The 72,089-nt window shown below is 39.5% G+C and overlaps 1 protein-coding gene across 1 annotated transcript; it reads right to left on the bottom strand.

Moving 5' to 3' along the window:
• Window positions 1-45,821: 45,821 nt before the first annotated feature.
• On the bottom strand, window positions 45,822-63,704 carry LOC133463711 (rab11 family-interacting protein 2). The gene is made up of 6 exons (XM_061745403.1): window positions 63,550-63,704; window positions 61,552-62,154; window positions 58,075-58,481; window positions 55,382-55,736; window positions 52,140-52,215; window positions 45,822-50,165 (listed from the first exon to the last, which is right to left on the bottom strand). The coding sequence occupies exons 2-6, from the start codon at window positions 61,902-61,904 to the stop codon at window positions 49,941-49,943; spliced, it is 1,416 nt and encodes a 471-aa protein (XP_061601387.1). The 5' UTR covers window positions 61,905-62,154; window positions 63,550-63,704; the 3' UTR covers window positions 45,822-49,940.
• Between the last annotated feature and the right edge of the window lie 8,385 nt (window positions 63,705-72,089).

Raw genomic sequence — 72,089 nt, 5'->3', positions numbered from 1 at the left:
TCTCTTGAGAAGAATTCAGGGCTTTTTGAAGGTTATTTTACCACCAACCACCAAATATGCATTTGTTTGCTGGTGCATAAAACTTGTATTGATGCACACCAAAACAGTGATTTCAGGAAATAAACATTGTCACCAAATGCATGTGTAGTTTCCTGAGACGTAAAATGGTATTATCAATCTCCGGCGACTTGGTCTGTGAAACATTTTGAGTCACCTCTGTTATATCTTATAAAAAGCAGGTCCTGCTTAACAAGAGGTTGTGCCTACAAAGCACGTACTCTAAAAGCGATTAGTGCTCTGCAAACACAAACTATGACATACAAGGCGTCATAAAAAAGATGAGTCTTACTATAGATGTTTTCCCACATTTAAATGATGAAAAGTCAGACAAAGTCTTTTGGGAGGCTATAAGAAGGAATTCCCCCTAATTATATTCCCTGTGGGTAGACGGTAATTTATTCAAGTCAGCGCGTCTTATTTTCTCTTCAAGGTGTATGCCATGGAATTAGCAAACAAATTTAATTGTTAATCCATCTGCTTTGAAACAACTAAGATCTTGTTCAATAAGCTCTGAGTCAGCCTGATCCAATTATGCTAGAACGGAGACATTTGTAATCATTTGCCATCACACCACCCCTGCAACCTACACAGATACATGCGCAAAACCGGCTTATGCTATTTGCTCAAAAAGCATGAAACTTGTGTTTGGTGAGCAATAGGGTAACACAAACTGTTTAAAATGAAGTAGTGACCCAAGAGTATTTAAGGTCAGGGGTCTTAGGGTAAGAATTGTGAATGACATGTCCACCCTGGGGCCTTTCCTAATAACTTTTTGGGGAGAGTATGAGGCCCGCTCATTTCCCAGCTCCCTTCACTGACAGGTCTTTGGGGAGTGATATGCAACTATGGAAGTGTAATGAACTTGTTTTCCTTCTCTAAAGCCCCTTGCTGTCTCTTAAATCACTTGTGCAGCACATGAGCCACCATCCTCTCTCCCACAGCTGCACTTGCTCTGGAGATTTGAAATACACAGAGTGGTGCAGATTGTAAGCAGATTCTGACCTTTTGTCCAGTCCTCCGCTGAATTATTGGCCATGTAGAGTTTGTCATTTAATTCTGAGCTTTGTAGAGTTTAAATTATTCAAGTTGAAATGTCTTAATATTATTGACGATGGACTTAGTCCATCCATTTATCAGTACCGCTCAATAAATTCCAGACGTGTGTTGTCACATACTATTACGTTTAGAGCTGTAACAGATTTCCCATCAAAATGTCCCACAATGCATCAGTAGGGTTTGTTTATAATAAACATTGTTTGGAACCAATTTTCTCAGATGGCTGCCATTTTATCCACGTGTTTCTACTTCCATGTCAAACTTTTTTATCGGGTTGTCGAACATAACACATAACTTTCAAACAAAGCTTGCTGGGATGCGATCGTACACGAAGACTCAAACTAAACCATTTTTTAAACGGCTGTTTCTCTGATTTTGGGAGTCGATATCCAACATTTCACAAAAGCTACTACTCACTGGGAAAGTCACCACAGTGTATTCGATCTGTCAGTGGTGGTGTTTGGGACTAGCGTAAATGATGCTGATTACCACTTCACCTCTTCTAAAGAGCTCTGTCTGAGAAGGATGTGTCACGTCCTGGAGAGAGTGCACCGGCGGGTTGGAACCGTGTCTGCTCCTGGTTAGCTGAGCAGATCCTAATCTCCGGGGACGACCGGGCTCCAGCATCTGGGGTATTCACAGAGGATTGATGGGCAGCATTCCTTGATTTTTACCCCTGCCCTTCCCCGAGCCCCCTTTTCTTGGTGTAATGACATTATCAATTAGGCCCCATTAATTTAGCAAAAAACAAATAAGCACCACAGTACACCTCCCTTTAAGCATGTGGTTCTGATTTCCTGCAAGTTTGTCAGTGGCCGCTGTTTTCTTAATCCTTTGGCCAAGGTGGTGTGGCCCAGAGAGGTCATGCCTTAATCCTCCCTTCCCGTTTCCTCCTCATCCTCTGAAGGGTTTCTTTCAACTTCCCCAAAAGCATTGTTGCATTCTCTGCAGTGTAGTGTTCATATATATATATATATATATATATATATATGTATCCAAGCATGATCCGGTTCAAAAAGCTGTACAAGAGTAGGATTTTCACTGAATACAAGGATGAAGAAAGGCGAAAACTCCATATGGAGGTAAATAAATGTGCATGAAGGAGAATATACCGTATTTTCTGGACTATAAGCCGCTACTTTTTTCATAGGTTTTGAACCGTGCAGCTTATATAAAGGTTTTATTCTGTGGATTTTTCTTCCAACACTAGGGGCGCTCTAACCGGAATTAGAATCAAAACTAAGACAAAATAAATGCAAAGAAGAATATGCTACTTCTTCTTTAGCAGATAGAAGTAGGTAGAAGCAGATTTCAAACAGATTAATAAATAGCGGTTATTTTCTGTTGGTTCCGTCCCGTTTTAATCAGCAAAGTTGCTGCCGTGTTAAAAGACACTGGAAAGGATCTATTTAGGTACAAACATGTACATCATTTACGGTTCAAAATCCTTCTGTACATGTAGTAAATATCTAATCTAACAACAGAAATATCTGCGGTTTGCATATCTTTTCTTTTAAATAGAGCGGATGCTCTGGAGCGGATGGCTGACTGGCGACCTGTCCCTGGTGAAATTAGCTGGGATAGGCTCACGCAGACCCCGGTGACCCTGCAAAGGATAAAGCAAGTATACAAAAAGGCTGGATGGATGGATGGATGTGTACATTTGCTTCTGTGTACAGAATATTCATGCAGTATTCCTGCAGATGTCGGGACTCTGACATGCTGGACGTTAGGAATGGGCGATATTTTACCATTCATGACATACCGTCAAAAGAATTCCCCACGATAAGAATTTGTATCTCACGGTAAAAACGATAAATTCCCGTTGATGACGTTTTTGTGTAAAGATGATTTATAGTTCTGTGTTAAATCCATGCACAACGTACGTGAAGGAAGGAAGGAAGGAAGGAAGGAAGGAAGGAAGGAAGGAAGGAAGGAAGGAAGGAAGGAAGGAAGGAAGGAAGGAAGGAAGGAAGGAAGAAAATGAGCCTGAAGAAAGAAAGAAAGAAAGAAAGAAAGAAAGAAAGAAAGAAAGAAAGAAAGAAAGAAAGAAAGAAAGAAAGAAAGAAAGAAAGAAAGAAAGAAAGAAAGAAAGAAAGAAAGAAAGAAAGAAAGAAAGAAAGAAGGATAAATTCCCGTTGATACGTGTTTGTGTAACAAACATGGCGGATCTGAGTCATTCCAGTTTTGCAGTACAGGTGTAACTCATTAAATTGTTTTTTATTAATACAATTTCATTGGTGTAGTTTAGTAGTATTTAGTATCTTTTAGAGCAGTGTTTTGGGGGCTCCAAAGACTGAATGTGGTGATAGATTTATAGTTACAAAGGTGGAGTTGAATTGGTATTTTTTTATCGTCATTTTTATCGTTATCGGGATAAATGCCAGAAATTATCGGGATACATTTTTTTGTCCATACCGCCCATCCCTAGTGGACGTCTGAGGTGGAGTGGACAGAGAGAGGATGGCAGTCTGTGCCGCTGACCTCCCACTCAGACACACAAACCCTCGGGTCTCACTAGCCGAGCTGTTTGTCAGGTAACCAGTAATGATTTGTCATTTAACTCCACGGGTTTACAACCGGCTTTCAAGAACAGAAAAGTAACACCACTCAACCGTGAGTGGAAGTTGGAGTGAAAGCAAAAGCAAACAGGGAGTGAAAAAGGAAACGCTGAACAAAAGTAAGCACACGGTAACTGTGCCAGAGCGGTCTGGAGCTCAGCTCGGGGATATACTTCATGTTGTTGGAGCGTTTGCTCCTGGTGTCTAGTGTCGCCCCACCTGGAGCATCAGAGACCGCTTCCTGTCCTCCAGAGACACCACTTCCTCTGACAAATTAGAAATCTCCGCCGCCCTGGAACGAGACCGGTCCAACACATTCAAATATCCACTGTTCACACGGTGAAACTTTCAAGTTAAACATCTGGTTACTCTGTTTACATGTTACACTGACAAACGGGGAGAGTTATAGCGCAAGAAAAAACCACAATGAACCTATCAATATGGATGATTAGTAACAACCCGCAGATGCTTATTTCAAGGTGACAACTTAAACAATAGGGTCCGGGGAGATTACTTTGGATCTAGTTATTTTGGCTCTAACAAAAAAAGTTTTCAGCTGCAGAATTATTGTTTATTTTGAATAAAAACAAATTAAACCTGAACTGAATTGTTCACTGTAGTTTAAACCAGAGTATAACTGTTAAACGCTGTATCCCTAGTCACAGCAAGCTGGGGGGAATACACAATCACACAAATGTACAAACAAATAATTATGAACATATAAACCTCCACCAAACAATATACAAATGCATAACATGAATTTTATGTTATTGACTTACATGGAATTAAAGTTGAGTGGAGATGAACCGAAATGAGCCCGAGGAAAAGTTGAACACCTCCCCTGTGAGCCCCGGTGTCCCAAAGGAGCAGTTCATACGTTAATACTCCACCCCTGCAGGAAATTGGGTCTTTGCCCCCCTATATCTCTGTAAAACATATTCCACTGCAACAAAAGAGACCCGATTTTTTATACTAATAATAAGGTTAAGAAGACTGACGCTCGCAGATTAGACCACAACGCCTGCGTGGCTGCGCAGAGATGAAAAGTGTTGAACCTCCTTCTGTTTCTGACTATGAAATAAGCAAGAAAAGGAAAAGACGTTACTGATCACAGAGTTATAGCTGCTAAAATCCCAATGATCTTTAATCGTGAGTGTTTGACCCTGGTTTCAAGACTTCAAGATACAAATAAAAACAAATCAATGTTTTAACAAAAAAAATAAGAGCTTGAGTATCAGTCAAACTGATTTGGTCGCTCTGGTGTGATTACTTAAGTGGATTTTGGTGTTTAAAGCCGTTTCCATGCTGCTGCTTTGAATTAATAATGTAAATAAAAAAACAATGAGCTATTTTTTTTCCCCTTATGAACGTTTACCCTGCTATGGGAGTACTGCAGTCTTTAATCAAGTGCATATTTTATTTTAAAAGAACCATTCCCCCTCAAAACTGCTCTCATGCTCCAAAAGCTGCAAATATGCTTCGCTTCTTCACCCAGAAGAGCCAGAGAGGAGACTGATACCGGCTCTCTGTCGTGGCAGAGTTTGGTTAAGATAATTATTGATTCACCTCCCTAAGGTGATAATTGGCTAAAATGAACCGCACAAATAAGTTATCTGTTAAATATCAGAATCTACTAGCCATAAACAGGTCCTAAAATTAAAAGGAAAAACCGAGTACATGACATTTGAGACACGCAGAATAATCTCAAAACTATGGAAACCAACAGGCGCCGCAAATCAATACACATGATTACTGGATCATCCGTGAGGCTTTGGCAGCTTGCTGTCGTGCAGCAATCAAGTGTGTGTTTGCATAATGCCAAGAAAGAAAGACATAAGTTATGGTCTAAGACAGGGTTTCTGCAACCCGGCTCTTTAGTGCCGCCCTAGTGGCTCCTGGAGCTTTTTCAAAAATGTTTGACCTTTTTTTTTTCCATTTTTTCTTCATTTTTTTCTTTTCTTTCTTTTTTTTCCTTTTTTTTTCTTTTTTTCTCTTTCTTTTCTCTTTTTTTCTTCCTCTTTCCTTTTTTAATCTCGACATTTTGACTTTTTTCTCGAAATTTTGACTTTTTTCTCAAGATTGTACTTCAACATTAATCTCAACATTTCGACTTTTTTCTCAAAATTTCGACTTTTTTCTCGACATTTCGACTTTATTCACGAAATTGACTTTTTTCTCGACATTTCGACTTGTTTCTCAAAATTGTACTTCAACATTAAACTCGACATTTCGACTTTTTTCTCAAAATTTTGACTTTTTTCTCAACATTTTGACTTTTTTCTCGACATTTCGACTTTTTTCTCGAAGTGCATAATGAAAAAAAAAATCTACCCCCAGTTATAACTAATAAAAAAACATGCAGCCTGTGTTACCTTCATTCTAAGGCTTATATGAGACTTTTCATTTTTTGCGGCTCCAGACATATTACTCATAGACCCCTGGTCTAAGAGAAGCAATAATTGCTGGTCATTGATCTGGGAAGGGTTTGAAGGCTACTTCTAAACAATGTACATTCTGTTTCTCTACCGTTAGAAAGATTATTCACAAGAGGAAAACCTTTAAGAGACTGACAATTTTCCCTGGAGAGGAAATTCCAGCAAGTTCAGGCCCAGGCCCGACCCCGCGACGTTAAAGTGCTGCCTGACGGGTTCTACGGGCCTTTGTCAGCTTGTTAAGCGGTAAACTTGATGACAGTACTGTAAGAAGAAGACTGAGCAAATGTTACCATCATGTAAAGGCTGCCAGGAGAAAACACATTTTCTCTAAAAGTATTATGGCGGCAAAACTTTGGTTTGCGATGTGTCCAACTGGATGTTGAGGCAGAAAAACCACAAGATCTCTGGAACTGTGTCTGTCAGATCGACAAGATATGGAGCTGTTTATTTATAATACACTCCCCCACATTTATTCAAAACCAGAGATAGCATATCAACACAACTGTTTTATATTTCAACAACCGCGGCGGGGTGATGATTTGGACATGTTTTGCAACCAATTATTTTGGTGCTGAAGGCACGGCTGTCTGACCGACAGTTAAATGTGGTCAAAACTGAGTTAGGCAGGACGACGGTCCCGAGCCCGCCTGCAAATCTGCAGCAGAACGACCCAAAAAGAAAAGAATCAAGGTGTCGGGCTCCAGGCCCCAAACTGAGACGTGTAAATCCAGAGGTGGGTAGTAACAAGTTACATTTACTCCGTTACACTTACTTGAGTAAGTTTTGGGAAATGTTGTACTTTTAGGAGTAGTTTTGAATCACTATAATTTTTACTTTTACTTGAGTAGATTTGTGAAGAAGAAACTGTTACTCTTACTCTGCTACATTAGGCTACGTTGAGCTGTTACTTTTCTTTTATCCACATACGCGTCAATCTCATGACATCACTGGGTGATTCTTTGGGAAAAATGTTTGTTTTTGCATGTTTTGTCACATTTACACAGACTCAAACACACACAGAGTTTATATGAGTTCATGGGTTTGTTCTAGTTCTGCCTGGTTAAAAAAGAAAAGTACAAAGGCTTGAAATTTTGTGCTACTTGTGCTTTTTTTAAAATTTTTTATTCTGTTATTATTTTATTTATTTTATTATTTATTAAAGAACTTGAATTTACAGCTCAACGACACCATGTTTTTTCTGAAGCTGGAAAAGATTAAATATTCACTGAAGGGTAGTTGCAACAAATTTTATAATAAGTGGCTTCCCTTTCTTACATTCTTCCACTCTCTCCAGTCCCTGCCTCCTGATTGACGGATCCCCCCCTCCCCCTCTTCTCTCATTCCTCTCTTTCTTCCTCCTTCTTATTTATCTTTTTATTTACTTTTCTTTTGTTTTTTTTTGTTTTTTTTGTTTTTTTGTTTTTTTTTTGCTTTGGGGTTTTTTTTTGTTTGTTTTTTTTCTCTCCCCTTTTTATTCATCTATTTTTTAATTCATACTTTTTAGCTTAAATACTTAAATATTACTTATATATAAGAATATAATAATTTTCGTGTATTTGTCATTGTTTTGTGTGGATTTTTTGTTCTGTTCTTAATCCAAAAAAAAAAAAAAAAGGAGGTAGACTGTATATCTTTTTTTGTTTATTCCTGTTCAACTGTGCCTTACCCCCTAATAAAAATATCAAAATAAAAAGAACTTGAATTTACTTTAAGATTATTTTAATTTAAGCTTTTTTTTTAATTAATTTGAATTAATTTTATTGATTTAATTTGCCTGAAGATGATTATTTTGTACTTTTGTCTGTTTGAATGGTTGTGTTAAAAAAATAAATCAGAGGTTACTCAACAGTTACTCAGTACTTGAGTAGTTTTTTCACCAAGTACTTTTTTTACTTTTACTCAAGTAATTATTTGGATGACTACTTTTTACTTCTACTTGAGTCATATTATTCTGAAGTAACAGTACTTTTACTTGAGTACAATCTTTGGCTACTATACCCAGCTCTGTGTAAATCTCAATGAACTGAAACAATTTATAAAGAAAAGTGAGCCAATATCCTTTCACAACAAGTAAATGCTCCAGCCCGGCCTCGGGGAAACGAGAGGGCTTTTGTTTTCACACAAGTCCGTATTTTGGCTTAGTTTTGTTCAATAAAACTGGTCACGTTGTTGTTCATCTGGGCTTTTATTTACGTATTTGTCAGATAGAAACGCTAATAACTGAGGAGACGTACTTCCCTCTCCACATTACCGTCCTCTGGGGATTATGTACACATTAGTCACTCTTTGTAATCAGCCGGAAAGGTAAACTATTTAAAACCTTCAATCCGTTTGAACATTTGTCATCCAGGTAATGTCCAGAAAACAGCTGTGAACGTGTGGAGATGACGGTTCTAATGAACAGTTTCAGCAGAATGCTAAGACGACTATAATGACTTTTACTGCAGGCCCCGTCAAATAGTAATCCACCTGTTTATGAGCCAGTGAGTCTGTATTAGCTCTCAGCCGCTGTTATTTTCTTTCTTGCAGTAAATCTTCCATCTGAACGGTCTCACACCACCTCTACTAAGACCACACGGGCGGTTCTCTGCACCACTTCAGTACTCATAACTCATTTTATTGTTTCCAAACCCCACTTTTCAAAAGCGGCGGCATGTACGAGTGAAATTTTACTCATCCTTCGAAAAATCATCCGGGGATGCGGAAGGTTAAAGAGTTTATCGGCTTGTAGATTAAATTAAACAGCAGTGATTTTGGTTATGACAAAATCTCAAGTTAAACTGCTGTGTTTTCTTGATAGCAGAGCGTGTGCTGGTTATGTGATTGCTTTCCCTGTCTATCCTATTTACTTTAAACTGAAGGGAACAAATCTCCAGCTTCTCCTCCTGGTCGCCACACAGTAATTCCTGAAGAGAAATCAAGGACCTTGAAGCGTGTTAATGCTCACATATTGAAGTCTTACAGCACGGTTAAGATACAGTACCTGTGAGGAAGCACAGATAAGAAGCCGGGGACAGTGATGCAAAGTTTCTGGGCAGCATGTTTGTGTAATATTGCATCTAAACACTTCAAAGTTGGCGTAACTCATCTCTGGACTTTGCACCTGACTTGTGCTAAGCCAATCAGTAATGTACATATTTATCCCAGAATCAGCTCTGGATTAGGGGCTTTCTGGACCGCACTTTTAACTGTTAAAGATTAAAAAACAGATCTTCATGTTTGTTTTACAGAGGTGTCAAGTAACAAAGTACAAATACTTCGTTACCTTACTTAAGTAGAAATTTTGGTTATCTATACTTCACTGGAGTAATTATTTTTCAGACGACTTTTTACTTTTACTCCTTACATTTTCACGCAATTATCTGTACTTTTTACTCCTTACATTTTAAAAACAGCCTCGTTACTCTATTTCATTTCAGCCTTTAAATAAAAACTATCCAGTTAAATCTCTCCATCCGGATAGAGTGAATTTGGTTGTGGTTGTTTCAGATGTTCTTGTCCAGTTTTGTTCTTACATCCGTTCCCTTAGATTCCTGCAACTAAACTTGGATGTACATTCCAATAAAGGTTAGGATAAATGATAACATGCCTCTGAAGTTTGACTTTTTGCACCATTACAATACTTATAGGCAACTAGTCATCATAACTCCTGCTCTCTGAAACACATGTTAATGCTCAATAGTACACATATATGCTTCTTTAATATATTTGCATTATACTAAGATGCATTCATTTTCAATGTCTTTTGTCCTTAATGGCTTTTTTCCCCCTTACATTAATTTTACTTTTATACTTTAAGTAGTTTTGAAACCAGTACTTTTATACTTTTACTTGAGTAAAAAACTTGAGTTGATACTTCAACTTCTACAGGAGTATTTTTAAACTCTAGTATCTATACTTCTACCTGAGTAATGAATGTGAATACTGAAGACACCTCTGTTGTTATATACATCTGTTTTCTTTAGGTTAATTCCTGGCTTTTAAAGGTGACCTATTATGGCATTTAATGTATATTTTAAACAGGCCTTGAATGTCTTAAAAACAATCTAAAGCTTGTTTTTTCTACATCAATCATAAATCCAGCCTGTGGGCCCTGTCACTAGTTTTACCGCTTCTAACCTCTTTTTCTGCGCCTCATTTTTAGGGAAGGGGGGGGTATGATAATGAGGCTCTGTGCTGATTGGCTCCCTGAATGACGTGTAGCAGGGGAGGAGAATAAACCTCGCTCCGCCAGAGCAGCCCGAGCCTGTAAATTATCACAACACTGAATTTTCACAAATGGAAACTTTATTGTTAAAAAAATAAAATATGAGTTGTATATAAATAACATTTATGCACTATTTAAGCCGGATCTACCCGGCGGATGCTGAACGCTGGCCCCGGAGCCACGCCGGTGCAGCGCGCATCACCGCGGCTTTAACGGGGGAATCTGAGCGGTTCCGACCGGCCGGGACCGCAGGAACCGGCCTGGACTGATAGCAGGGACTCCCGGGGACCGACCAGCGGAATTTCAGCCGGATCTACGCGGCGGATGCTGCGCGACGGGCGCCGCAACTCCACGGCGGGCGCACAGATCGGCTCCGGAGCGCATCCTGTGCGCATCGTCGGTTACCGGTGATCAAACCAACAGATTTGCCTGAAAATCTCGGAGGGTGAAACTGGTCCAGCCTGGGACGGACCCCCGAGGACCCAGCTCCCAAACCACCCGGGAAACTGGATGATTCAACCCGGATCCGCTCCCCCGCGGCGCCGCGTCCCACTGGCTGAAGGAAGACCGCTCCAGCCGGGGAGAGAGCTGGTTGTGGGCGTGGTTTCAGCAGCGGAGGCTGAACCTATGGAAATCTGCTCCTGTCGTTACGTAACGACGGGAGCAGATTCTAATCGGCTCAAAAAAAGCCACGTGACACTGGGGGACTCTGTCCGGCGCGTGTCAGAGACCCTGCAGAAATTCATGGTATTTTGTCTCCCCTGTGCTGGCAGGGTGAGGGGAGACCACTTTATATATGTTAAAACAAGAAAAAACGTGTTTTTCATAATAGGTCCCCTTTAAGCAAAATCATTCACAAATTGCTTTTGTCTCAAAATAAACTTACAAGAAATGTATGAAAAAAGTAATTCTCACCCCTAAAAAAATGCATTCATGCAACTTTTAAATACATCTATTTAAAAACAGACATGTAATAGAAAAATTAATGAGGGCTCTCCAAATAATCAGAAGCAGAGCCAAGCTTTACTTAGCATTTATTAGACATAAGAAGATGTAATCAGTTCAAATGAACTCTTAAGTAGTTTGACTGCTACAGTCATTTTCCAGAGCATATTGCAATTGAAAAGTAAATGTTTAAAGTGAAATTAACCTTGCAAAATAGTTTTAGAGTCTGCACCTAAGACTGGATTGACAACTTGTGTACTTAGCAAAGTATATGACATTGTGTGGAAATGTGTCAGAAGTGTGCGTGATCAGTTTAATGTTGAAAGTAGACGACATGAGTCTTCTGATTTGTGCAGCTTATGGGACGGCTATGTTGTTTTAGGCTCCACGAGCTCCAAATGTCCCTGCACTTTGAGTCAGTTCAAAGCAAGTTCAGAGATTTGCTTGGAAATAAACTTAGGTCTTTGGAAATAAATGTTGGATACAAGTGACAATACAGAACTAAACTGTGGGTTTACAAAGTGTTTCATTTTGTGTCCGTTTTACAAGTCAGAAACTGTGGCTGAACAAGCTTTTATGTGAGACAGCCTCTGATTTTAAAAACAGCTTAAGAAGTATCTTACAAACCACGTCACCTTGTTTTTTGTTGAATTATTTTGGTTGAATTAGTCCACTGTAGTAAAGTCACAAGGATAAGAACACCCTGCAGTGGACTGTATGTGCAAGCAGCTTTCCAGGACATTTAAACTCAACTCAACTCAAACTCAAAAGTACTTTATTTTTCCGTTAGGTACTTCGTTGCGGGAGGACAAAAGTGCAAGTGCAAAAATCACAGTCCACGCATCCTTACTAGGAATGGGTGATATTTTACCGTTCACGATAAACCGTCAAAAGAATTCCCCACGGTAAGAATTTGTCATCTCCCGGTAAAAACGATACATTCCCGTTGATGACGTTTTTGTGTGAAGTCGGATTTATGATTCTGCGTTAAATCCATGCACAACGTACGTGAAGGAAAGAAGGAAGGAAGGAAGGAAGGAAGGAAGGAAGGAAGGAAGGAAGGAAGGAAGGAAGGAAGGAAGGAAGGAAGGAAGGAAGGAAGGAAGGAAGGAAGGAAGGAAGGAAGGAAGGAAGGAAGGAAGGAAGGAAGGAAGGAAGGAAGGAAGGAAGGAAGGAAGGAAGGAAATGAGCCAGAAAGAAAGAAAGAAAGAAAGAAAGAAAGAAAGAAAGAAAGAAAGAAAGAAAGAAAGAAAGAAAGAAAGAAAAGGATAAATTCCCATTGATACGTGTTTATGTAACAAACATGGCGGATCTGAGAGCGAGGAGCTTGAGTCATTACAGTTTTCCAGGTGTACTAATTATATAATTAATTGGTTTTTATCAATTCAATTGAATTGGTGTAGTTTAGTAGCATTTACTATTCTTTTAGAGCAGTGATTTGGGGGCTCCAAAGACTGAATTTGGTGATAGATTTATAGTTACAAAGATGGAGTTGAATTGGTATTTATTTAATCGTCATTTTTATCGTTATCGGGATAAAATTCCAGAAATTATCGTGATACATTTTTTAGTCCATACCGCCCATCCCTAATCCTTACATGCAGTACAATAATAAAAACAAATTCCTACTAAGTACTCGTAGCAAGGGTTAAAAACAATCACATAGGCTACAGGATAAAAAAGTTACATAGGATAAAAGAAAGAAACAGGTCTATAGAAAAAGGAAAAACTGACATTTAATGCCATTTAAAGGCAGCGTGACCCCGGGGTCAACTTGGGCCCTTACGGGTCCTTATGGGTTTGTTTGTTGTTTCAGATCTGAGATGTTTGGTTCCACTAAAACATACTTGCCCTGGTTTCAACACTTCATTTGAGCCAGTGTGACACCTCCAACAACCTCCCCCAGAAGGACGCTCAGAACAGAGATTACTCCTGAATTTTTCATGATTTTCTGATGAATTTATTTAATCAACCGTTGTTTCCCGGGTGGATACTGACATGTTTTTCCTGAGCTGTAGCAAAATTCAGAAGATTATTTATTCCTGCTGTACGCACACTTTGATTAAAAAGTGGCAAAGTCTCATCAAACATTCCCACATGGGAATCAGAAGTCAACAAACATGAACTCGTCACCTCGAGCTCCGTCTTGGGGGTGAAGGTTCTGCATGTTGCTGCTCGTCCGCCTCTCCACGTGCACACTCACAAGCAGTTTTCTCTGCGGTGCTGTAAACATGTTCTTCTGTGGATCAATGAAGCCAAGTCACTTTATAGATATTTATTATACAAGGTTCTCTAAGAGAATCCTTGGAAAAGTTTCAGTATATGAGGATAAACGTAGTCCTGATGGGCCAAATCATGTTAAAGTCATTAGCCACCGTGAGTGCCAACAGGTTTTCTGCTGTCCTAAGGAGGCGCGTTTACTGGAAGCTACTGTCACACATATAAATAATCTCAACAGTTTAAGTACGCTTGTGATAGTAAAAGCACTCCAAACATTATTATCATCATCTGACCCGTAATACGAGCAGCATCGTTCATTTTTCGCACCGCTGACATAATAAAGCAGCAACATCCTCTCCTCTCACTCCTGCATAAGCACAGCTGCATGCATGTATTAGCTGGGGGATAAGAAAGACTGGAATTTTTCCTCTGATTTATACGAGAGACCTGGTTTTGACCCGGTCCTACCGCTGAAAACTTGCCATCACCTCATTCTGTTATCAGCGAGTGCTTGAAAGTGACCAACGATTCACGCCACGTCCGGGTCATTGTGGGCAGGTCGGCCATTTAAGGAGTGTTTAGTCAGGTGGGTGAGCAAATATATCATTACATACACTTGTCTCTTCATTTATTTAGTCCAAGAAGAATGGGCCAGAGAAGACGTGAATATAGGAAAGTTTTTCAAGATGGAGCGGCGGGAACATCTGAAGTTGATGAGGATGCAGAGAAAGTGAAGAGCGCAGCTGCTCCTTCCTCTTTTATCTCTGGAAGAGTTCTGGTAAAACCCTTTCAATAAAGCACTTGTAAAGTGTCTGCTGGTGAGCTGTTGTTAGATAAGCAGAAAGGAAATCTAGAAATAAATAAAATGGATTACGGCCTCTGAGAGCTGCATCTCTTGCCTCACAGCCGAGCGGGTAGCTCTCCCGTCTGCATGAAAATGCTTTTGTCAAGCCCGGCGACCCAGATGGTTAAAAGCGGGAAATTACGTCATTTGCAAATGCGCTTTTATTCACTTGATGGAGTATAATTGTACAAATGAAATCAGATTATCTCCCAAGACGTCCCAAACTACTATGCAACCTTACACGGGTGGGACGAGAGGGGGGTATTGGAAGAACGAGATAATTTAACCCCCCACCCCTCAAAAAAAATAGATAAATAAAAAAAATAACATGGCGTAGAAGCATGTAGTCAACCTTGGGCTCAGGTTATTTTAAGGCAAACCAATCTTTGATCAGCCAAGCTGAAATGGCTAAGATAAGTGGGAGCTACATCTCGCGGCAGGACTGCGCACCAGTCTGATATTGCTATTTCCTCCCCAGTTTCTCAAGAGCGGTAAATAGCTGCTGCCCCCCAACTCCCCCCCGCCCCGGCTCACCACACCTCCTCCCCTCCCCCTTATCTACTCCCCACTTTCTTCTGGAGATCTCTGTCACTTTAATCCACAGAGTCTGCCGCTGGTTAACAAGGAAATCCTGTGTCAATTATCACCAACCACTTCCTGCTGGGAGAGCAGCAGGGAATCAAAGGGGCCTGAGAGTCTTTCACACCAGAGAGGAGCAGTGGGCCTAATTAAATGGCCCTTGTGTCCCGCTGGCTGCCGGTGGCCGGGTGACAGATAGCCCAGCCCGACGATAACCTCCTTCAGCTGATGATTGTTTTGATAGGGAGAGCTAGTTGGCACTTTGGGTGCCCTGAGGTTGGCAGATCGCTATCCAGGAGTCCAAATGGACTCTCGTCCAGGAAACAAAGGTTTATGGAGAAAAAAGTGATGGACACGAGCATGTAGCCATAACGCAAACGCCGTTTTACCTCATGTAACATACTCGCCCTGAAATGAGATCTGCAGTTTTTACAGCTTGATGGTACGTGCAGTTTAACGGCAAGTTCGACATAAAGCTCTCACCGAAAAATGTGCCTCCTAAACTGCAAGTCAAACAAAACAGACATTAAAATTCTGCTTTCATAGCTCTGGCAATGTGAGCCCACGATCCATCATTTTCACAGTAGTGGGTGAAGCGTGCTTATTAAGATTTGATATGCTGCATTTTATCACAATTCTCAAAACCCAGTATTTGGGGACAAAAAGGAAAGTCACTTGAAGCGGAAATATGTTACGCTCTAAGTGACAAACTCCTGGACCAATTTTAGGTGGAGGTCTGGGGAAGCACAGCAGAAGGTTCAAACTGCAAATATCAACTTTAAGCATCATATGGGGTCAGTAAATCACCAGCCTGCCTGCCTTGTAGTTGTCATTTCACTCTTCACTCTGCATTACAGGTATCTTGCGTCGCCTGCATAATGTCAGATTAAGCCATCGCCCACCGTCACTGGTGAAAGTAACCAGATTTGTTTTCTTCATTACAAAATTCACTTGAATTATCATCTCAAATAGTGCCAATAGTTAAGGCTGGGCGATATATCGAGATTTTAATATATATCGATATATTTTCAAACGCGATATGGTACGAGACAATATAGTTTATATCGATTTAAAAAAAAAAAAAAAAAAAATTATTTTGATATAGCTTATTTTGTGACAAATTGACTTGAATGTTTTATTTGAGATTTGCACAACTGTCAACCTCAGTGGAAAAGTCTGCCTGTTACTGTCTACACTGTATTAATTGTACAGTGTATTTTAATTTAATTGTTATGCAGGAAAGGGATATTTGTTTTATTCAAGAAGCATTTTATTCTATATATGCAGGCAGTTTATTTGTATTTCATTTGTTTTATACATTTTGATATTGTGCAGACCTCTGTTAATAAAGGAACCTGTGTGACATTTGGCACGAGGCTTTGTATTAAAACTGACTGTTTTTTTTAAGGGTTTGCCTCAGAAAAAATGAAGCTAACAGAGATGCTATGCTATAATGCTTTGGGGGAAACCCCAATTATGGCACAGAAAAAATATCGAGATATATATCGAGTATCGCCATTCAGCTAGAAAATATCGAGATATGACTTTTGGTCCATATCGCCCAGCCCTAGTGCCTGTAAGAGGTATACCCCCCAGGGATTGGTCGTGGGTCGTGTAAGATCAATACAAAAGGTGGTTTAAAGGAGGTAATATGAATATGTTAAAAAAAACAAAAGCTTGGAGCGCTGCACATCCAACAAAGTCAAACTCTGCAGTGAAACAGGTGACGCAGAGCCAGAATGTCATACTGAAACTAAAATTATGAAGAGAGAGCCTACCGCTGGGTGAAGTTCATCACAGAGTCCTCTCCCAGCCTCCACTCCTGTGTGAGAACCCCCGCCCCCCCCACCATGTCCACCTTTAAATTTTCATATGGAGGAAAGAGGCTGCAGAAAAACCAATTTACTAACCGAGCGACATCATCTGTTTGGCCGTTTATCTCTGACACACCACCCCTCAGTCCAGTGTTGACAGTACATGATATTCCATTAATCTGCCTAATGAAAATTTAACCAGTGTTATAAACAAATAATTGGCCATTATCCTCTCAAAGATCCCGAATAAATTACTTGGGCGTTTTTCATGCTTCTGAAAGAAGAAGAAACTGGCCCCTCCTGATTGATGTTGGAATAAATGCGAGGCCGGCTCCGACACTGCGAGTGGGTCTCGGCTAAGCCTGTGATTGACTTAATGAGAGTCTTTGGGGTGAGTAAATGTTCCAAATTGCTCAGTCATTAGCTTTTGCTCGGCTGTCTGAAGATACCCCCGGATCTGCAGCGCGGGTCTCTCCTCTTGTACCATTCCGCCTGCAATTACATTTTCATTTAGAGCAAACCTCTGAAGTCCGATAGGCAGGCCCCTTTTCATTATGCTGGCCTCCTTTTTCTTTTTTATCTAAATGGTGTGAAATGTCTCTTCATTTAGACCAATTAAAGTTGAAAAAGACGGCGCTGTAATGAATTATCATACAAATTATTTACTTAATGCCACAATCTCTCTCCCTCTCTCCCTCTCCTCCTTTCTCATCCTCCTCTCTCTGGCACCGGGGATGCACAGAGTCAGGCTAGATAGGAATATGTGGTGCAAAAGAAGACGTGGCGGGAGTCCACAATGGCTCTGCTTTGAATGTGAAGCTTCTCTCACAACGATACACATTTTGCCGAGGTTATGTCTCTCTTTAGCATTTATCTGTGTCTTGCATGAACCGAGCTCCGCATGCAGATGGTCTGCACTCACGCAAGAGGACGGGGGACTCAACATGTGAACAAAAGGGAATAGTATGTCGTCAGTAAAGCTCATTTCAGATATTTCATTTCAAGTGATGTATAAGCTCTTCTTAATTAAGAACAAGCTTATGGTTTCAAATTAACTCATTTAATTGAGGGGACTGGTTCTTGTCTGCAAGACGGTGTGGAGAATGTCTCCTTCCGGAGGCTGTTGGCTGACACATAAACACTGGAAGTGTTCACAACTATCACAGCAGCCCCATCCATACCTCTGGGACTGTCTCTCCCTCTCTCTCCTCAATGAGGCACCGACTGCCAAGTCTTCCTCCATTAGCTTTTCACAAGCAGAACAGCTATTCAGCTCATATTCTCCTGCCATCATTCATGTTAGCAGCCAAAGCATCATAATACGGTTGTTTCTCACCAGACAACATAATAGGGCGAGGCATGAAACGATACATTTTCACTCAGTTGTTTTATTTCCCTCCTTTTAACGCCTGGATATTCACAGGCTGATCGTTCTGAGCAAAGCTGGTGGAGCTGAAGTGACTTGTCGCCATGGAGACGGGAGCTACTACTTCATGCCAGAGCAGTTTCTACTGAAGCCCCGGAATAAGGGGGCAACAAAAAATAAAGGGGGGTAGTTCGTCCACTGCCCAGCACTTCCCGTCCCTTACTGCACATTAGGACCCACCCCGACCCCAAGGTGGAAGCAAAAATTTGTCACAGGGGGCAAAAATAAATAAATGGTTTTAGCAGAAAGATGGAAAAAAAAATTTAAGTCAAATAAAATGAAAACTTCAAGCCGCTGAGATACGTGCACAAAGTAATCCAACATCTAGGGGGGAAAATCAACTTAAGAGAGGTTAGTTTCTGTCAAACTAACTCACCAGGCAATAATCTTAAGTACTCCTCGATTTTCACTAATTGGTATGAAATCACCCAGAGCGCTCGGGGTGCAGCTACTGCTTTGGTTTGCTGCATCTGCTCCACATCAGGGCCGATTCCCTCTGACAGCCTGGATATACAAATATGAAATTACCGCACGGATCGCCCACCTTTGAGCTTAAGTCACAGGTACAAAAGCGGGAATGGATTTTCACCAGAACATGATTTCTGTTGCGTTTGGCTTTCTTATCAGCAGTTAAGAATACAAGTGCTATTTGCTGTCATTATCAAGAAACACATAAAAGCTGCAGATATCCTCTAATTCAAAGAAAAGCCGTTTTAAAATATTATCACATAAAATGATTTGAACACGGCGACAGGAATTGCTGCTTGGCATCTCAGACAAGCAGTTAAAAGTGGAGGAGTGACAGAATGTCACAATATTCCAAGATATGTTTATAATATTTGAAATATCTTTGCCTTAAAGCAGAAAACAAGTGATTAGGAAAGCAATAAATAACTGCTGTGAGAGGATACTGAAGAGATTGATGTCAAAACCAACGCACTTAAATGAGTCCATAAATGGCTTAAGCTGGCTATTCATCTTTCAAACACAGTAAAAATACCAAAACACTCATTATATGGCGCATGCAGTTTAATGCATGCTTATTTCTGCTCATTAACCTAATACTTCCATTAGTAGAGGCAACTCATTTCCAAGCAACACATGCAAGGTAGCCATTGGTAATTGTTGCGTGTCTGTTTTCACGTTCTTTAAGTGCAGTTCGCAGCTTCAGTTAAAATGTACATAAAAATCCCGACAGGTTAATCCCCAAGTGCTTATAGTAAGTGGGTGTATCTTCAGTTCCGCTGCTCCCCGCCGAACAAATGTGATGACTTGGAGTTAAATAGCCAACTGTCACAGGACGTTTGAGTCTCATAGCAGTGTCATATGTTGCGTTAAGCAGTTCGGTGACATGAGGGGAATTTCTACACCAACCTGCAGGCTAGCATTACCTCCCTGTTACTTTAACACAAAAGCAGCTGTTTCTAAAGTATTAATGGGCAAGCTTCACCTAAAAAAAAAAAAATTAATTTTAAAACTATGAATACAGTCCTGAATGGGAGAGGGTAAAACTATTAATTAAAAGTGGAACAGGTTCTTATTTTAGTGGAAAGTCGAGAAATTATGAGCCTTTGTCAAGGAAGGCCCAGGAGCAAAGCTTTCATTAGCCTACATGCATGGCAAAAGCAATTCATCAACTGTAATTTTGGCTCAATGGGCAAAAAAAAAAAAGGAAAAAAAAAAAAAGGATCAACCTCAGCATGCTATTTATGGAGATTTACGGAAGTCTGGGAAATGCTAATGTGATTAACATTTATCTACAACATGTTTCGAAATGGCCCTCATGTCCACATTTTGCCTTAAAGATTAAGTTATTGCACTTGCTTGAGAAAAAAAAGAAGAAAGAAAATTAGAGATTGATATAGAATCTGCTTTGCAGTGCAAGAGCGCACAATGATGATTTCTTTTTTTTTTTTTTTTTTTTAGAGAATTCTCTGTCACATTAGCAGAGGATTTCTCTTCCCCCTCGATTCCCTCCCCTCTCTCTAAATATCTCTCTTTATGTGTGTCTGTCCCCAGATGAAGGCGCGGCGAGTAGAGCGGCGCTTTTGTCCTACCGGAGTGTCTCTCTCGAAAATGTGAACTGTTCCATGGATTAGCTGAGCAGAGATTTATTTAATGCATCCTCATAGAGTATTGTTGAAATCTATTTTGGGATATGGAGCTTGCCAAGCTCTAAGCCTGGTAATATATGCCTGCTACAGTTTAAGAGAGAGGGTTCACAGACCCACTTTATGCCGGGATCATATGGATCATACAGTCATTGAATATGAAAATATTTGAGGGCTGGTTGCACATTTATTGTTTTGTCTCCGGGACCACAAAGGATTGTTTCCTTGCCCTTCCTCCTGTGTCTTGTTTGCGTGGCCTGTTTAAATATTTGATGTCCTCGAGAATGGTTCTGATACTCAACAGATAAGATACTGCACATGCATATGCCATGAGAGGCCCCTATTTAAGATACCGGCTTAAGGTTTCTGAGAGGCCAACAAAGCCAAGGATGGAAAACACTGCGGTACATTTGCATTTAAGCTGTGGATTTAGGAACAGCAAGAGCAGAATGAATACTAATAACATATCGAATTGAAAATGCAAAGTATTTACATTAGAATTTATTCAACCCTGACACCGAACAAAAATTGTACTAAGACACGTTTTTATTTAGCAATGATAGCTTGTGTAAATGTCACAAAGCACTTACTGAGTCTTATAAAAGACTAGAACTAGAACTTCCATACTTTGAGCAGAAATGTAAACCACACTTGTTTTTTCTGATCAGTTTGAGTCCTCCAGACTCTGACTACAGTTCCCAGCATGCCTCAGGGGAGGGATAAGGTTTGGACCGGTTCTCCTCGCAGTGAATGTGACACAAAAGAGGAAAGCCGGGGGGTGTGCAGGAGTAAGGGAGAGGGAGCCGGACAAAAGAGAAGACATGGGCTTTGCACGGAGGACATGATAAAGCCAGGAGCATTATCGTCAGTGTGAAAGACGGGGGCCATACTTCAAACGGGATTTTCTCTCCATGACAGGATACTCAGCTGACGCAGAGCAAATAGCTCTCTGTAGCCGTATATGGCTCCGGGGCTTCCAGGGCCTCTTTGTGAATTCAACAAACCACAATACAACGATAGCATCTCATACAGAGAAACATTAATGTTTGATCCCAAGGTACAGATAAGTGCATCCAGTATCTGTTGGAGCAGGAGGAAGTGAAAATTCACAAGACAAGAATGTTAAAAATACTTAGAAGCTTTTTACGTGTTGATATTTAGAGAGAGATTTGAAATGGAAACACAAATATAGCCCTGCCCCTAGGAATAGGCGATATTTTACCGTTCACGATAAACCGTCAAAAAAATTCCACACGGTAAGAATTTGTCATCTCACGGTAAAAACGATAAATTCCCATTGATGATGTTTTTGTGTAAAGCTGATTTATGGTTCTGCGTTAAATCCACGCACAACGTACGTGAAGGAAGGAAGGAAGGAAGGAAGGAAGGAAGGAAGGAAGGAAGGAAGGAAGGAAGGAAGGAAGGAAGGAAGGAAGGAAGGAAGGAAGGAAGGAAGGAAGGAAGGAAGGAAGGAAGGAAGGAAGGAAGGAAGGAAGGAAGGAAGGATATGAGCCTGAAAGAAAGAAAGAAAGAAAGAAAAAATGAAAGAAAGAAATGAGCCAGAAAGAAAGAAAGAGATTCCCGTTGATGAGGTTTTTGTGTAACAAACATGGCAGATCTGAGTCATTCCAGTTTTGCAGTACAGGTGTACTCATTTAATTGTTTTTTATTAATTCAATTTAATCGGTGTAGTTTAGTAGCATTTAGTATTCTTTTAGAGCAGTGTTTTGGGGGCTCCAAAGACTGAATGTGGTGATAGATTTATAGTTACAAAGGTGGAGTTGAATTGGTATTTTTTTTAATCGTCATTTTTATCGTTATCGGGATAAATGCCAGAAATGATCGTGATACATTTTTTAGTCCATACCGCCCATCCCTACCTGCCCCACATGAAAACATTTAATTCATGTATTTGTGGAGTTTCTCACAATAAAGGAAATGTTTTACTTTTTCTTCTGTTAGCTCTGCGTACGACTGACAAGATGCCAGTATGTAATAATATTTGATATTAATATTTAAGCTGAGCCATTTTGTGGTTTTATCCCAAACTTTTAACCCAACATTGGATTGCATTGGGTCTCGGACCATCTCCCACCCTCCTCTACCGTCTCATCTAGTGTTTTTGAGCAGAGTAAAGAGTATCACAGTTAGTTTCACGTATGCAAAACAAAGTCATGTGCTGGCTCTAGAAGCGTTTAGTCACTTGAATGCAACTGATGCCTTTATTTAACCACGATAGTGGAGGCACTGAGCTTTGCAAATATGACTCTTGCAAGGAAGCCACAGGGTTCAATCAATTAGTCTGTGATTATTATTACTTCTGTTGTTATTACTAGTCCCAGCAGTCGGGCTGTTATGGTAACCCAAGACGCAGTCCACACTACTAATCCTTGCCCCTTCTCTAACCTTAACCTTTACTCTCTTAATCAACATCATATTCTGAGCAAGTGGGCAAAATATTTACATGTTATCGCTCGCAGCATTCAGTGAGAATTTGCTTTCACTCTGGGAATTCTCATCTGAAGATGTTTGCATGCTTGTATACATTGCTGTGTAAACGTGTGTGTGTGCAGCAAGCGCACGAGTGAATGTGTGCGTATTATTCTGTCCAGGCTTCACTGTTGGCTTTTAATCTTTTGTCTTAGTTGAAAGTCACAATGACATTAAGGTCCCAATAAATTAGGGGAAGAAAGGCTGCCATTGTAGATGGGCTTTTGTGGGTGGCGTATTTCTGACTTTATATAGCTCTGCCATGCACATTATGGTGCTACTAACAAATATGAGCAGGCCTGGCCTTAGAAGTCTGCTGTAAAATAGAAGTTAATAAAGACAAAAAGACAAAAAAGACAGTAGCGCTGCAACCACAACTAGACAAGTTTATATCCCAGACTGGTGGAAAAGCTCCTCTTTTATTTTGTTCAATATTCATCCCATCTGTCCTCAGTTCTGCAGAAAAAAATTACTATTGAGAAGTTTGATCCAACAGCAAATAGAAACTGGACAGCAAGATAAAGGAAAAAGCACGAAAAAACCGAAGCAAGCAAACATCACAGCGAGACAAAGATATTTCCTATGCAAAGCTCGCACACAATGTCATGTGTGATAGCGACGAATCCCGTCCAAGTCACACGCAGGGGGGTTGGTGGGGAGACAGAAACGAGGTCGGCTGCCTGCGTCTTCCAATGATTCCCCCTCTTAGCTTTGATTCTGCTGATCCACTATCTCGCCATATAGCAAGGGACACAAAGCAGATTTCAGCTTTGGGCTAATCTCATTAAGAAACTCTAACCACCCCTATGAGTAGTGTGTGTGAAGGGGGGGGGCAACTCATTCTGCACTATGCCAGAGCCAAGGCTCAGAGAGGCAGGTGTAATGTTACATAATTAGCCTCTAAACGGTAAAAAGGAGATTATTGCAAATGGCCTACTAGCCAGCACATGCAGTGGACCCGGTCCCCGAAGGCCCGGCAGGCCTGGTGAAGCTGAAAACATCCCAGGGGGATCGGCGTGTTAGAAAGGAAAAACAGGTTATTTGCAGTAAGCGTGTGGTACTTGGTGGACGGGACCCCTGTAATTTGGTCCACTTTAACAAATGAACATGAGTTTGATCGCGGTGTAAGTAGCAGATAGCAGGTTTAGAGCTACAGTCAGTCCCGTAAGAGTGTGGCGTAGGGATGGGCGGTATGGACTTAAAAAATGTATCACAATAATTTCTGGCATTTATCCCGATAACGATAAAAATGAAGATTAAAAAAATACCAATTCAACTCCACCTTTGTAACTATAAATCTATCACCACATTCAGTTTTGGAGCCAAATCACTGCTCTAAAAGATACTAAATACTACTAAACGTCATCAATGGGAATTTATCTTTCTTTCTTTCTTTCTTTCTTTCTTTCTTTCTTTCTTTCTTTCTTTCTTTCTTTCTTTCTTTCTTTCTTTCTTTCTTTCTTTCTTTCTTTCTTTCTTTCTTTCTTCTTTTTTCTTTCTTTCTTTCTTTCTTTCTTTCTTTCTTTCTTTCTTTCTTTCTTTCTTTCAGGCTCATTTCCTTCCTCCTTCCTTCCTTCCTTCCTTCCTTCCTTCCTTCCTTCCTTCTTTCCTCCTGCTCTCTCTCCTTCCTTCCTTCCTTCCTTCCTTCCTTCCTTCCTTCCTTGTTTCCTTCCTTCCTTCTTTTTTCCCTTCCTTCCTTCTTTCCTTCCTTTTTTCCTCCTGCTCTCTCTCCTTCCTTCCTTCCTTCCTTCCTTCCTTCCTTCCTTCCTTGTTTCCTTCCTTCCTTCTTTTTTCCCTTCCTTCCTTCCTTCTTTCCTTCCTTCCTTCCTTCTTTCCTTCCTTCCTTCTTTTTTCCCTTCCTTCCTTCTTTCCTTCCTTCCTTCCTTCCTTCCTTCCTTCCTTCCTTCCTTCCTTCCTTCCTTCCTTCCTTCCTTCCTTCCTTCCTTCCTTCCTTCCTTCCTTCCTTCCTTCCTTCCTTCCTTCCTTCCTTCCTTCCTTCCTTCCTTCACGTACGTTGTGCGTGGATTTAACACAGAACCATAAATCAGTTTTACACAAAAATGTCATCAAGGGGAATTTATCGTTTTTACCACGAGATGACAAATTCTTATCATGAGGAATTATTTTGACGGTATATCGTGAACGGTAAAATATCGCCCATTCCTAGCGTGGCGGGAACCTGAATTGGCACGTGGCCTAAATTTCCTCCATCTTTCTCAACAATTGGAGGTGATATTCTTAAGCGTATAATATATGCACGAGGGAAAACTCAGCCCAAACTTTGTGCTCCTGTCTCGCCGGCCACCAGCAGCGCATCTGCAAACTTCACCCTGTGCAGGAAGGGATAACGGGAGGATTGATGGGGACGGGGGCCGATCCACTGAGCTCACACGTAGTCACTCAAAAGCTCAGGACTGAACTACCATGTCAGATTGTTGCCATATGTGGCACGGCGCACCACTCTGCCAGTGACAGTGATCAACTACCACCATTCACCACAACCATCCAACAAACATTACTGTCAAAGTTCAAACACGGAACGGGCCCAAATGAAGGATTTCTGTACCACATCTCGGTTACAATGCCCCATATTGTCCGGCATGCATGCTAATTATAGAAACAGATGATCTGAAGGGATCTCTGGGCAGAGCCAGTTAGGACAAAGAGAGGGTGGCGGCTCTCCTTTGTTGCCTCCTCAGGCACACTGAAGCATCGGCTTGTTGTTACATAAAGTTGTATAACAAATGAGCCTGGGTCCTTTGAACTGGCTGACCACACAGGCCTGGAAGAGTCACTAGGAGCCCAACATGTGGCAGCAATAACATGGACCCGCCCTCCGCGAGACATGTGGGATACACCGCATTCCTGAGGAGCTCGTTAAAGCTCGAAAACAAATCCAACAAACACTGTCCCCGTCTCAAAAGAAGGACCATGAAATATGAAGGACAGGTCTGCCACTCGTTCTGTCTATTAACCTATTTTTAACGGCACGACTATTCTGGTCTATTCTACACAAGCAACAACAGCAATCCCCAGATTTGACTTTAGTTTATGATTGACTCCCTTTGCTCATCTTCTCATTAAACTAAACAATCGGTGTAAGTGACAGCTGATTTTTCAGACATGCTTTAAAGACAGTGACATTTACTGTGGGTTTTATTGAGTGTACAGATGTGGTTTAGTGTTTAAACCTGTCATTGAATTTGGCTTATTTATAATACTGTTTGTTTTCACCAGTCTGCCCAGTTAAGCTATAAGCTGTCTGTTTAACTTGGCTATAAACAGACTGATGCTGACTGTTTGAACTCTTCCACATACATTCACATGAGCAAAGGGTCTGTTTGATTTTTTTTTTAACTGTTATTGTAAAAATGTGACACGATATTCAGTTTGTGTACACGACTTCACGGCATGAGGCAGTGCATTATGAGGATCCCAGAGTGTTTTCACTTAAGATTGATAAAAACTCAGTAAAAATCAAATGCCCACCGGGGAGGCAGTCTCCGCTCTGTAGCAGACATCTGGCATGATTATTTTCAGCTCTTCAGCTAATCCTCTCTAAATGTAAACTGAAGAAAAATGTGCCAAATGGCTTGAGAGCAAGACTGAATTTTGGACTTGTGGAAGATTTAAATGAGTTTTATAGAAATGTTAGAGGCATTATTGGAAAACACAGTGAGACAATTGTAATTAGTTTTCAGCCTGTCACATTTATAATCATTATCCCACTTTTTAGACATGCCAATTTTTGACTCCTGTTAACCACTGCGGCTGTGAAGGAGCCACATAACATAGAGCAGGTTTTTTTTTTGTTTTTTTTTTTTTTCCACGTTTTGATGCGCTTTCATCTATGTTGCTGGGCGTTAGATGTTTGATATGTACTGCCGTGACTGGAGATGCTCGAGTCGTGTGCACGCCATTCAGAGGTGGCCCAGTAAGAGCTAATCTACTTGTCAGGGTTGACTGCCAAGCATATCAGCCCACACACTTCACAATATGACTTTATTCATACAGTGGATCTGGGACATTAACTGTCTCTGCCCACCAGAACACAACACTTCCGCCTACCGCTCCCAATCAAAGAAACCTACATTATAAGCCACAGCACGTCAGGCAGAAACACAGATCCACATCCTTTACACCTCTCATCTACAACCCCCATCACCTTAAGACTATAACTTGAGATCTCGCTGAGACACATGGCCGACTAAGAGCTTCATTTAAACAGCTCGGCTTTTGTCTTGTGCGTATTTGTGCATGTGTGTGTGTGTGTGTGTGTGTAAAGAATCAACTCTGATTTGGGTGCATTTTGTTGTTTCTATTCACTGGCCTTCAGGAAAGATGTCAGCAGGAAGCTTGGGTAAATCTGTACTTGACAATAAATCATTTCTCATGCTGCAACGTTTGAAAGAAGAAGGCTTTAGGGCCTATCGGGATTACGGTGGCTGTGTCATTAGAGACTTCTCAGATAGTTACAGCCACGGCAAGTACAAAAGACTGAAAAACACAAATGTTTTGTGATAGTAAAGAAAAAACAAAAAAAGAAAGAAAATGAATATCATGGTGACCCTGACAAATGTGGTGATCTCTTCCAGGCAGATATGCTGGAATCCTCTTAGAAAGAAAAATTACATGTCACGTAGATGCATTTGATCAGGCTTAAAGCAGTCTATATTATAATAAAAACGGTTGGCATGGTTTATTGAGTTTGAATAATGATTCCTCGTGGGCATTTCATAAATCTCTAACAGGGCGGTGACCTCAGCCGCTGACACGTCATAAATCCTTATCAACGAAATTGGAACATCAAAACGCACGTAGCATAGCAAATATGTCTAATGCGAAGGCTTCAGTTAAAGAAAGTGAGTGCAGGTCAGATAAGCAGGGTTCACGAATGCACTCAGACCAACCTGTTGAGCAATTATTAAAAAGTAATAACTCCTTGATAAAGAAGAAAGGATACATCTGCAGCTGATTAAAGCCTCACAAATTTACAATGAGGTGGAGGAAGGATGTCAAGTTTCCACGCTAATTTAATACATGGTCTGCGTGACCCGGCTATTATGAGAGGAATTCTTTAGCAAAGCATATTGTAATGATATTTTTTAATTCTACACCGCTAACGTGAAAAGCTGTCACAGATATAGATATTGCCACATGCGTGAAAGACGGTCCAAGTGTAGCGACGCAAAATGAAAATAAAAACAAATCCAAAGTTCACACAAGCAAGCTATGCAAATAAACTAATAAATAAATGAGCGTAAGCCTCAGGGCAAAGAGGGGCGTCTTGCTGCCAAGTCACAATCTCCGCTCACAGTGCTCCACAAGGGGCGGTGTGCTGCGTCTGAGGAAGAGCGGCTGCAGCGTTACTGCAGAAATCACTTTATCAGGAGTTTAGAGTTTGAATTTCTCCAACAACATGATTTTTAGGAGCAAGTCACATGAAAGAAAACAGTCAGGTAAAAATGTATCACCCCATACTGCTGTGATTTCTACGTCACGCTCTGCACGAAAGGATCCAAACAGCGTTTTCACGCTGACGTTTAAAGGTAATCTGCGCGTTCATTAACGCCAGCTCCTGAGACCCGCGCGCCGTCATGATATTAACGGGAAACCGGAGCAAGAGTCCATTAATTCCAAAATGGCAAACTATTAATTTTCAAAATTCCATCTAAATGGAGTGAGAGGATTGCTGAATATTTTATATGACCAATTAAAAGCTTCTTGGAGAATAGGTTTTATTCAAATGAACACACTGCCTGGCGCCCCTTTTTAATTTCACTGATTAGATTGTTCCAGAGGACAGGAAGGAAGTTTTAACAAGAACTGTGTGACTGGGGGGGTTACAGTACAGGCACATGTGCATTTTTTTTTAAAACACATACATATACGGTATATATATATATATATATATATATATATATATATATATATATATATATATATATATATATATATATATATATATATATATATATATATGTATATATATATACTGTATATATATATTTATATATATATATGCATATATATATATATACATACATATATGTTACACATATATGTTACTTTTAAACATTAGTAGTGAGAGGGTTGTTTTATGACCACCATATTAAGTACTTTTATTCTAGGAGCGTTTATCGGTCATTGTCTTGTTTTTATCCTATTTCTACTTTTATTGTAGTGTTTTATTTGTGTTATTATTGATGTTGTTTTATTTTTTGTGAAGCACCTTGTGACAAATACATACACACACACACACACACATATATATATACATATATATATATATATATATATATATATATATATATATATATATATATATATATATATATATATATATATATATATATATATATATATATATATATATATATATATATGGGCAGAATCGGAGCACACAACCTGAATTGCGTTCCATCTCTGTACAAAGTTGATGCTGATGAAAGAAATGAACCTGAGACAAGACAGACACTTGTCTGCAGATTATGTCCTGAGTGGAGGATTGTGAGGCGCTCTTGAAACTAAATGCAGGAAAGACAGTGAAATCACGCCGAGCTGAGCAGCTCAAACAGGAAAAGCACGGCTGCAGTTTACCTCACTGGAGTGTGTATAAACTGCTTTTATTTAGGTACCAAACAAGGAACCAACTCCGAAGGAATCATTGCTCCGCCACAGTTTATGTTGTGTGTGTGCTTGTTTTTTCCAACAGTGTCACATTTAGGCTCTAATATTCTCTGGGAAAATGAATATATTTGTTGACTAACAGCAAGGATAAAACTCTTAAATATTCAGAATTTTTAATCTGGTTTAATATTTCCACCCGTTTTATGCAAATTACAGTCTATTAACATAATCTCATTTTAGAATACATCCTTTTAAAGTAAAAGATTATACCCTATTTTTTAAGCACATATAAATCAAATGTTTTATTGAAATGGTAATGTTTTAAAGTCTGTGTGCTCTGCAGAAGAAGTGCATTTACATATATACTTACTTTTTTTTTTTTTTCTTGCATTAGTGGCTCAACAGCACATGAAAAGATCCAAAACAAAGCTAAAACCTCCATGAGGGAAATCATCCAACAGCTTAAATGTCTTGGCAAACATGAAACATTCATTTAGAAGAGCTACAATAAACAACAGCAAATATTCTTGTCCAACATTTACAGTATATGTGTACATAATTTACTGAACACCTCTGATACCAACACTGCTCGTGTCAAGATGGAATAAATTATGCCTGCTGGCAGGCAGAAAAGAGGAACGCTCAGGAGGGAACCGTTTGGTTTCAGGCATTTGGGTGGAAACAGGGTCTGTAAAAGCTTCGGTGAGATATTGAGGTGGATAAAGATGTAAGAAAGGGCCATTATGCTACCAAAGTAGGGAAGGAGGGACTTTATCTGTCTCTGCTCCCTCCTGCTTTACTCTTTACATCTGCCTTGAACTTGTAAGGAGTTCAGCAGGACTCAGCCGACGGTCCAGACAGGCCTGTGGAATGCAAGTGCGGCCACTCAAGCCCGTCTGACCTGCCCCCATGCCAGCTCCATTTCACCGGCCTGACTTACCTATTCATTTACAATAGGACTTCAACTTTATCTTCCCTTGTAACACAACATTAACTGCCAAAGAGCTGGAAATGCATTATCAGCCTGCCTCAAAGCTTGGATTGCTTCCCTCATAAATAAGATCATTATACGAGTGGTAATCCCATTAAATAGATCATTTTGCAAATATCTAAATCCAATTAATAAAGTGTTTTAAGAGGGGGTGCAGCAAACACTGCCTTTTTTACAGAGCTGACATGCTGTGACTTCAGCTCTTTGTTCCTCCCTCCCTTAGTAGCAAGGGTGATATTAATAAATACAACCCCAAGCCTGAATTACCCTTTGATTCAGGGATTCAGCTTCGGCGCATTCTGGTGAAAGAAAAACAGGATGAACAGTCTTGTCTTTACCAACAGAAAATATTTAGTGATTTAAAGTCAACTTGGGTTGGCGTAATTGTCCTACAAACTTATTCCCTGAACTTTTTCTCTCATATACATCGCGCTGGCTTGCATAATGTGCTTATAGGGTGTCCTCACGCTGTAATCCCATAAAAATCCCTGGCTGTGCGGGGCCACATGAGCTAAAAGTGTTTAAATGATTGCCAGATGCTCTGACAAATTAGCCATTTATGGAATTAATTCAAACTAGTTTCCTAAATCATTACCATAACTCATCAGCAGAAGTACCCTCCAAATGCCCTTTAACGTCTGGATGTGTGCTCCTGCAGTGACCACGCCGCTTTCTCTGGGCCATTAGCAAAAGTATAAGAAAGACAGGAAAAACCGTTTCACTAATCAATTGCCCTTAAATAAACTTGCCATCTGTGTGCAAAGGAGGCGTCATAATTTTAAAGAAGATGCCCCTCAAGTGCTTGTGTTTGTTCCACTGAACTAATAAAGTGCATAATCCGATAAAGGGTGATATCCTAAGCTTTGATTGCGCCCGAAGTGGTTGTTTTACCTTTTGTGGAAAGTGCGTTTGGCATGGTAAGAATGTTTTCGTATCTTTTCACGGTTTTTAATTGCCAGCTGAAGCTGTTAGGAAAACACTGCTGTGGTTAAACGAATTAGAAAACAGTGCCCCTGGGTGATGTTAACACATCGCACTCTCTCATCCAGCATGTATGCGCGGCAGCTGCCAGTGAATGATCTATGCGTCATTTCTATGGCTGTTTGCAATCATGGTCTGACTATGACTTTTATTATCGTGATAACTCCATTGTCTCGGGGGATCCTTTCAACGACTCAGGGATGGTTGATGTCACGCCGTCAACAGGTCCCGCCGCACTTCAAGCCACGAAGGAAATGGCAATGCCAAGTTTATGTTGGAATCAATACATGTGACCCTGCAGGAGTGACGGTCTTTGAAATTCTGGTCTCAGGTTTGTGCGTTTCAAAGCAGGAAGCAGCTTTAAAGGAGACGTAAACTCGGCTTCCTAACGACAGGGACGGTTAAAAGCACCGCAGCTTTGATTATTCCCTCCATCTCAGGTCGAGTCCGTGAAGAGCAGCTTGTGAAAAATGAAGGCTGAGGTCGGGACACGTCTCCCCCTCATCTAGTTTGCTTTCCCCCGTCTAATCTACCTTTTTCTAATGAAGCGAAGGAAAGTGAGAACAGTGAAAAAAAAAAAAAAAGGAGATGTCAAGATTGAGGTCGGAGGCCCCCCCTCACAGGGTCAAACTCCAGGGGTTAATACCTGGTGTCCGACACTGCACATAAACTCCGCTGAGCTCATCACACTAATTAAACAGACACACATCCTCCCGGAGCTCCGATGGCCAATCGCTGCCAGCTAAAAAAGCAGTCCATTCATGGCACTTGGCAGGGTTTGCATGTCGGGTGGGCTGGGGAAATGCTACCTGCCCTTCCTCAGTTTGATTAATGTGAAGAACAATGGTTCTCTTGTGGCCCGCCAGCCTCACTCCACTTGGTTCTGGTTCAGTGGTCGAGGAGAGGGGACTGCATGTTCCAAACTCATTCCCCCAAATGTACCAGCACCTAGCTTAACAACCTCTCGATGAGGAGACGTCTCCACTCGGCCCAGAGCTGCTCCCGCTCGCCCAGCGCAGGCCCGTCACGCACCATGACAACCCATGGAAATCAAAGGTCCTGATATTTATAAGACTTCCTTTTAAAAACAACAAAAACTGTTATTAGAACGTTTATCTCTGAACATAAGCCATTGTGTTCAAATGAATGTGACTAATGATTTTTCCTTAATGATTATGTTCTTAAGAACATAATTAGAAAATATGAGACAATAATAAAAACAGTTGCTGTCGCCTTATGCTTTGAGTTATATCTTTTAGGAATACTGTGTTCAGCCAACCGTCAAACCAAAAGATATTTACGAAAGCGGATAATCACCTGTTTAAAAACCGATCAGTTATCATAAATATTTTATTTAAAATACATGCTCTAAATTGTACCTAATATGAAGATGACTGATGACTGCTTAGGCTTCAGTCAACGTCTCCACTATACATGCATGTTGATTTACAATCATAATAATTAGAGCAAATATTATTTTTTCTAATTTGAGTAAAATAAACTTAAGTTGCTGATATTATGACATCTCCAAAATGAAGTGAAAGAAAGGAAGAAAAACCGCAACTCTAATGTTATTATCCCCTGTAATTGAATAAAGTGGCATTAACTTCAACTCTTCTCATAAACTCAATAAAGCGTTGCGTAGTTAGTTTTTCTGGACTAAAATTAATCAATACTTAATAGTTTGGGCAACCTAAAGCTTAGCTTGGGTTAAACACTTCATTTAAGGAAACTGATAACCTTGAATAGTTAAGTAGTTTAACCCCTTGATGCCTGATGACGCATATCCGATATACACCATTCTCTGCACCCCCCCAGATTCAAAACAATAAAAAAAAACATGGATCTGTACAATAAAAAAAACTCTAAAAAACAGAAACAATAAATAGAAAAATTAATAGAAATAACATATTTATTAAAAGAGGGATAAAAAATATTAATTAGAAAAATGTTAGGGACAGAATTGGGAGTGTTTCTAAATTCAATATATATAACACTTTAAATTTCTAAAAAAGTCATAATTGTCTGTGTATTATTTCATATATGAGACAAATATAAATAAATACACACGTATATATATATATATATATATATATATATATATATATATATATATATATATATATATATATATATATATATCTATCAGAGGTTAAGTCATATTAACACATTATTGAAACGACATCTTAAAGAATTTATTGACTCTGCCTTCAAAGCATTTTTTCATCTCTTCGACGGCGGTCCACACGGCTGCATGAAGAGAAACATTGATTTTTCTGAACCAGCTAATATCTTAGCAGATGTGCAGCAGCACAGCACAAGAAGCACAACATTTGTGAAAGATATACTTCTAATTATCAGGACAAGAAACCGCCAGTTCTGTTTAACTGCTTTAAGACTTATTTACAGAGACAAATGTACATCAACATCATTCAATGAACAGCAGCAACACTAATCAAACCATCAAGTCTAATTTGTTTGCGTTTTCACAGACTTAAGTGGAAGCTTGACTGGTGAGTTACGGGAAGTCAAGCTCCCAGTTTCGATGTTTCCGCGACGTAGCCGCTCCTGTTTTGTCGGACTCTGTTCATTGTTTTATGAATACCGTCAAACCACCTTTTTCTTCTTGACGTTGTGAAGAGCAAATAGTCACCAGCAATTACGCTGACGGCATAAAGACATCAGCGTCATCTTTCTGAGGGAGTGACAGCATAATGTTATGTGTGTCAGAAGTTGAGCAACATAATTAATTGCACCTCTCTCTGAGCACAATCCTTCTGCAGCTTTACCTGCACTTTGCAAATGCGCTCAGCTTCAGCCGTATCAAAACAGGGAGCAAAATTGAGCCACCTGCATGTCTCCAAAGCCTGACAACTCATCTCACTTGCAAATTACAAGTATTTTAACCCCTACAAAGGAGCCCATAGAGGCTGTCTGCGTCTTTCCAGCCTGGGTTTGATGGGTCTTTGTACAGTTTTGTGACACTTTGAAAACAGAGGCGTCTTTCCATAAAACTGGAGGATGAAAAAAAGAGCATGCACAGCTGGATCGGTGCAAAGAAGCTCTGAGATGAATGAAAATGAAAATTATTCACAGAAAATCTTTAACATTTTAAAAAACAGGCAATGATTAATGTACTCAAAGGCCTCCATCCAGTCTTTAAAGCCAAGTTTCGTAGGCTGCTCACAAGCACATGCATACTTTCAGTCTGACAACGTTTGGCTCCAACGGTAGATTTTAGTTGGGAAGTTAAATCAGTTCATGAACAACGTATTTCGCAGCATTTCAAGAAGTCTCCGTAACTCCTAACAATGAGGCCCATCAGGGTTCATGCTTCATAATTTAGATAAGAGGACTTTAAAAAAAAAGTGAAAACAAAATCTCTTGACACCTAGATTATACAACTACACCCAGTAATTGTAATAAGATGAGATAAGAGCCCTGTTTAAAAAGTCCTGAACAAAGTCTTTATTATAATATGTGCAGTGACGTCATGTGTTCATTTTGATCATAAACTTAAAATGTGTTTTGAAGCAAAAAAACTAAACAGAAAAAAACAATAGTTATCTTGTGACCAAGAACACATACATGTATTTTGCTCTTTGGGGAGACCGTCAGCTCATAAAATTCCACATAACACCAATATGAGTGGCAAAAACAGAAATCCAAAAGGTCGGTTTGCATATTATTTTTCTTACTAATCAATCAATGTGTTGTTTGGAGATCCTTGTGTTTTTTTAAACGTTTTTTTTTGTTCCAAATACGTGAAGGGAAATGTATTGTTTCTGAATCTAAAAGTTTTGTGAGATGTTGGACTGCATTTTGTGGGCGGGACCAAAGATGAACAGTATAAGACGTGGCCCCGTCCACATCTGACAGTCCCAGAATCACAGATACTAGGACTGGGCGATATGGACCAAAAGTCATATCTCGATATTTTCTAGCTGAATGGCGATACTCGATATATATCTCGATATTTTTTCTGTGCCATAATTGGGGTTTCCCCCAAAGCATTATAGCATAGCATCTCTGTTAGCTTCATTTTTTCTGAGGGAAACCCTTAAAAAAACAGTCAGTTTTAATACAAAGCCTCGTGCCAAATGTCACACAGGTACCTTTTATTAACAAAGGTCTGCACAATATCAAAATGTATAAAACAAATGAAATAAAAATAAACTGCCTGCATATATAGAATAAAAATGCTTCTTGAATAAAATAAAACAAATATCCCTTTCCTGCATAACAATTAAATTAAAATACACTGTAATTAATACAATGTAGACAGTAACAGGCAGACTTTTCCACTGAGGTTGACAGTTCAGTGCAAATAACAAAACATTTGTGCAAATCTCAAATAAAACATTCAAGTCAATTTGTCACAAAATAAGCTATATCAAAATAAAAAATAAAAAAAATATATATATATATATTTTTTTTTAAAATCGATATAAACGATATTGTCTCGTACCATATCGCGTTTGAAAATATATCGATATATATTAAAATCTCGATATATCGCCCAGCCCTAACAGATACTAAAACAAAAGTAACATGAAATCCATTTGTCAAATTGTATTTTAATAAAATATATCACCAAATTATAGACCAAATTTTTTTTTTTTAATGAGTTTGTATGCTAATCAATAAATCAATGTTTTTAACTGGTATTATTGTTTAGCAATGTCTAATTAAAAAATAGCTTGTGTCAGAAATACAGGTCAGTCTGTGGTGTACATGTAGAGAATCTGCAACTCTCAGTCCCTGTGATTTTAAAACATTTGACTATTTGACAGATTTGAAATTAACATAACTGAGAATTCTTTGAATATCTGTCACTGGAGAGTACTTACATTTCCTTTATATCTGGTAAGCACAATATCTCCTTGTCACTAAGTCAACTCATATGTGAATAGGTAAATAATGATTGAGAATAAATGTTGAAATTAAACAGGCTTCTTCTCTGTGTACAGTGTGCATGAAGAGTCTTTGCGGTAAAGGTTTTGACAGGATGACTTGCTGCTACCGTCCATCAAACCGCCGAGATGAAGACAAGACATTTAATTCCATTCATTACTTACTTATTGTATTTTATGTTATTGTAATCCTCACTGTGAGCAATTTTGTAATTGCATAAACCATTATTTATCTCAGATTAATTAGATTAAAGACCTTTTAAATCTCGTTTGATGTAGAACGCCCATGGAGCTCCTCTTTCACAGCAAAGAAACACCAACAGATCTTTCCTGACGATCACTCTTTCTAGATTAGAGGATTGTTATTAATTGGTCAATTGGCTAATTGTTCTTTTACTTAATTAGCCACCACAGCGCAATAATGGGCTTCTTTTTTTTTCCAGTGACCCTGATTTATTGTAATGTGCTTGTCACAACACGAGTTGCATTAGATTCATACACGTAGCAAGACGAGATCCAAATTACCGGGCAGAACCATTGTAGTGTCAATATTTACAGGATAAAATTAGAATGAAATTCAAAGAAAGATCTTATCTCACCATGGCAATTGCAGAATAACAGTATAGTAGCGGGTAATTTATGTGATATTGTTTATCAAAGAGGACACATTTGCAGAACTAAATGTTTACATTCACACATGCATGCTTTTAACACTATTTCCAGGCGGTATAATAGGGAGGATGAAACAAAGTGTGTTGTTTTTTCATACAATATATATATTTTTTGCTATAATAATAGTTTACCTCACATGTAAAATTAAAAAAAACATCCTCACTGGGGAAGAGGCAGCTTGCAGTCTTACATGTCTCTCTCTTTTTGCTTAGTTTGGCATCGATATTCATGCACTTCCCACCAGATAACCATAAACTGTAGCTTCAGTCCCACCAAACCTCTAACATTTCCTGACCAGCCTTCTCCACATCTTTTAGAAGTTTACTGAAGGAAATTTGATCGGTACACCCTCAGATGGGAGGCATAATATGAAATGACTGTCCATTATGTTCCAAAAGGAGAGCAAAAGTTTTACAGTTTACTTTCTGTTCCAGGTTTCCATCTGAAATGTAGCCAAGAGCATCTAAGTAAACGGGCCGAGCAGACCGAATCCTGCTTCATTTAGGTACCAGATATATATGTAAACTGTAAAATCCCATCCTCAATATACTGTAAGGGCTGGGGAACGCGGCTCGAGAGCGCGGCCTGCACGCGAGACCGTGAAGCCAGACACTCAAAAGACACTGGCAGACTTTTGCTCAGCTCAGACCCAAATGTGCATCACTCTCCCCTCAAACCTGGGCTCGGTTAGCTGCTGGCACCCGAAGGCGTCAGTCAGATGTTTGCCAGCTGAGCTGAAGTGTTCCCACAGATCACACGCTGCAGCATCACGACCAGCACACATGCCCTCACCTTGTCTACCTTGGCGCTTTTTGAGTTTGATGGAAAATATGGTCTGCTGGAAATGACAAGTCAAGTGCCAGACAGCATATTTATACATCTTAATTAGCAATAATGATGCCGAGAGACACCTGCCAACGGTGCGATGCCAGTGGTTACTCTGTTGTGTTGACCAGACTCCCTGCCTGCTGTTTGTCTGCTACTTGTACAACAACTGCACAAATAAAACAGGTGAAAGATCCACAGATATTCCTTAACCACGGCAGAAATAAAAAAAAGAAAATGTTTCAGGGTTAGGGGGAACAGAGTTGGTCTCACAGTTAAAACATTTTTATTTTATTGGACCTGTCAGAACATTGTAAACAACTCCAGCGCCGTCTTTTCAGTCCCCGTGATTTGAGAACACGTTTCATTGAAAACATGTTTGGATCTGCTAGAAAGGTCTGGGCCCTGCACAGCATGACATTCATTATGAAGTTATGAAGACAAGATTTCTAGCTGCTTTTTTTTCTTCCTTTTCTTTTCTAACCGTGAAATAGGCTACAGCCATCCTCCTGACGTCTGGATTTATGGCCTGATAATTCCCCTCCGGAGTAATTTGGATGGTGCATCTGCAGCTTAGCAGCATTCCAGCAGAGCTCTCCTGTGCTGTGAAGTCAGGAGATGACTGATTGATTGATTGTATTACTCCAGTTTTAGCGTGGCTTTACTGAGCTCTAATATGATCTATCCAACACGCAGTCTGCACGGCTCGGGATTTTTCCAGCTGTGAGGATCACAAACTGCAGTTTAAGGAGTGATGTTTTTGAAAGGACATCGGGAAGAAAACGGAACAATTACAAACTCTAAAAGGATAGTTTCAAATTAGTTCAGCCTCCTTAAACAGTAAACGTAAATGGAGGGATGCAAACATTTGTTTTTATTTCTACCAGACATAAACTTACAACAACACTTTACACCGGCCATCTTCTACTTTATCATTACATCTACGTTTGTTTGTTAATGCAGCTGTAAAAGGTACAAAGAGATATAATTTACAGGACTAAACTTGTGGACTGTTAGTTTAGTTTCACAGACTGTTAAAGTTTCACACCACAACGGTCTGGTCCGGACCAAAAACGTCCCAATAGGGACTGATGAGGCAAAATGTTAAACTTTAGATGTATTTAGATTGTCTAAGTAGCATATCTCACAATAATGAAAGTATAGTTAATCCTAAATAAATGTTTTAGAAAGTCGGATGTTTTTAGTTTCTGCATCACTTGAGATTGATCAAAATAAAGACGTCGACTGTCACACGATATCATGTCCTGGTGATCAATCAAAATTGATTCAAAGGTAAATATCTATTTCCGACATCCAGAGGCCGGATTCACAAAACATTCTTAAGAAAAAAAATCTTCTTAAGTGTCATTTTTTTCTTAAGTTCAATCTTAAGAAGAAAAAAGAGAAGAAGTCATATTCTCCAAAAAAGTTCTTAAGTATCTTCTTAAGAAAAAAACTTAAGAATAAATGGTATTCTTGAAATAAAAGTTCTCAAATTTGTTCTTGACTTTTTTCTTAACTTTAAGACAACCTTGACCTGTCTTAAAATTTCTTCTGTGAAAAGATAAGCCTCTAATATCACCCTTTTCAACACATTTGCACATGCACAAACAAAGACCCGCAATATTGTGGAGCGATGCATCGGTGTAGTGAAGTCTCGCTTCAGGTGCATCCACTGAATATAATGAAATGAATAATAATAATATAAATATAATATAATTGTGGGATACTTGGCTGCTACTGGTGTGTGAACGGTCTGCTGGAGCAGCTACTGAATCGTTCATTTAGTAGGCAGTATACAGTACATACTGATGCAGTATGTAGCATGTAGTAATTAGTATGCCATTTCGGATACAGCCATATTTTAAGAAGTTCTTAAGTAGGAAAAATAAGAAATGCTTAAGAAATGACAGTTCTTAAGAAAATATTGAGGAATTGCACTTAAGAACTTTCTTATGAACTTCTTAATTTTAGATCTTAAGACATTTCTTAAGATCGTTCTTAAGAACATATTGGTGAATCCGGCCCCAGGTCTTGAGTCTGTAACAACAATTAACTCTGACCTCTGGCTGACCTCTGATAGACAATCATACATGACGACACTGTTTCAATATCTCCCCCCAAAACCCCCCCCAGAGTCCAGCAGGTGTCCGTCTGCACTACAACCGCGATGGGAACAGACAGTTCTGGTGACAGAGTCAGGGTCTCCCTTTGAGCCCCATAAAACATTTAAACCAATATATGTGTAGTTTTAAAGGTTCAAGATTCCAGAAAAACAATAATTTACCTTAATCTGACCAATATTGGTACTGTAGATCTAAAATCCATCTAATAGACACGGGTCAAATTCGACCCCAAGGGTTAATGTTTAAGGAATACAAGAGAAACTAAATTATCACTCCTCTTTAGAAGTTCCTTAAATAATGGAGCCAAGTACTAAAACATTTGAAATTGAAGTTTCTTCATCCTTTCCGTGATATAATCAGCGACCCGCCAACCAACAATTCTCCCCCATTTCTGCATTTTAGATTTGGTCAAAATGGTGCAAAATCTGAACAGTTCATCATTTGGCAACAAATATTGGGTTTATGAGTATATATATGAGTTTATGAAACACTAAGGCCCCGTTTACACGAAGCAAAAACTGAGGCGTTTTTATTCGTTTTGGCCATTCGTTTACACGAAAACGGAGCTCAAAATCGCCAAAAACGATGAGTTGTGAAAACTCTGGCCAAAGTGGAGATTTTCAAAAACTCAGTTTTCACGTTTGCGTCTAAACAGAGGAAAACGGAGATTTAGGCTTCAGAACGTCACATTATGCAACAGAAACATCACCAGCGTCATGAGTGCCACCTGTGTTTACAATTAGTTTGGCCACCGTCAATATTTTCTTGTATTTGACCTGTTTTATATTCTAAAGTCACACTTAAAAGTTACTTCTTGGAAGTAAAGCTTGATTTATGGTCCCGCGTTAAATCGACGCAGAGCCTACGGCGTAGGGTACGCAGCGATGCGCGCCGTACGGTGTGCGTCGCCGCATACCCTACGCCGTAGGCTCTGCGTTGGTGTAACGCGGAACCATAAATCAGCCTTAACTGGAAGTTACACGTGTCATTTGTTGATGTTTTTTCCAGGATTGTGATTGGCTGGCATGACGTTAACAGCGTATTTATGCAGATTCGTGTAAACGAAGAGGTTTTGAAAACGATCTCGTGTAACCGATGGAATTTTTCAAAACGTAGAGGGGGAAATATCCGTTTTTGTAAATACTCGGCTATGTGTAAACGGGGCCTAAAAGACAAAAGAGCGTGGACACTCCGTCCTAAGGACCTTTCAGAATCAACGGTAGCTCAAAGGTGCATGTTGTCGGTCTGTGGGAGCTCAGATCACGCAATCTATAAAATAAAGTTTAGGATAATATGTGCCTGCTATTAAACTAATCAGTCATGCATTTCATTATTACTTAAATAAATAAAATACTCATTGTTGGAAGTTGTTTAGATTTTATGACATTTACCGGTAATCAAATGATTCCCCTGTGATTTATTGATGTTTTCACATAAGTGCCTGTTCGGGTATCTGGCTTCACTACTAAAATGATTTCTGGGGTTTATTTGATCTGCTCTTATTTGCCATAACATAAAATGTACAAAGGTTTAACATTTTAACCTTTAATTGGTGTCAAAAAGGTGATAATCCATCGTTGTGATCATTAGTGAGGTCGTAGTCCGTTGCGGTGATTCACTAAGCCGCACATTTTCGAGCTCTTAGTATTTTTCCCGTCTTACTTGTAGTCAGGGGCGCCGCTAGGGATTTTGGGCCCCATGAAAAGAATCTTTACAGGGGCCCCCAACACAGCGGCGACATTTTTTGATGCTTTTTTACATATATGTGCGCCTGCAATAGCTGGGAGTGCCTGAATCTGTCATATGATGGATCCGCATTAATTATTAGATTAGATTAGATTAGATTCAACTTTATCGTCATTGAACAGAGAACACGTACTGAGACAACGAAATGCAGTTAGTATCTTACCAGAAGTGCAAAGAAGCTTCGGCAGGAGGGCTGCACCTTATGAGCCTGGTCCTGCTCAAGGTTTCTTCCCTCCTAAAGGTTTCCTTGCCACTGTTTGGCTTAAGGCTTTTCTCCCACTAGGGGAGTTTTTACCTGCCATTGTTTATGTAATTATTATTATTATGTTCTGGGTCTCTGGAAAGATCCTAGAGACAACTTTTGTTGTATTAGACGCTATACAAATAAAACTGAATTGAATAGAAGCAGAAAGTGAGGAATGTACAGTCGTATAAAATAATGAGGTACAGTGTGCGCAAAGTGAGCAGCAGTTTTGTAAACTGTGACAAACTATGAAAGGATAAATACAGTATGAAAGATATGTACAATACAGTAAAGTAGTAAATTATGCTGACACTATAAACATGAGAATATACAGTATAAAGAATATGTGCAGTCCGATTGGAGACAATAAAAAAAGAGCAGCAGTTTTTTTAAATAGCAGATGTTTTTTTTTGTTTGTTTTATTTAACAGTCAGTGCAATGTTCAGGAGATTCAAGGTGCGTTAATTATATAGCATTTCCTATAATACAACTATTTGTAATAGTCACCCACATGTAAACTTCTGATTGGACTGGGAGCAGTCACCCCAGTCTGCTGCACTGTTCTTACTGTACGTCTTCTATTCAATTTTTTAAGAGGGTTTATGCTTTTTAAACCATTAAAATGGTTCAAAATGACTTTATTTCATTCATTTTAATTCATCTTTCCCAGATTCACCTTTGTATCGTTTTGAGACTGTTGTAAAATGTATTATTATTATTATTATTATTATTATTAATTATTATTATTTCAGCACACAGCTGCTCACCTGTCTCCTCGTGGGGGGGGGGGGGGGGGGGGGGGCTGGTTCTGCTGCTGGTGCACTTGACTCTGTTCAGAAAAATCATTTTGACAGAGGGAAGGTCAACTATTATTTAATAATATAACTAATATTAGAGTAAAATGTAAAAAAAAAAAAAAAAAAAAAAAAAAGTTTTCTTGAACTAACACGGTAATAAAAGTGAGCCAGCTAACCCTAGACAGGGACAAAGTTAATAGTCCATAACTTTCCACCACAACCAACAAACCCACCTTTTTTGAGACGAAAATACTGGGTGACATAAAACTTCACCTCCTTCTCCTCTCTAAATTTCTCTCTAAATTTCTTTTCTTTTCTGACCTTCTGACTGATTTTCGAGGCCGCTCTGACCTGCAGCTGATCCAGTTGGACTGAACCATTTTACATAAATGGGGGGGCTGCAGGCCTTGATGTTTCCAAAACAAATAGTTATTGTTGTCAGGACTTGAAAATAAAACATTTGTGATTATATGTTAGTTGATAACTTAGTATCATTATTTATTCTGTATTATCGTTTCATCATCATCATGGGCCCACTAGAATCATCTCCCTTACAGTACACCCCCAGCTTGTTGTACACTTGATAATGTCTTATTGATGACTCTAGTCGGGACGTTTGATGCCACAGTATCATAGTTAACAAAGAAAAAATATTAGCCGGCATTAAAGTATAAAGAAGCATCATTTTATGATGTCGTTATAATCTAATTATCATAAAAAAGCACAACTGCTTCTTGAGGAAAGTTGGAAAGTCAGTGGAAGATTTGAAAAATTTTTTACTGCAGATGTAGTTTAAAGTCAGCTATATTAGTAAATATATACTACTATATATACAGTACAGACCAAAAGTTTGGACTTTTGGTCTGTACTGAGATATACTGATATATATATATATATATATATATATATATATATATATATATATATATATATATATATATATATATATATATATGCAAAGCATATATATATATATGCAAAGTATATATATATATATATATATATATATATATATATATATATATATATATATATATATATATATAATACATACTTTATTCACCAACTTTGCAGTTTGGCTAAATATGAGTCAGACAACTAAAATGAAAGGGAACTTCTGATTGTGAATTATCTAATGAAGTGTTTATTTAACGCACTAGCAACTGCTTGTAAAATAAAGACAAGTTTAAACACTTTGGGGACATATTAAACTCCCTGTTGGATCATTTTTCCAGATATCAGGTTCTTCTTCATATTTAGCAGAATTACACAGAAACAAAAGAAAGAAAAACACTTCAGAGAACATTATGAGCTGGTATTTTAATAACCACACACTGCTTTATTTGTGAGATAAGTCTGCTTTTGTTGAAACAAAACTTCTCCAGATATTGTAAAAATAACACTGCATGTTATAACTACTTCAAATCTTGATAGAGATAAGGCTATTGTATTATATTCTTCTAAAATAAGGCCTTGAGTTGCAATTATTTAAAAATAAATAATAAAAATCTAATATTCTGTGTAAATAGATTTTTGAGTGATTTCTCTTTAATTTGTTAAAAAGTAAAAAGTCTTTCTTTCTTCTTTTGAATACCCCGATTAAGGCTTTAATGACTTATTTATGCAGTGAAATCCCGTGCACGCCTGCACGAGTCGGCGTACGGCTCCGTCACCTTTACTCGCCGCGGTGTCGACTGATGCTCTCTTTCTTCTGGTCATCATCTGGCTTTGTTCACCAAACACCAGCCGCGTGGCAGCGATCAGAGGAAGACAATACCATAAATACAATACACAGGTCTGGCATGCCCAGCACATTTGACACCTGATTTCACTTAAGCATCTATTCAGCTCAGTCAACGACCCAACAAAAGCAGCGTTCCTGGCTGCGTTGGGCTGGTCTGGACATCTGGCCCCCGATCCTGCAGCACGTTCAGGGCAGCTGTCCAGGTAGGTCTGCTTTTTCCCCTAAAAACACCTCATCCATCTGCTGAATTTCTTGCCATATGAGTTTCTCCGTGAGGGCCCGAGGCGTTTCCTTTCACCAGCGCGTGCTGGGTGACACCGATCCTCGTCATGACGCCCATCCATATTTAAAGGGCTGCGCAGGGCTGGCATGCTCTGGCCATCCTGCACCCACACAATCTTTACACAGCGGGGCCCACCTAATATTTCCTCAAATTACAACAAAATGGTATAATGCTGGGGGAACGAATGGGCATTAGTTAATTGAGGAGGCACTCAGGTGACGCGTGCCGCTGCCATACAGACGATGGGATCTGTGAAATTCAATCTGATGATGAACGTGTAAAGATGTCAATGAGCATGCCAATTAACTTGGGTGTATAACAGGTGACAGCTACATAAAGCCCCAATTACATGCTGATTCGTATTCGGTGCCCGTCAAGGATGTACTGTATGTTAACCTAACATACGAGAGTTAGAACAAAAAGGATTCTTCAGATATTCCATACCTGCATAATAATCTAGTCACCTAGCACCGACCAACGCTTTCATTTAAGGAATTAGGCCGATGCTCTAGATAGTTTTGCATACTCCTGATCTCCATGGTTACTCCCCCCCGCCTCCGCCTCCACATCTTCTCATGCTGTTCTGGGATGTGCACCGGCAGCTGCTGCGCTGTTGAGATGCACCTCTTCAGGGACGACTTGATTGAGGTGATGAGGGAGAGGTCATGTTTTAACCTGCTGCGCTGGCAAGCAGCCGGGAGAGCGAGCCACGAGACAAAAGCATCAGCTGGTGAAGAACACAAGTGCGTCTCGCCCCGTATGATTTCACACGGGCAAATTGGAGTTTTTAAAAACAAGTAATTTAGCCACTTGCTCGTCAAAATGATGTCACTTCTCTCTTTTACTGGGAGGTCATGGGAAACCATCAAGGACAAAAAAAGAAGAACTGCTTCAAGCAGGGAGGAAAAGCAACTCAAACACTAATGAAATTATAACCGTCAGTAAATCAGTTAAGTGAGAGACCTTTCATTTATCCACAGGGACAAGGAGACAGGTGTCGAATGAAAGGAACAGAAAACCACATATTGTGGTTATCTATTTCCAAATTACAAGGATTTCACTGCAGGAGACAAAAAGTTTCTTTCATTTACATACTTACAAAGAAAAAAAAAACACAGCATTTCCTTTACAGTGAATTTATTGAAAAGGACAACACAATCTTGCCTTTCAAGCTTAATCCAGAATTAAATTCTAACGGTGGCAACATGATTTAGGGGAAGTCAAGAAGTGCATCTCTCTTAGGAATTAGTGCTTCTGATGGCACATTACATACAGTGATCTGTAACAGCTTTACACTGTTATAAAAACAGGTATCTCCAACAACCCACTGAGTTCCACCGACGACAAACGGTTGAGAAAAGAAAAGAAAAAAAAAAAATCATATTTCCAAGCATCCAGGTATGAAAGTGTTGCATATTGGCTATTGTGTCACCAACTTGGATCTGGGGCGTTAAACACAATAAGCGTGTGTGATGATGTTTTATTAAAAAACAAGAAAAAGATCTTAATCTAGAAGATTTAAAATTTCTAGACCAGCAAAATCCAAAGAATTGGACTTTTCCTTCAAAAAGCAAAATAGAAACCACATGCAAGCATGACAGGAAACATTCAAACCTCTTTCACTACAAGGCGTGAATGGACAACAAACCCGAGCAGCCGAGCGCGTTAGTCAACACGTCATGATTTTGGATTCGGCAGATCTGCGCGCGCCGGCCACCACGCCACTCTGTAAACTCAGCGAGGCTTTGCTAACTGGCAAGATCTTTTCTAAACACAGTCATTTCCTTCAAAACTGTGTGCCACATTACAAGTACCGTCAGAGGATTTAACCGCAGCTTAAGTCTTAGTGTCTGGCAGCTGTATGTGGCCTATGGCATCGTATTATCAGTAAAAGACTGCCAGAGGAGGATTGAGAGATCCGACTCGAGCTTTCCGTCGACACCGTCAAAAGGTTCAATGCATGCTTCCTGAACAAGGCGAGAAAATCCTCCATACATTTGCACCTACGTTGGAATGGGGCAGACATGAACCTACGACACTTCAAGCACACTTTGATGCAGGTGCAACACCATCTATTCTATGCCGACTTAAATTAGGACACACGCTGGGCCTGACTGGAAAACTCGCCTCCAAGCATTTTCAGTACTTTGCATATTCAGTTACTGGCTTTACTATATCATGGAAAAATAATATGTAAAACAGCAAGAAAGAGAGAAAAAAAAAAAAACAACCAAAAAAAAAGGATCCAGCTTTGTTTTAATTGCACAGTGTACATTACACACAGTTGTGCTGGAGAATGATGGGAAAATGCTTTTCATTTAGATTTGAGTTTTACTGTGACATCTACCAAAACACCAAATTATGCAAAGCAGGAAGCAAACGCATCAATCGAGCTAAAAGAAAGAGAATGACAGGCAAAATTAATTAATTTGAACTACTCAACCCCCCCATCTTTCATTCAAACTAAATAATCTCACATGAATTGTTGTCAGACTTCATTTCTTGTTTTGTGATTCAAGCAGCGGGGCCTTTAGGGCTCATGGTGTTCATGAGGGTATCTGACCCGTTTACTTGGATGCACTAAAAAGCCACAACAAAAAAATTACTCCATTTTCCACTTTTACGCCAACTTCTGAAATGTTACTCAAGTAATAGTAACGACGACGACGACGACTGATTATCTCTCTCGCGGATAGAGTAAATCCCCAGGAAGGCCAAAATGAGTGGGTTTATGGTGGTAGAAATCAAGTATCAAGAGTTTGTAAAGACCCATGAATGTCGAGTGAAAAGCGGGTGGTGATGCCTTAAACAAAAGCACGCTAGATTTCCACTTAAACGTGAGAAGGCAATCAGTGCAAAGCTATTCCATCGTGTGATTAAAACATTCTTGGCATCACAAAATACAAAATCTGTTTCAACAGTTACTCGTTTGTAAAGAACGGTGCAAGTTCATAAAAGTACACAGAAAGAAATGCAGAGAAAAGAAAAGACATGAGTGAAATGATCTCTTTGGATAAACCAAATACTTTAAAGGCATGTGAAAGCTAATGTCCGTGATAGTGTATGATATATATATATATATATATTATACACAAACACTCGTTTCAGAATAAATATTTCAAAGCCGACAAGGAGTACATTCAGTAAAATGAGACCTTGGCTTCAAATCCAAAAAGAGATCACAGCCAATCAGAAAACCACTTTCAGAGGAACAAAAATTAAGAGGAATCAGTTCCTACAGGATGCCACATTCATGAAAAATCAAAGTCCTGTTGTCTTTAGAAAGGTTGACATTCCAGAGATACGTTGTGGCAGGTCGTCTCACCTGTGATTTGGCATCATACAGTGTAAAGGTCACATATTCACAACTGCAGTTTAAAAAAAAAAAGACATTCATAAATAACAGAAGTGATACTAGAAAAACAAGACCAGTAGGACCACAGCTTCATACACCAGTAAAAATGGCAGCGCAGAAAATGTAAAAAGTATGACTAACACTGGAGATAAAGCCGTTTTCCATCGAATAGAAATAAGTTAAAAATGTAGTAAGAGTAACCAAGAGTAACGCGTTTGTTAGTAAACCTCGGCCACCGTGCGAAGCTCAATCACAACTGATGGAGCAACTGAATCAGGAAGCGTGGTTTCACACAGAAACGTGCCTAGTGGCAATTAGCGTCTCAGAATAAGACGACACAGCGGCCGAATGAAAATGGTTAGGATGTAAAACACATATTTGTGAACTAAACGGCAGCTGCTAGTTACGTACCTTTAACAAATCAGCAGATTCTCATTAGCACTCAGTGAACCGGGGAAACACATTTTTATAAATGGAAGCCTATGGATTATTTTGAAGAAGAAGAAAAAAAAGAGAGAAAAAAACACTGAGGCATTATTCGTATTACATTATGCACGAGCGCAGAGTTAACCCATTAATAGCAGATACACCTGAATAGAGTCAAACAATACTGGTGAGCGTAAAGGCTATAACGAGAAAAGAAAATGAGAAGAAAAAAAAAAAAAGCAGAGGCTTTAACCTCTGAATTACTTCAATAAGCTGAATAACAACCGTTTCAGAAGTCATTCTGTCAAGTTTTTCAGAAAACACGCAGGTTTTAGGGGGTTGTTTCCAAACAAGGTCTGAAAGAGTTCATAGAAATTGACAAAATGTTCAGTAACTTGTAACAATTCAGTGTTATTACAACACCCGAGGCGGCGTCATGAATCAGTAGTGTCTTAACGTACCGCAGAGCAATTAAAATCTTCATATGTACTATGAAACATTTATAAATAAAGATTGTGCAGCATACATCCACATGTGTAACCAAGTACCCTTAATACAATCTTCAGCCAAAATAAACAGCATTTGAATGAGATGAAGGCCGGTCGATCGGTAGAGACCGTAACAACACAACTCCAAGCTTTCCTACCGATCGACTCAAGATTAAGAGATGAGTTTAACTCAAAGAAGTGATTAGTATGTAAACAAGAACTTATATAAAGCATCAAGCTTAAGTCGTGATTATATTGCACTTAAAAGTCAGTGAAGTTGTCGCCTCCAGCGAACGGCTGTGAGGCTCTGAGCTCGAGAAAATCACGTCACAGTCAACACAAACCAAACTCAGCTAAATCAGTACCTCGTAGCAGGAATGTACATTTGTTCTCGGAAAAAAAAACAAACAAAAAAAGATCAGACTCCTGGATGCCGTCTGGAAAAATCTCCAGTTTTTCTAAACATATCTCTCAGGCCGAATCCGTCCCCATATGCATCATTTAATACACTTGGAGGGGCTGCCTCTCCCAAGTGCGTGTTTAAGTTTAAGACTTGTATTTGGTTGTAAACATGAATTTGGCAGGACTTTCTGCCATGGCAGGTGACGGCTTCACCTGTATGCGCAGGAGACTTCTGTGGCTGATGGGGTCGAGGCGATACGGCCAACAAAATCACAGCCGGTATCTTATTTGATTCAACTCCAAGCAGCCAGTGAATTTCGTGTATCCACGTTGCTCTGCACCAGGAACTCAAAGTAAGGGTGAAACAGAAATAAAAGAATGCCAAACAAAAAACCCCTGCAAAATAATCATGAAAAAAAAGCTGTAAAATCTACAACCATTAAATAGAAATCCTCCATTAACCCTAAATTTGATCGTTTCCACTCGTTCCCATTTCTTTGACGACTCGATACTGATGAACAAGCTGTTGCCAAACCTTCATCGGCAACTTTTTCTTTTTTTTTTTCCTCCTACTTTTTAGAAAGTTTACCCGCCTTCCTTTTTGGCTCGTACGGCGTCCGTAGGATGCTCGGCGTCTCCTCCATGACTCGTACAAGAAGGTTATCGATGTAATCTTCCAGCTCCCTGATGTGTGCGTCTTTCTTCTTCACCACTTCCTTCTGCCTGATGAGCTCCTGCGCGACTTCTTCAAAGGACAGTTTGCTGTAGTTGGCCACGGTGTCCTGGGTCAGCTCCTGAAAATGTGGAAATACGGAGAATCATTTCTCTGTTTAATGGTATTTGGTAAAAAAAAAAAAACATAAAAGCAGGCTCGAATGGCTGAATAATCTTCTACCACATCTGAGCCTGACAGGGAAGACGAGCGAGATAAGTCTTTATGTTTGCTCATTAAACAGACAGAGAATAACAGATTAATTAGGTGTTTTGGCCTAAAGTGACATGAGCTGTCATGTATTCATCTTTGGTCCTGTGTTTCTAATAAAAGGGGCTAATTGAGAGTTGCCTAGATGCGGCTCGGCTCTCCGGGCTTCCCCCACCGACATCGATTTTTATGGCAGATTTTATAAATGTGCTTTCATGATGAATCAAAAGCAGGTTGATTGCTCTAATGAGACCGAACTTTGACTTTCTTTCACTAGTTTCAAGCTTTTACCCACGTGAACTCTTGAAAGGATTCAGCCCAAAAACACAAACTCTCTTTTTTGAGAAGTAAATGCCAGGGTTGCATATTTCTACAATGGAAAGGTCAGACTAATAAATACCAAAATAAAGACTCCACCCGGCGCAATCTAGCCGGACAGAGCTGCGTGGCACGGTATGTGCAGATCATATTGCGCAGGTACGAGAGGAGCTGTAATCGTTTTTAATGAGGGACCACTTTATCGCTTCAGTGCTGGGCATCCTCCCCCGAACGGATAGAGCAGCGAAGCCTTCACCCTGTTTAAAATACCACACTTATCAGCTTCCACTCCCATGCACCAGTCAAGCCTCGACTGCTGCATAAAGACAATGCAGAGAGACCTGGACTGCTTACCGGTGTATCTTATCGCTCGGAACAGCACAGAGGCTACTGTGGGCCGACACAGAGCAAAATGAAATATTTGCCACAGAGATTAAATGTCCAATGTAAGGAGGGTTTGAGGAACATGGCTCAGTAACTCATTCCTCACACACAAAGAAACATCTCACTAAAAGATACTGCACTTAAGCCACCTGAGATGGAAGAAAAAAAAAAAAAAGAGAGCGAGAGCAGACGCTATATGGAAGTGTTGTTTCCAAATACAAGCCTGTGTAGATGCACATGATCTCCCTCACTCTCTCATACTAGCACACGCACACACGCGCGCGCGCGCAAGGCATAATAATCGGGAGCTTTAGTAGCTCCTGACAAAGGCCTGGAAATGACCATGAACTGGCAAAGTAATGATGACCATTTTTCTGCGATCAGTAGTGAGGAGGAGATAAGGCGCACACTTGGCGTTCTCCGGTTGTGTCATTACAGTTTCTAATGAGCTCAGCTTTGAGAATGTAAAAGCTCGGCCCTTTGAAATCTCTCACTGCCCTCCCTCCCCCCCCGCATGTGCTTAATTAGGGCCTTGAAGCAGAGGAAATAGGGGCTTGCCATTTCTGGAAGGCGCAGCGGCGTGCGAGGGGGCACATGTGTGGATACCGACAGCCCTCAACACCCCCAAAGAAAGGTGAGGAAAGCCATTATCAGCACTCTCCTTCTCATTTAGGCATTACTTTAGCCGCCGCTTCCTCTGCTCGCTTGTGTATACACCACTTTTGCTGTGTAATAGTCTGAACTTTCTCCTATTTTTTTTTTCATTCTTCTTCCAAATTTGACTTTAAAACAAAAACAAGGCATTGTTAAAACATGGCATCAGTCATTAAAAAGAAAAACTGATGACATTTCTACGACTTTCCCCCAAAGAAAATAATGCATTTACAGATTGTGACTGACCTTACAATCCGAAATATAACACCACTTCAAATTACGACGCGATGAGACACAATGAGCGACGTGTGCAGCTGTCAATTAGCTGAGTGGCTGTTCTCAATTAAAAATCTGCACTTCAGTCCACGTCAACACAATGACCCCAATGTAGATTATCAGGGTCATTATTTTTTTGTGTTTTCTCTCCGTCATTGTCTGACTGACAACTAATGATAATATAATCTCTTTCAAAGTATTTGCAGCCTCTTACATTTTTCTTGCCACAGATGTCCTTTTTCTTCTTTTGGCCAAAGGTAATGTTGTCATTTCCCGTCTGCTTCTTATCACTGGAAGACAATCAGATGAAAAGTAAGTAGTCGCATCAAGGCATCAGTGAATATTTTAATATACTTCTCTAAATTTCACATATTTAGAAGCTCACTTGCACAAATCTCCTGCAACGGGAAGGAAACTGGGTAGACGAGAGTAAAGAATACACAAACTTACACAGATAATCACAAAATACCACGCTCAAGAGTACATTCCTTGCACTCAAGCAACAAATGACCACTGAGCTGGTGTGTGACAAAGGCAGCAGTAAAGATGATGGACGAGAGCCTGCAGAGATAAGTGGTTAATTGGCTGGTCTATCTCAGCAGACGATCTCATTACTATAGCTCAGAGGGCTTTGTTATCAAGCCCCGACACTCTAAAGAGCCACTAATGACACCTTCCACCAAGATAAACCACAACTTAGCCGCAGTTCTCTCCACCTCTTTGTGAAACGCAGGAAATAGATGTTACCGGCTCGCTGAAAATGTACGAACAACAATAACAATGCTTGACAACAAAATGAGAGACAGAGAGAGAGAGAGAAGTGGGCACATCAGATAGTAGATTTCTATCAACGAGGTATTTGAAACTTTATGAGAACGCTGCAGCCAATATCCTGTGGAGCAGTGGCTTCCCAGTGAACGAGGGGGCAGATCATGCTTTAGGATTGTGATGTGAATCACAGCATATGATTAAAACTGAACATAAGTCAGATTCTAAAAAATTGTGCCGGGAGCCGCTGTCATGCAAGAGTTCGACTGATTTTTACTGACAAGAGTTGATGCCTAAACGAGGGAAATAAACGACAGTGGAACGTTATAAAACTTGACAGAGGTCTGGAGTCACCGGTGTGAGATCTACAAGTGAATATGAGGAAGTTTTAACTGTGTATTAAAGTGAGAAGTTTGCTCCTGCCATTCTCTAACCTGCACTATGAGTATGGAGCCAAATCAAGGTCAAAAGTTTTGCTAATTTGAAAATAAAAATTGTAATTAAAAAACTAAGATTTGAACCTGAAAATTCAAGTTTTGATCATGAACTTATTTTTTTACAGTTTCAATTTTTCTTTTTCAGTATCAGATCTTTTTATTTCAGTTTCAGTTCAGAAGGTCCCCCGCCTTCTCTGTTCTGCTGTCACTCATGATTCCACGCCCCTCTCAGTTGATGCCACGCCCCCTACGCCAGATCAGGGCCAAAAGTCTGAAACTGAAAAAAAAAGATCTGAAACTGAAAAAAAAGATCTAAAACTGAAATAAGATCTGAAACTGAAAAAAAGATCTGATACTGGAAAAAAAAAAATTGAAACTGGAAAAAAATAAGTTCATGATAAAAACTTGAATTATCAGGTTCAAATCTTAGTTTTTCCAATTCCAATTTTATTTTTTAAATTAGCAAAACTTTTGGCCTTGATTTGGCTCCATATATGAGACCTGAGAAATTTCACTTGCACAAGTTTATTTTCTACATAATTTCCAAAAGAAAATACCATGTGGCTGAGGAGGTGTTTGAGGTCATTTAGATGTGATTTTTTTTTTTACATATTTATGACCATGTGATTTCTGTAACTACTGAGGGCCCGATTTACTAAGATCCTAAATAAAGAGTACTAAATTGCATGTGCACTGAAAAAGTTTGCACGTGCTGTTGTTGTGTGTTTTGCGGGTGATCAACTAAGATTGCGTGCGCAATTGATAACAGGTGCAAACCGCAGTATTTAAATGAGGTGTTGCGTGTCTTACGGTTTGCGGCGCAAACTAAATGAAATTTGACGAGTTGGAGTTAGAGATATTAGTGGAAGAGGCAAATAAACACATTCATGAACTACAGCAAAGAAATTTAAACATTACCAAAAGAAACGCAATATGGGAGAAAATCTGCGATAGAATAAATGCAGTTGGTAAGACAAAAAGAACGGCAGATGAGGTTAAAAGAAGGTGGCAAGATATAAGGCGAGGAACTAAAGAAAAAGTGGCCTTTAATAAAACTTCAGCAAACAAGACAGGTGGAGGGCCTGTGGAAGAGATGCCTCTAACCAGCATTGAGCAGCAGGTGCAGCTCACCTTCTGCGAGGAGCAGATAACTGGGATACCGGGCTATGACACGCTAGAGCCAACTGCAGAACAAGGTATAGGCGCACAATAAGAAACACTTTTTTCTCCATGAAAACACGTGATTTATTTATTATCACAAATAAAAAAATGAATATGCCTCCTGTGGCAACCTTTTGCTGAATAATACTCGATTTAACATTCAAATAAAACCCAGCAACTGCATAAAATCCGTGTTTGACATCATTCAGTGCGTCCCGAGTGGATGGGAACCGTATGTGCCTGCCCATCCTGCGTAACAGAGCGTTGAGGACAGTGGACAGCACACCTGAAAAACTGCTTTGGGAGAGCCCAGCAGAAATGGCTACAGTGCGCTGGAATGACCCTGATGCGAGGAAATGAAGAGTTGAGAGCAGTTTCGGCAAGGCAGATATGGCGTTACTCCTGCTTGTGACCGGCTCCAAATCAGCCATTACCTCATTCAACAGCTCCAAGATGGAAGCGCTAGATAGTCGATATGTTTCAACTATCTGGTTTTCATTCATTCCAAACAAATTTACACGAGTCCGAAAGACTCTCTCTCTGCGTATTTGATTTTGGCGATGTCGCCTCCTTACCACAATAACAGCAGCCATCGGTGCGTAATGCTGGGCAGATTAGCACCTTCCTTTCGAACGTATTAAATACAGACGCAATCACAATACGCGCAATTACTTTCAGGCTTGGTAAATCTCATTGCGTGTGGTAAATGAACCTATTTGCATTTTGCCCTCCCAGTATTTAGCGCTTTCTGACGGGTACGCCCCATATTGATTATTCATCAGGGCAAAAGTACTAAATACTAAGTACTAAAAGCGTGTGCTATTTTGCGCATTTGAGAGGCGCAGTCCTCTTTGCACGCTGTTAGTAGATCAGCTTGCACATTGGTTTGCGGATGATGTCAAGTTTGCACACGTTTTTACGCACGCAAACCTTTAGTAAATCAGGCCCTGAGAGTATTAATAAAATAAAAAAATAAAAATAAAACTGTTTCATAAAGGAAAATAAACGTCAGGCTGCATGCTGATGAAGACGAGCTGAACTGGAGCACAACTTCCGTTTTTAGTCATCAAGACCACTAATAAGGGACTACCTGGCTTTGTAGGTGGAGCTGAATGGGTTGGTTTCTGCTTGGGAGTCTCCGCTGAACGGGTTGGGAGAGCGCAGGTCTCCAGAACTCCCAGAACGCGCCCCGTTGCTGGTCTTGCGGCCTTCCTTCTTTCCCGTCACGCGTTCCAGTAGGCTGACCTTCTCCTTCTTCTCCCTCCTCTCCCCCCGGTCCCACAGCTGCCCGTGCTCCCCCTCAAACGGGTTGCGGTTGCGTGGGAGCGTGGCATACTTCTGTGGCAGGGTGTCGCTGATATCAGTGAAAGGGTCACTGTGTGCTTCTTCGTCCTGGTATCCCGGCACCTCGCTCTGGGAACGCCTGTGAGGGCCACCTGTACTTCCTACAGGAAATCAAGCAGATTAGATCAACTCATGGATGCTAAAAACACAATAGAAACTCATAATCAGATCATTTAAAAAAGGTAATATGTGATACGTTTTGGTTAACTTTGATTTTGTAGGATTATCTGTTACAGTTTGTGATAATAAAGTTATCTCAAACTTTTGGATAAAAAGTACCAGTGTTTGGGTTCCAGCAGAACATAAACCATTAACTTATTCAAAATATTTAGTTCTGAATATATGAAACCCACTCATGGTAACAGAGAAATCACTCTATAGCATTTCAACTTAAATTTGTTATATCTTGATGCGTTTACACGCCTGCTAGGTTGCGTAACTACTTCCAAACTACATTCAGGACCTGTTCCAAATAAAAGAAACCCGCTATGACCTGAGGGGGAAACTCATGTTTGAGATGACGACAGCAAGAACTAATATTACAAAGAGATTTACATCAATTAAGGCTAGAGAAATTTGGAATAGTTGTGACAACGACCTAAAAATGTGCAGTTCTATCTACAAGTTTAAGGAAATGTTTAAAGAAAATATTGTAAATAAATATAAAACACTATAATTATAAAGTATATTATCAAAAAGAGCCACCACTAGAATGCGAAACGTCAATTTTATATTTTGTCTTATTTATTTTTGTCTTCTTTATGCATTGTTTGTTTCCACGGATTAATGTCAATGTCTCATATTTAAGCTGATCATAAGATAAAAAGGGTAGGCACTATAAGCTACGGCTTCAGCTACACCTTTTCGGCAAAAGAAATGTTTATTTTACCTTTACATCTTGTTTTGTAAAAAAGTGTGTACAAGCCGAAATAAAGATTCATTCAATGTAACCATGTTTATTCTTTGAAAAGTTAGCAAAAGTTTCCCTTTATATTAATCTGAATTTCCCAAAGCAGCATGCAGTATAAACTTAAAATGACACAGTCTCTTTCTCTGATTAGAGGATTAGAGCTGATTAGAGCTGATCAGTCTTTGATCATGAATATCAATCACGTCTGACACGTGACTGCAAGTTATTAAAATATGTAAAAACGTAAAGATGAAGCTGGTCAGTCCAGTTATCTCCCATCTCAACCACCTACTCTCTTTTTTAAGTGTAATATGAGAGCAACCTTTGAATTTAAGCTTGAAAAGTTAAACTACCTGCTTCTCATAGCATCATCACCACAACATGATCAGCTATACTGTCAAAATTCAAGAAAGACATAGGTTAAGGCCTCGTCCACACAAGCACAGATGATTTCAGAGAGACTGTTGTTTTTTTTGTGCATTTGTGTCAGATGTTCACACACAAGTGCAGTTTTTGACCATTACAATTAAATCATTTTGAAAACTCCTCTTTTAGTAGTTAAAAATCGGAACATTGTGGCTGGGTGCATCGGTTTTTGCACCAGCATCTCCATAGCAACTTTTCCTCAGTTATTGGGACTAAAGAAAAAAATAAAATGTTGCCAGACAGTATGACCACTAAACCCATTAACGTTTTGTATGTTTGCACAAATGTTCTTTTTTTCCTCCACCAACCACATTGGAAAACAGAGTTGACAAAAGATGCTCTTTAGGTCACTGCTGCAAAATCTGAACACAGAATCCGCCACCAACGTCGCTGCTTTAACTGAGACCTATTTTCACCTCTAGTTGTTGGGAAACTTAGACAATTAATCGGTTGTTGCTGCATTGAAAGGTGAATTTTCTCTGTTGTTGAAGTCAGTTTCTTCAGAAACACACTGACGAGAAGTCAACTGTAAAGAGCTCGTCTCTCAGTGTTATTGGAAAACTACCACAGTAAACGTTTTACAAATGATGGTAATTGTGCTGGGTGGATGTGATTTTTTTCTTTATTTCAAGAACAGAGGAAGGAAACAGCGTTCCTCAAAACACCTGTGCACATGTGGACTGATAAAACAGTCTACAGGACTGTCTCAGAAAATTAGAATATTGTGATAAAGTTCTTTATTTTCTGTAAAAAACAAAAATGGCATACATTCTGGATTCATTACAAATCAACTGAAATATTGCAAGCCTTTTATTATCTTAATATTGCTGATTATGGTTTACAGTTTAAGATTAAGATTCCCAGAATATTCTAATTTTTTGAGATAGGATATTTGAGTTTTCTTAAGCTGTAAGCCATGATCAGCAATATTAAAATAATAAAAGGCTTGCAATATTTCAGTTGATTTGTAATGAATCCAGAATGTATGATATTTTTGTTTTTGTAATTGCATTACAGAAAATCACAATATTCTAATTTTCTGAGACAGTCCTGTCTATGAGTTTTTCATTCAATTTCAACTTAAAACTGGTGTTGATCCTCACCACTTTCTTCTATGGAGTTCATGGAGTCCAGTTTGGGTCGAAAGTGGGTCCCGATGAGATCTGACATGGAATGGGCTGCGGAGAGTTTCTGGGCACCGGACAGCAGCGGCCGCCGGACCTTTGTGTCTGGCTGGGGTTGCGGGTCTGGGGCGGAAGACTGGCGGCCGGGCTCCGACTCACACCCGGCAGAGCGAGGCAGGATGGCCGAGGACGTGTCGCTGAAGCCGCCGTCGTGTTTGCGACCTTTCATCTTGTCCTTGAGCTTGGAAAAGGGCGAGCGGGGCTTCTCCTTCATGGAGAGGTCAAACATGCTGGCTGTCATGTTGTTCCTCATGAACTGAATGCTGACTTGGATGCGACCTCGTTCTTTCCTCTTCTTTCCCGGCTTGGACTCCAAGGAATACCAGCTACAATGACAGTGCAAGGAGCTTATGCTGAGCACATTCAATGACAGACGTTTTATAAAAAGAGCAAGATTAATAAAAGTCAGCTCCAACAACAAATCCTCTGAGTTGATTATATGTAATTCAACATAATTCAGAGAGACGTGTATACACAGTCAGAATGTACTAAAAGTCTTCAGACAAGCAAACAATAGGACGAATGGGGAAAAAAAAAAAAAAAGCCAACCTTCTCTCTAATGTGCTCTTCCTCGTTCTTTATGGACACGACTGAAAAGGCTAATTTAAGCAGACTAATCCAAAAGCTACACACAAATGCTGGGGCTTAAATCATTTCCACTTTTTTTTTTTTTGACATAAGTGAGAGCACCATTTATCATTGAAAGGATAAACATTATTCTCTGAAAACTGAACATAAGAAATAGCCTGCTGAAGAATTATAAAGACCATTTCAGGCTGCTTTTTTGGGCTCCTATTTGTTTAACCTCTCTGCTTTTCAGCTGGAAGTAATGGGATTTATGCCTTCGCTCTGAGCGAGCTAAAGTGGCATTTGCACAAATCTGGTCTTTGTTAAGAAATGCAATGACAAGCGACTGGGAAAATGCAAAGCCACATCATAGGGCAACTCAATAGTTCATAAATGCTAATGAGACATATCGTCTGTGTTATGGGCCTTGTAACAAGAGTCCATTAGGACGCCAGCATCAGTGAGGAACGAGTGTTTATCAATGTTTACTTCTCGATGTTTTTATATTATTGTTAGTTTGGCCAACACACCTCAGTCTTGGGAAGGTTTTTCTCAAAATAAGCTGAGAGCTCTTGAACTGTGAGCATCACTTTATAACCGTCTGTTAACTTAATATTTAAACATTAGTTCTAGCCCTTGAAGTGCAACAACACATTTGGCATTTATTCACTAAAAATGCACAGCTTCATCTTGTAAATTGTCTTCCCGGAGACCCAGCAGCCCGGCCGTGAATGAAAGGCCTGGCCGGGTCCCGTTCCCAGGCTGTGCACCGCGCTCAGGCTGATCAGCAGCCACAGCATGCCGCTGCCGCGGCGCCAACACTGAACCTCACGTGTGTCTCAAGGCCAAGATAAACCTCCCTCCTGCGCCTGGAACCACAATTCTCCCACTCGGGCCTAGACCTCTGGGAAACTTCTCATAATCAACAAACACAGGTGTGCGATAATTATGGGCTGCTGACTCAGATATCAAGACGGACTTCCCTCCTCGACGTGTCGGTTCAAAAACACTGCGAATGTGCCGTGACAAACACAGACCGGGTGCCGAGTGTGGATGTAGCGTCGAGGGTATCCTGCTATCATTGTCAAGCTTTGGCAGCGGCGGGAGATTAGGCCAACAGGAAACACGGATACATCCATTTCAGAAAAGGTGCACAGCCCCAAGGTGCATCAGTTCAGACACCTAAATAAATACAAGCTATTCACGCTGATTATAACATATTGTGATTCTCCCAGCTGATTGGCAAAGAGGAAATGTGCTAATGTCTTTCCATGCTGAGAGCGCAGTGAGCTAATTAACACCAGATCCAATTGAGTTGTGTAGTTCCTGTTTCCTTAATGTAAGGCTAGGAGATGAGTGTACATCTGTGTTGGACATGGAAGGGTGAAGCCAAGTCTTTCATGGAGTATTTTCCCATAGGATAAGCCCTCTGCCAGCAACCCACTATTTGGCAACGAATATCTCATATACAGGTAACTTAAAGGCCTCAACTTCCCTCATCTGTTGAGCAGAGGAAGAACTCCACACCACTGAGACAGAAAAACAACGCTCTACACAAAACAGGCTAAGATTCAAACACAGTTCCCTCAGAAACGTGTTCATTCACGAATCTGACTCTATAGGAGTAACTAACATGACACGTTAGGCCAGCTCTACGAGTTTCAATTAGGGCGTCTAGTAGTAACCATGTCAATGATTAAGCTAAAAATAAGCTCTCAACAATGTAGGCCAAGTCATCGCTAAGCCCCACACAATAGACTGTCAGCAAGATGGAGAAATTCAAGTTAAAGCTGTATGTGGTCGCCCACCGAGCACAAATGAGCTAACTAATCTGTAACAGCTGTGTTACACAGTTAACAACTCAAGGAAAAAAAAAGATCTACTAGGCTACAAACTATTTAAAACAGACGCATCAAATAAAATGAACCTGTAAACCAAGTGTATGAAGAGAAAAAGGGCATGTGCATGTATATAAATCATGTGATGTAAAGGAGGTGGGTCATGAACTTATTTAAGAAGAAAGGACAGACTAAGCACAGCGCTCTGGAGAGGTCTAACACGGCATAAACATGTGAGGGATGTGTGACCGTAAAAAAAAAAAAAAAAAAAAAAGGAAAAAAAATCTATTTTAGACTTTGTTGTAAATTCTTGTGACTGGAAAAGTTGTGCAAATAGTTTTTAGTTCCTCTCAAAACTCTGCTGCTCAACCAGATCAAAATTCAATGATCAAGATTCAGACGGCATTCAAACAGCACTCTACATTTAGTGTTAATTATCTAATGAGGCAGCTCCTATGATGGACATTTTAGTTTCCTTGCACCAAGTCTGTACATTACTCTTCAGTATTCAGAAATTAAATGCCAATGAGAATTCGCTTTCATTTATGCTCTGATACTCAAAAACAATGATCATGTAAGTATGTCTGTGGAGATTCATTTATCCAGGTAGAAAGTTCTTCTAAAAAGGTTTTATTTTAAAAACACTGGACTTAAAACATGACCTTAGTCATGTGACTCCTTTGTGTCTATAACTGCCAGAGCTACTTCCTGTGGAACTGATGAAGGTGTTTGGATGAACACCGAAACGTCTTGTGTTTTTAAGTATGTTTTAAGTCCAATGTTTTTAAAATAAAACCCTTTTTAGAAGAAAAAATGATCATGTAACTATTATGTGTTGTGCATTTTCGGAGTAAATGAACTCTAAAAGGGAGTATGTTTGAATTTTACAGAAGACAGCCATTTATTTTGTTAATTTTTCATACATTCAGATGCAGACTGGGAAGATATGTTCTTTCCAGGAAATCATAATTGCTAAAAAAACAATACTTACTCAGTTTTCTTTCTCTCTTTGTTCTCAAAGATTTCATTGAGGTTGATGGAGCTCTGACCCAGGAACTTGTCCATCCCAACTAAAGAGCGATGCATCACTATTAAGCAGAGTTCATAAACTTCAGGATTGCCTTCCAAAAGTAGACCAGGTAACTCGAATGAGGCTTCTTCTTTCCAAACGGGGGTTACGGTCTTCTCTGCCACCGATGTGGAGTACTTTTCCTTGCCCAGCTGGATGATAGTGTAGGCATCGTTGGTACCATTTTTGCCTTTGGGCTGTAAACCGGTTGCTTGAAGAACAGTGGCTTGGACATGGGTTGGGAACCACTTCTGCGATTGTTCACTAAGTGACATGTTCAACTCTGGTTATTAAATGTAATCCATTCACAACAAACAAAAATATATGTATATAATTGATGTAGTTAGTTATTTTAGTGAGTGCAATAAGAAAAATGAAAAAAACATGATTCAATGTAGTTTGTTATCCATGCTGGTGTGGTTTATGACAACAGTAGCTATGGCTACAAGCAGTGACAAGTCTGACAAAAGGAGCACGCCTCATTTTTCTATTAAATCACAGATGTCCAAGCCACTGGTGAGTCATCTGCAACAGAAAGAAACAGAAGAGCATCACCATCGTTCCCAAAGCCATAAAATGACTCATGAAGATGTACAGGAAGTATACTGTAGATATTAAGCCAGTTAATTTCAGTCAAGTTTAATTAGTTGTCTTTAGTGTCTTTGAGTGTACTGCTTTTATGATTTTTTCTAATGTAAAGCATATTTGAGTACCTAGAAAAGCGCTATACAAATAAAATGTATTATTATTAGGGCTGGGCGAATATGGCCTTTTATTAATATCTCGATATTTTTAGGCCATGTCACGATACATGATATACATCTCGATATTTTGCCTTAGCCTTGAATTAACACTTTGATGCATACAATCACACCAGTATGATGATTCTATATGTCTACATTAAAACATTCTTGTTCATACTGCATTAATATATGAATATATATTTCATGCAAAAAGGGGGAAATCACAACTTAGTCAAACGCACGTGACTGACGTATGTAAGTAGGTGCGCTTGTTTTATGTCTCTGAGAAGGAGATACGAGACGAGAAAGAGTGAGAAAACCCTGCAATTTAATGCCCGCAGCTAAATCAAATGCGTGCCAATGTATACCGTACTTGAATATTCACGATATAGTCATTTTGTACATCACACAGAGTAGAAGCTGCGATACATCGAGTATATTCGATATATCGCCCAGCCCTAATTATTATTATTTTTAATAATGGTATCTGATTGAACCAACATGTTAGTTGAAGTGACAATAGGAGACAAAGACTGTAACAGACAAGAAACATTAGAATTTATGATGGTGGAGTGTATGTATATGTACATTTTTAACACAGCAGGAGAGCACCACCATCGTTCCCAAAGCCAAAAAATGACTCATAAAGAGACATAGGAAGTATAGATATTAAGCCAGTTAATGTTTGCAGTCAATTTTAATGTTATTTGATTGAATCAACATGTTATTTGAAGTGACAATAGGAGATAAAGACTGAAACAAACAAGAAACATTAGATTTTATGATGGTGGAGTGTATGTATATGTACATTTTTAACACAGCAATGGATGATCTCAACCAGTGACACGTTTGTGAGTCACTCAGTGGTACTGATTGTTTTAAAATCATTAATAAATTAAGTGTTCAGGAGCTGAATAATAGTGTCTTCACACTGCACATCTGCACAGTCTCACTGTTTATCTTCATTTTATCATCACAAGCCCATGTTGAAGTGAGCAATTGAAAGGTGTTTTTCTTTAAAAGAGCCTCTTTCCACCCTATTTTGATAATGATATGTTAATATTCTCCATATAAAGCTGTATTTATGCCGTTACATCTGGAAAAGGCTTCAGGACAGCGTTAGCAGCAGCGGCTAACATGGAGCATCACTCTTATTTCTTTATTCACAGCTGCTTACCTTGGTGTCATTTTCACCCGAACGGCATGCACAACCAGCACTTCAGCTCAGAAACGGGCCGTCTCCATGAAAACATTCACGCAATGTTTTCCCAGGTAGGAATGGCAGCTTGTGTCAGTCGTGGATCTTTTTGTTGCAGCTCAAAGCTGCTCTTTGCTGTCGGACAGCGACGCTTCCTGCTCTGACGTCACTTCCGCTGACTCACGCCGGGGGAGGGCGCGGGAGCGCGCACGACCCCGGCGCGCGTTCATGTATTATTATAAGGATGATAAAAGTTTGTTTGTTTGGTTGGTTGGTTATTTCTGTCATTTCCAAAATAAGAATTCAAATAGCATACAAAAGAAATTAAAGAAAAAAAAGATCTATGTATCAAATAAAATGTAATCTCTCTAACTTCAGATACATTAGAAATAATTTAACTGTTGATGAATGAATGAATGAATGAATGAATGAATGAATGAATGAATGAATGAATGAATGAATGAATGAATGAATGAATGAATGAATGAATGAATGAAGTTTGAAGTTTTATTTGGATCCCCATTAGCTGTAGCAAAACTGCAGCTATTCTTCCTGGGGCCCGACACAAAAATAATATACAATACAAGACAAAAATTAAAAGCAAACCTAAAGAGGTAGTAGGAGAAAAAGAAAAGAAACGTAGAAAAGAAAAAAGTAAAAAAAGGAAATTCTACTACAAAATGTATTCTAGATTTCTGTCAAATAAATGAATGAATGAATGAATGAATGAATGAATGAATGAATGAATGAATGAATGAATGAATGAATTGTCTTTATTTCGACAAGTACAAGTTATTTTACAAAACAAAATTAAAAAGTAAAATAAACGTTGCTTTTGCCGAAAAGGTGTAGGCTGAAGCCGTAGCTTATACCCTTACCCTGCCTACCCTTTTCGCTTATGATCAGCTTAAATCTGAAACATTAGCATTAATCCGTGGAAACAAACAATGCATAAAGAAGACAAAAATAAATAAGACAAAATATAAAATTGACATTTCACATTCTAGAATGTTTTTGTTACTATACTTTATAGTTATAGTGTTTTATATTTATTTACAATATTTTCTTTAAACATTTTCTTAAACTTGTTGATAGAACTGCACATTTTTAGGTCGTTGTCACAACTATTCCAAATTTCTCTTGCCTTAATTGATGTACATCTTTTTTTAATATTTGTTCTTGCTGTCGTCATCCCAAACATGAGTTTCCCCCTCAGGTCATAGCGGGTTTTTTAATTTGGAACAAATCCTGAATGCATTTTGGAAGCAGTTTCTGCTGGGCTTTAAAGGCAATTAAAAAAGTTTTCTGCTCTACTGTATCATGGAATTTTAGAGTATTATATTTAAAGAGAATTGATTCATCCAAACTGTTTCTTAATGCAATGATAGTAGCACATATCACCTACTGTATAACAAGCTGGGCAATGGCATGTAAATCCACACTAAAGCCTATTGAGATTGCATACAAACAGTCTTTGAAAATTCTAGATAAAAAGTCCAACACGTACCACCATTGTACGATCTTGAAGAAATATGAACTTTTGAGCTGGGACAATATAATCAAATACTCAGATTGCATCCTTGTTTATAAAACCATCCATGGTCTGGCTCCACCTCCATTAAATGTATTTATAAAGAAAAACATGAACAGGTTAACCAGAGCAGGATCTAGAGGTGACTGTATTGTCCCATTAGGAAAAAGTGCTTTTGGGCCGTCAGCGTTTTCATACCGAGCATCTCATACATGGAACACAGTAGCAAATAGACACTTAAGAACAAGCTTCTAGAGAATCAAGTCTGCACTCATATTACATCTTAGTGTATTTTATTGTATGTTTTATCTTATATCTTAGTGTATTTCATTGTATGTTCTTCTATTGTGTATTTATTAGTTTATTTTACTGCTGTGTGTCATCATTTCTGTCTTTTACATCAACCTGCCCCAGGGACTAAAGATGCAAATTAGCCACTGGCTATAATCTAGCATATTTACATGAAAATGTAATTATTAATATGTACTGCCCCTGGTTATTTTCCTTTAAAAAAAATAAAAAAAAATAAAATAAGAATACAAAATAAACATGAAGTTAATGCTAATATGTCATTGACAGCTACAAATTCAAGCCAGAAAATCTTGGCGTAATTATTGACTCAGACCAAATCTTCAACAGCCATCTAAAGTTTATCACTAAATCTGCCTATTACCACCTGAAAACATTGCTAGAATTAAGGGATTTCTGTATAAACAAGACATGGAAAAAGTGTATTCATGCATTCATTTTCAGTAGGTTGGATTATTGCAATGGCATCTTTACAGGCCTTAACAATCAATCAGGCAGCTGCAGCTGATCCAGAACGCCGTCAGAGTCCTTACAAACACCAGGAAACTGGACCACATTACACCGGTCATGAAATCACTACACTGGCTTCCAGTGAGTCAAAGGATAGAGTTTAAAGTTTTACTGCTGGTCTACAAAGACCTGAATGGTCTTGGACCAAAATAACTGCTTGATCTGTTAGTTCCTATGAAGCTCCCAGACCCCTGAGGTTCATCTGGATCTGGTTTGTTGTGGTTCCAGAACCAGAACCAAGCAAGGTGAGGCAGCGTTCAGTTATTCTGCTCCTCACCGGTGGAACAAACTTCCTGTAGACCTGAGGTCTGCTCCAACTGTCAGCTCCTTTAAATCAGTCCTACAAACATTACTGTTTACTGAAACTACTCTTAAATTAAATATTTACCTGCTGGACTATACTGCCTTACTTTTTTAACAACTTTTGCTTTTTATTATTTTACCTCTTTTCTTATAATTTTATTTGTTATTTACTGTTTAATTGTGTCTTGCTGCTTTTAATGTTGATGTAAAGCACTTTGAATTACCTTGTGTTGAATTGTGCTATACAAATAAACTTACCTTGCCTTGCCTTGCTTTGCCTTATCTTGCCTAATATTGCATAAGACCACATTATATAAACAAAACAAGACTAAAAAGGTGTATGCTGAAGCTTATTACGCCTACTCTTTTATAATCAATTTCTGTCATCTCCTACATTTACAGATACAGAGCAGTAAATCACTTAAAAGAAAAACATTTCATATACCTTTTGTATATTGAAAACATTTAATATACTGCGTAGACCTATAATCTTTTTAAGTTCTGACACTTACATAAACACTCATACAATATGATCATACTTAATGAGCATCTTGTTCTTCAATATCTTTTAAAATATTTGGTATGTACTGCACTCTTTAATTTCCATTTCCAAAACATTCCATAGATTAACCCCATAAACTGAAACACATCTATGTTTGACATCAGTTCTGTTCTTTGTTTTTGTGAACATACAGATATGTGATATATGATAACATGGTTGAAGTATGGCATATTTCTGGCACAAATGAAACCTACTATATGTACAGATTACAAAAAAAAGACTGAAAATGGGAGACAGTGTCATTGATGGGTTGAGAATTACAGTTAAGAAATAACTACAAGCAATTTTGTTGTAATACACACTCTGAAGATTTGGCTACCATGTTGTATGGACACCGTGTGCACTCACGGGTGCACTTACTTGAGAGGGGTAAATCATACAAACATAGGGAAGTGCTTTTGTCTCATGAGTGGAACATGGAGGTGCAGATAAGGGGTTCACTTGAATGAACACAGACATGCTTGTCACCCCACTTGACAAGTGCATCTTAACCAAACACACCTGCCCATGTTGGTTTTATCGTTGTGCTGCAACCAGTGCAGTATATACACACCACTGGCCCGAGGCTCAAGACAGGCCATCCATCAAGCTGAGATTATTGCTCTTATCTAGAGTACATCTTTGAATGAAATGCTAAGGCTTAGTGAAATATTAGGCTTAGAAAAAAATGTGTCTGATAGGATTTAATACATTTGTGGATCTCAACCTTCATGTTTTACATTACCTGTTACATAAGGGGGATATCAAAATACAAAGTCCCTTTTTAACAAGCCACACAGCATTTAGATGAGCCAAAACATAGGTCATGTATTGTAGCCAGTGTAAGAAACTGTTTTGTTTTTTCATTACTTCAAAAATGAACGCAGGCAAAAAACTGATTTTATGAATGTACTGTATTTGAAACCTGCACCCTGTGCACCTTCAGGCTCATCTGTTATGAAGTTATCATTCGTCATTCAGCAATATAAAATTAACCAGGATGGGAATATTGAAATCCAGTGCGTCAGATATCTATGGCTTCTCCTTTTACTCAGTACAAATAGTGTAAATCCTTTGATCTTATTGAAATATTTAACTAAAATGAGCTGGACATATCTGACATCTTTGAAACACTTTACTGCAATATAGAGTTTGTTAATATCTTAATAGAATATTTTTTTCAGTTATTCAAACATTACCAAGCTGAATATGACAGGTTATGCATCACTTTCCTTCTGAGCGAACCATCCTCTTCATCTTGTTGTCATCATAAATCTTTAAAATGTGTGAATAAAATATATATAAATATATGTGTATATAAGAAAAAGGTTAAAAAAAAGTCAAAAGCCTCTTTATTTGGTTAACGGCTGTTATGAATTTAGTTCTGACTCAGTTAACAGGACTGATTTTTAGGATTATGGATCATATTAAGTCGGATTTTTTCTGTAGCCAACAAAAATAACTCTTTCATCAACAATAAATAGGTTCTTGATTCCTTTAATTCATATTATCAATAGTTTTAGTATTGATTTGAAATTCAATGCAGGCCAATTCAATAATGCTTTATCAATATCTGGAAGGACATTATACTATGCATTTATTTAGATATAGATAATCATTATTATACATTTATTGGTATTAACTGCAAATACATTGATCATATATCAATATATTATGGCAATGATTTGCTCCTACAGGTAATCTAAGTGAGACTGTATGAAATCTATTGGAAATGACTGATCAACAAATGGGTGAAACTGTAAAAGAGGCTCTTGAATATTTGTTTGACCTCATGAATTCATGATCATAGATTTACGGCTGGAGCTGGTGGAGGGATCAAAGTCTGATGGCAAAACCCTGAAGATCATCGGGAGTCCACTGACTTTTGTTCACAGCTCAAGAGAAGATCTGATAAGGCTTCCGTCTGAGGATTCACACCACGCAGCTGCTGCTGGACTTCCAGGTGTCGGTGATTTATCCGTGTCCCATCACTACACACATTCCTTTTCAGGATTATTTTATGATCTGTTGTGGTTAGCAGTGTCAAGTTCAGATGAATGAAATAACGACCAGAGGCATGCAGATAAACAACTGGGGTCAAGACATCTTCCTTAATTTGACAATAAGTCAAACACGTTCGTATATTACCCTCTGTCGGGATATAACACCGCAGCACTTATCCTCTGTGAGATAAAATAAAATGAAAAACTGCATTCCAACATCACCTGCAATCTTTTATTACTCTCCTCTCGTGGGGGATATGTTGTTGCATTAAAAAACAAAATATCACGTCATAAACCAGAGAGTAGTAACTTCGAGAAATGTCTATATTTTGAGGGAGCAACTCTGAAGGTCATAAACTGGCATATGAGTGAACCTTTGCTGCTCCATATGTTGAACCACATTAGCCATGGCCTCTAACGGCCGTCATTCACTCGCTGCACATGGTTTTGGTTTAGACTTCTTTCTTCAACACCATATAGGTTGTATTACATTTATTAAACACTTAAAAAAAAAAAAGTCTCTGGCCGCGAGGCTGCCCATCTGTTGAGGACAACAGAAAGTATATGAAAAGGCATGAGGCGCTGCGGGAGAGTGGAAACAGTTGTGATGTCAGCGCAGGTCTTAATGTGGTACAGGTCTAAGCTCTGGATGGATGACTGATTTAAAAGGTATAGCTTTTAGCTGAGAGAACAGTTAGATCACAGATGAATTTTAATCAAAAAAGAAGGAGAAAGGCACACAAATCACTTTGGCTTTGCTCTCAGGAATGTTTTTGTGCACGTCTTTGATATATAGGTGCAGATGTGCGACTGACGAGCAGAGCTGAAGAGGGCCGCTAAGCTGGGGCAACATGTCAAGCCGGTGACTCCCTAAAGTTCCTCATTTCTACCTTGTGACCTCAAAAAGGGTCAGTGAAACTTGCAAAACACTTGCAACGTCCACTCACCGCTGGTGCATTATGCTTGCGGATGTTGTTCGTAAATAGTTTTACTTTTTCAAAATGAAAACGGGCAGAGTGGATACAACTGTGTAGGAAGAGGCAAAATGTGAAGCTTCTGCTTTAATTAGCCTCTTGATGATATTTGAATTTTTCCACCATATTACGAACTATATTTATAAATTAAGCACATCAGCATGAAATTAAAAAAATCAAATCTACTTGCATGGGTTTGTTTGCGCCGTAGGGACTCCTGACTGTCAGCGGTGCGATGTGCACAACTCCCTGCTAACGCTGCTCAAAACCGCTATTCGGTCTTAACAGAACAGGACTTTGTAGGTCAAGATTAGCTGCTAAATCCTTTTGACTGGCCTAAGCTTTGTGGTGATATGATAACCACAGTGAGTGTTGTGACAGTGCACATTGTGGCCCTCCTAGTGCCTAACTTCTCAACATCTGGATGTGATCTTTGCTTTTTGCATATGAAGTAGTTTTTGTTTTTTAAGTTGTGCCAGATTGAAACTTCAGGAAAGTATGGGAATCCCACTACCAGTACCAGGGAAAATTGTGGCACATAACTGATTCACTTTCACGAAGTCAGTAAGTACCTTCCTGGACTCCCTCTTACTATCACCGGAGATGAAGACGCCATCGTGTTTCTGGCTGCTTCAGCGAGCCCACTCTCATCGGAACAAAGCAGCCAACACCGTTAGGATTACGGGTCTTTGATTTCCCCAGCGCTTTTTAAAACGATTCAGCCTGCAGTGCTATGTGAGGAACTCCAGAAAACACGAGTGGATGCCTCCACAATAGCCGGGATTATTGACTCGCTGGGAAACAGAGCGCGGTTTGTGAGACTGGAGGATTGTGTGTCTGAGCAGGGTGGTCAGCGGCACGGGAGCACCGCAGGAAACCGTTCTCTCACCATTATTCTTCAGTCTGCACACCTCAGTCTTCCAGTATAACTCAGAGACGTGTCATCTCCAGAAACACACGGGCGATTTCGCTGTTTTAGGTGTGTCACTGGACAGGAGGTTGGAGACAGAACACTGGTGGAACCTCCTTGTGGTACGGCGTGGGAACCATCTCATCTAACCTCATCTTTAAAACTGTGGATTTCAGAACGACCAGGAAGATTTTCAGATATATCAGCGCTCACCTGGACCACTAAATGGACTGGGACTGCAACATCGCTGTTCACAAGAAGGAACAGCCAACTGTTCATCTTGAGGAAGATGTTGCATATCTTCTATAAGTCCGTGGTGGAGAAGAGAAGCTTGTCCGTCATTTCTCCGGGCTGCAGCATCGGAGTCGTGCATCCCGGAGACTGCCCTGGGGCCTCCACAGGTGCCTGTAGATAAAATAATGCTGCACAACCTCCTCAACAGAAGAGACAACACTGCACATCATTTACCCAACTAGGACCCAACACGGGAGGGCGGTGGTCCCATGTGGCGTTACGACCCTGCTCCATGCAACCCGAGCTGATGATGGTGAATATAAACTTCACTTCAGAGGTGGTTTCAGGCATCTGACCTCCTGGACTCCTCCCTGTGAAGATATTTCAAGCATGTCCTACAGGGAGGACACCTGCAAGAGTCTCAGCTGGGGGGGACTTTATTATCTACTATCTTTCTACAGAAGAATCTGGCCACAGCCAGGAAATTGTAAAAAAAAAAATTGATATACGATTTTCCAGTGGTTCCCAGAAGTGTGAGGGATGAGACCACAGGGTTTTCCATTGGCCTCTGGAAGCTGGACGTTGAACATGCAGCTTCAAAGTTTCTGGCAAACATTTACCATCTTTTCAGTCTCCAAGGGGGCAGAATAAATCTGAAGAGAGTAAACTTTCAGGAACATTTACAAAATACAGAACCTAGACACCAAACGGTTTTTGGCTCTGGGCTTTTATCGGGGTCTCCGAGCTGGATACGGAGGCTGGATGTTGGTAATAGATCCCTTGGTTTGAATATCTTGAAAGGATTCTGGTTCTTGGGCTCTTTGTTACTTCTGAGCAGAGGTGTCAAGTAACGAAGTACAAATACTTTGTTACCTTACTTAAGTAGAAATGTTGGTTATCTATACTTCACTGGAGTAATTATTTTTCAGACGACTTTTTACTTTTACTCCTTACATTTTCACGCAATTATCTGTACTTTTTACTCCTTACATTTTAAAAACAGCCTTGTTACTGTATTTCATTTCGGCCTTTAAAAAAAACTATCCAGTTAAATTGCTCCATCCGGATAGAGTGAATTTGGTTGTGGTTGTTTCAGATGTTCTTGTCCAGTTTTGTTCTTACATCCGTTCCCTCAGATTCCTGCAACTAAACTTGGATTTACATTCCAATAAAGGTTAGGATAAATGATAACATGCCTCTGAAG

This window comes from Cololabis saira, chromosome 17, assembly GCF_033807715.1.
Source record: "Cololabis saira isolate AMF1-May2022 chromosome 17, fColSai1.1, whole genome shotgun sequence".
Classification (NCBI taxonomy): Eukaryota; Metazoa; Chordata; class Actinopteri; order Beloniformes; family Belonidae; genus Cololabis; species Cololabis saira.
This window is presented reverse-complemented; position numbering and strand designations above follow the sequence as displayed.

Excerpts from the sequence above, each read along its gene's own strand:
- LOC133463711 (XM_061745403.1), bottom strand. The coding sequence starts at position 61,904 with ATGTCACTTAGTGAACAATCGCAGAAGTGGTTCCCAACCCATGTCCAA. Across the intron at positions 52,216-55,381 it reads AGCTCCACCTACAAAGCCAG|TGATAAGAAGCAGACGGGAA; the intron begins GTAGTCCCTTAT and ends ATTGTCTTCCAG. Across the intron at positions 50,166-52,139 it reads ACATCTGTGGCAAGAAAAAT|GAGCTGACCCAGGACACCGT; the intron begins GTAAGAGGCTGC and ends CCACATTTTCAG.